This window comes from Mobula birostris, chromosome 10, assembly GCF_030028105.1.
Source record: "Mobula birostris isolate sMobBir1 chromosome 10, sMobBir1.hap1, whole genome shotgun sequence".
Lineage (NCBI taxonomy): Eukaryota > Metazoa > Chordata > Chondrichthyes > Myliobatiformes > Myliobatidae > Mobula > Mobula birostris.
The window spans coordinates 36,322,496-36,375,349 of record NC_092379.1 but is presented as its reverse complement, the minus strand read 5'-3'; the positions used below and the strand labels follow the sequence as shown (position 1 = coordinate 36,375,349).

The window sequence follows — 52,854 nt, the reverse complement described above, 5'->3', positions numbered from 1 at the left end:
AGTCGATGGTCTAGTTGCAGAGGGAGGTACAGGAGCTCAGGTTTTGAAGCTTGTTGATCAGTAATGAAGGAATGATGGTGTTGACCACTGAGTTATAATCAATAAACAGTAGGCTGACGTAGGCATTGTTGTTGACCAGCTGGTGCAAGGGTGAGTGCAGTGCCAATGAGATACATTCCCTATAGAACTGGTTGGTTGGGTGGCACAGGTTTTCAGTGCCAATGAGATACATTCCCTATAGAACTGGTTGGTTGGGTGGCATAGGTTTTCAGTGCCAATGAGATACATTCCCTTTTGAACCGGTTGGTTGGGTGGCACAGGTTTTCAGTGCCAATGAGATTCATTCCCTGTAGAACTGGTTGGTTGTGTGGCACAGGTTTTCAGTGCCAATGAGATACATTCCCTATAGAACTGGTTGGTTGGGTGGCACAGGTTTTCAGTACCAATGAGATTCATTCCCTATAGAACTGGTTGGTTGGGTGGCACAGGTTTTCAGTGCCTTGCCAGGTGCACCATTGGGCCTGAAGCTTTGTAAGAGTTCACCCTCTGGAAAGCTGTTCAGATGTCGGCCTCTGAGACAGATATAAGATGCTGCACGGAATTACACATGTATAATTTTATTCTGCCTTTCAAAGTGTACATAAAAGGCATTCATCTTAATTCAGCCATTTATGATGTTAGGTTTCACCTTGTATTTAGTAATAGCATGCAAACTCTGCCAAAGCTAAGGTGCATCCAATTCTGTCTCCAGCTTCCCTTGGAACTGTTTTTTCATACTTAAGATAGCCTTCCATAGGTCATACAACACAGGAACAGGCCCCAGGCTGATCTATTTCATAGAAAACCATTTAAGCTGCCTACTCCCAGCAACCTGCACTGGGTTAATAGCCCTCCACACCACTGCCACCCAGGTACCCATCCCAACTTCTCTTAAATGTTGAAATTGAGCTCACATGCACAGACATCCCGCCTCTCGCGGAAGTTGCAGGAGTCACCCGCACATTGACAGCGGCTCCCTGATGGCTGCAAATTATGTACAATATCCTGGAAATGGATTTTTTTCACACACACACACACACAAATGGGGGAGGGGGGAGAGAGGCAGAGGGGTAGGGAGGGGGGAGAGGGGGCGCAGGGAGAGAGGATGGATGGATGGCAGAGTGTTCCAAAAAAAGAAAAAAGAAAATATAAAACGTACTTCACCCCAGACTACACTTAAGTGTACCCCTGCCTAACAGGTGTCAAAAATAATGACAGTGTTGCTCGCTGCACTGCTTGCAACAGTGACTTTTCTATTGCCCATGGTGGGTTAAGACTGTAAAAGACATGTTGAGGTGAGTTTAACAGGTGTCATTCATTCATTATCATAACTAACGTTATTTAAACTAGCCGGCTATCTGCTAAGGAGCTGCTCTATTGCAGCTATCCCACCTCTCCGGAAAGTTCCAGGAGTCTCTCGCAAATTGATGGTGCTACCTCCCTGAAATGAGTTTTTGCAGGGTGGGATGTCTGCGTGCACCACTTGCATTTGCAGCTCATTCCACACACTCATGACCCTCTCAGTTTCCCCTCATTTTCCCCTTTAAGCTTGTCACCTTTCACGCTTAACCCACGACCTCTAGTTGCAGTCCCACCCAACCTCAGTGGAAAAAGCCTGCTTGCATTTCCCCATCTATACTCCTTCTGTGACCCGACTGGTGGTGTAGTGGCATCAGAGTCGGACTTGGGGACGAAAGGTCCCCAGCTCGAATCCAGCCGGCTCCCCTGCACACTGCTCCATGCTGGGTCACATACTTCTCCTTATTTAGTGTGTTTCCACTTCTCTCCAACAGCACTCCCTGCAAGAAAACACACCAATGAAGACCAGGATTCAGTGAGAACAACCTGATTACCCCACTGCTCTTAACTTGAGTGACCTTGAAACTGGAATCTTTCTTGTTGGAACAGCACAGGTCACACTAACACAGGACTTTGGCAGGTGAAGCACCATCTCTGGACAGGAATAAACAGACCCCTCATCAGGACAGACTGGAAAGGAAGGGGACAGAAGCTGGAATAAAGTGGTGCGGCGAGAGGAAGGAGTACAAGCTGGAAAGATATAGGCGAGACCAGGTGAGGGGGAAGGGGGCGGGGGGTGTGAGAGGCTGGGAGGTGATAGGTGGAAGAAGTAAAGGGCTGGACAAGTAGTAATCTGATAGAGACCATGGAAGAAAGGGAAGGAGGAGGGGGGAACCAGAGGAAGTGAAGAGAAGGGTAAGAGGGGAGCCCGCATGAGGGCTGGAAACAGAGAGAAGGAGGGAGTGGGGAAAGATTACTGGAAGTTGGAGAACTCGGTGTTTGTGCCATTAGGCTGGAGGCTACCCAGATCGAATATGAGATGTTGCTCCACCAATCTGAGTGTGGCCTCTTCAAGCAGTAGAGGAGACAACCAACACTCCAAAATGGGAATAGGAAGTTGAACTGAAATGGACAGCCACTGGGAGACCCTGTCTTTTGTGGCAGATAGAGTGAAGGTGCTCAAATATATGATACCCCAATCTACGCCGAATCTCACCAATGTAGAGGAGGCTGCACCAAGTTACAGCAGGTGACCCAGGCAGACCTGCTGGTGAACTATCGCCTCACACGGAAGGACTGTTTAAGGGTCTGAATAGTGGTGAGGGAGGTGGTCTAGGGGCAGTTCACAGGGATAAGTGGAGGAGGGAGATCAGTGGGGAGCGATGAGTGGACAAGCAGAAAGCGAGAGTGGGGGGTGGGCAGGGAGAAGATGTGTTTAGTGGTAGGATCCCGTTGTAGATGGCAGAAGTTTTGGAGAGTGAAGTGCTGGACACAGAGGCTCGTGGGCTGGTAGGTAAGGACAAAGGGAACCCAGCATGCTGCAATGACAGTGTTTTCTCAAATGTTGCAAAGATGGACCAGTGGTAGTCATGGGATCCACTGCAAAGGCCCATGGATACAGCAGTAAATGCAAGAAACTTCAAACAAAAGACCGGAGATATTGGAGAAGCCATGGAATTTGTTTTCATAGTTCACAGCTGCAGCAGAAAGACTGGACAGGTGCATGATGGAAACAAGTCTAAAGACAGATAGGAGCTGATTGGGTAAATATGATCAGTACTATTTTCTTGTATGGGGTGGGGGGTAAAACACTGAGACAGATCAGTTGAGCCAATTGGACTGTTTTGGAATTCAACTCCCATATAATACTATGGTACCAAAGACATTTCCACATCAACAAGTGCTAATAAGAACAATCTGTGCACTCAGCAGAGAGACAGGTGAATAGTTGCCACAAAGAAACAGCCGATCGAAGCCAGATGCAAGATGTCATCTGACTGACTTGGCCTCCACTTGTCCCTTCTCCACCCTCCCCACCCTTAAGGCTGATTTATGCTTCTGCGTCGGCTCTAACCTGTAGCCGATGCCGTAGCCTACGCAAGTGGTCTATGCCCTTGTGAGCATTTATACTTCTGCACGGGTGTGTCCGCGTCGCTCTGCAATTCACCGCCAAAACGCTAGTTGGCGATGGGGTTTCTATGCCACTGTGTTGAGGTTCTTCGTGTACTTCAAGCAGTGGCGACTGAAACTGAGCGCATCATGTTGCAGTTGGAGCTAATAAATGTTGAACAAGAGTTACTTTTATTGAAGTTACTGCAACGTAGAAAGGAGGGAAGACGCAGGAGGAGATGGTGTGTACGAGCATTGAATGGATTGAGGCAGAAGGAGGGTGAATTTTCTGTGCTTGTCCGGCCACTGAGAGACAAGAAGCAACCAGAAATGCACAGGAGGAAATGCGATGCTATCAAGCCAACCAATCAGTTGTTGCTGTCTGCGTCACCGCAACGCGTGGTTACATTTTTGGGGAGATGCACGTCAGGCTACAGCGTAGGGTACGTGGTTACGCCGTACCTATGGCACTAATTCAATGCAGAAGTATAAATTGCCCATAACTCCTTTCCCATGGCCTAGGGAACATTTAAGTGACACCCACCTGACTTGGGAACACAAAAGAGGAAACCGACCAAAATAATTAAGAACCAGCAGGTAAAGATAGTAATATGCCTGAAGTCATTTTCAGATACGTTTGATAAAAACAAAACTGGTGTTTATAATGTAAAGAAACAATCTTTCACAAAGGTAAGGTCGAATTTGGAGTATTGTGTGCAGTTCTGTTTACCTACTTAAAGAAAAGATATCAGTAAGATTGAAAGAGCACACAGAAAATTTACAAGTACGTTGCCAGGACTTGGGGAACTGAGCTATAGGGAAAGGTTGAATAGGTTTGGACTTTATTCCCTGGTGTGTAGGGGAATGAGGGGAGATTTTATAGAGGTATCCAAGATTATGAGGGATGTAGATAGGATAAATGCAAGCAGGCTTTTCTCATGGTGGAAAGGTGAGACTAGAACTAGAGGTCATAGGTTAAAGGTGAAAGGTGAAATACTTAAGGGTGAACCTTCACTCAGAGGGTGGTGCAAATGTGGAATCAGCTGCCAGAGAAAGTGGTGGATAAGGGTTTGATTTCAACATTTGAGAGAAATTTGGATAAGTACATGGATAGGAGGGGTACAGAGGGCGAGGTTCAGGTGCAGGCAGCTGGGACTAAGTGGAATAATAGTTTGGTACGGACTGGACAGGACAAAGGACCTGATTCTGTGCTGTAGTGGCCGATGAGCCTAAAGGTTAATTATGACGGAACTGGAACTGACAGCTACACAGCAAAAGGTCCTGAGACACTCATAGCAGCAGCATCAAACACAATTTGAGACCAGGCCGTGAAAGGAGATTTTCGAACAGGTGACCAGCGTTTGGTCGATGGGAAGTTTCATAGGAGCATCACAGAGGTGGGGAGAGAGGCAGAAAGGTTTTGGGAAGGGATTCCAGAGCTTGAGACACAGACAGCTGAAGGCACAGTCATCAATAGCAGAGTGCTTAAAGTCATGGTTGAACAAGATGCTGGAATTGGAGGTGCAGAGATTGGGGGTGGGGTGATTTGTAGGTGTGGGAGAGGTTGCAGAAACAGACGGGATTGAAAGCAAGAGTCTTAAGATTGAAATGTTGTTTAACCAGGAGTTTAGGTTGTTTGGTGAGGACAGAAGAGATGGATGAAAGGTCTTGGTGCATGTTAGAACAAGGCAGCAGTGTTTTGGACGATTAAAAATTGTTAGTTGTTAAACAGGAGATTGGACAGGTGGTTTGACATTTTTTGGAAGGAGGTGCAGAGATAACAATGCAAGGTGGGAGTCTCAGAGTGTGGGAACATCTGGAGAATTAGAATCCAGAGCTGGAACAGGGGAAGACAAGATTTGGGATACTTGGCCGGGAAAGGCTAAGTGGGCTAGGTGGGATGAAGCCATGGAAGGATTTGTAAATAAGTGCATGAATTTTGATATCAATCCCCTGTATTGCCAAGTCAATGGAAGTCAATGGGAGTAACTAAGGAGTATGGCATAGAAGCATTTGCAGCTCCTCAGTATGGCCATTTGCAAGGGTGCTACCGGACCTCTTCCTTAAAGCTGTGAATCAAAGTGCTCCCCTCTACCTTTTGGAAGAGGTAATGTGAGTACATCTCATCCCACTTCATGGAATGGATTCTGAGTCGGAAGATGATCTTGGAGGGTTCTGAGACAAAGACTGAGGCCTGCTGGCTCTCCACTTCTCGGTGTTCCTCCCTAACATCCACACCCTTGACTGCAACAGGAGAAGATTCTGCAAGCATGTCAGAAGTTGACGCAAGTCCTGCTGACCCTGTCTTGGTTTCTGAATACCTTTTCATATGAAGGATCTCTTGATGATTTCAATGCATTTGTTCTATTATTCATCCAAATCAAACTGGCTTTATGCCAGGTAGATATATGCAGTTTAATTTGCGACATCCTTTCAATACTTTATACACAAAACATGCAGAAGAGGCTGTAGTCATTTCATTAGATGCGCAACATGCGTTTGACCAAGTGGAATGGCCATATATGATGTTTGCACTTAAGAAATTTGGATTTGGACCATCTTTCATTAAATGGATTGAGATAATTTATTCACACCCATCTGCTTCTATTATCACTAATCAGAATATTTCCTCCCCTTTTGCAATTCATCGTGGGACTCGTCAAGGCTGCCCCTTTCTCCATTTTTGTTTGCAGTTATCATTGAGCCACTGGCTGTTAGCATCCGACAGGACCCTTTGATAGCTCCTATTGATATGCATGGACATAAACATCACCTTTCGTTATACGCTGATGATGTCAAGCCAGCGAGCACTGTGAGGGTCATGGTTTTTGACTTCTCCAATGCGTTCAACACCATCCGCCCTGCTCTGCTGGGGGAGAAGCTGACAGCGATGCAGGTGGATGCTTCCCTGGTGTCATGGATTCTTGATTACCTGACTGGCAGACCACAGTACGTGTGCTTGCAACACTCTGTGTCCGACAGAGTGATCAGCAGCACTGGGGCTCCACAGGGGACTGTCTTGTCTCCCTTTCTCTTCACCATTTACACCTCGGACTTCAACTACTGCACAGAGTCTTGTCATCTTCTGAAGTTTTCTGATGACTCTGCCATAGTTGGATGCATCAGCAAGGGAGATGAGGCTGAGTACAGGGCTATGGTAGGAAACTTTGTCACATGGTGTGAGCAGAATTATCTGCAGCTTAATGTGAAAAGGACTAAGGAGCTGGTGGTAGACCTGAGGAGAGTTAAGGTAATGGTGACCCCTGTATCCATCCAGGGGGTCAATGTGGACATGGTGGAGGATTACAAATACCTGGGGATACGAATTGACAATAAACTGGACTGGTCAAAGAACACTGAAGCTGTCTACAAGAAGGGTCAGAGCCATCTCTATATCCTGAGGAGACTGAGGTCCTTGAACATCTGCCGGATGATGCTGAGGATGTTCTACGAGTCTGTGGTGGCCAGTGCTATCATATTTGCTGTTGTGTGCTGGGGCAGCAGGCTGAGGGTAGCAGACACCAACAGAATCAACAAATTCATCCGTAAGGTCAGTGATGTTGTGGGGACGGAACTGGACTCTCTCACAGTGGTGTCTGAAAGGAGGATGCTGTCTAAGTTGCATGCCATCTTGGACAATGTCTCCCATCCACTACATAATGTACTGGGTTTTCAGAGGAGTACATTCAGCCAGAGACTCATTCCACTGAGATCCAACACAGAGCATCATAGGAAGTCATTCCTGCCTGTGGCCATCAAACTTCACAACTTCTCCCTTGGAGGTTCAGACACCCTGAGCCAAAAGGCTGGTCCTGGACTTATTTCATAATTTACTGGCATAATTTACATATTACTATTTAACTATTTATGGTTTTTTTACTATTTATTATTTATGGTGCAACTGTAACGAAAACCATTTTCCCCCGGGATCAATAAAGTATGACTATGACTATGAGTATATCTCCAGCCCACAAACATCAATACCCGCCCTTCTGACTCTAATTAATCATTTTGGTAGTTTCTCAGGTTTCTCTGTTAATTGGGATAAGCGTGAACTAATGCCAGTCACTGCAGTGGTTTAATACAGCATATTTACAGTCCATTCCCTTTAAAATAATTCATGATAATCTTTCCTATCTTGGTGTGACTAATACAAAAAACCCAGATGACCTTTTGCAAGTGAATTGGCGAAACAAAGGTGAGCAGGTTAAATGCAATATTGACTTTTGGAAAACCCTTCCGATTTCTTTGGTGGGGGGGGGTTAATGCAATCAAGGTAATTGTACTGCCACGATTTCTTCATCGTTTCCAGTCAATTCCATGTTTTATTCCTCTGTCATATTTTAAGCAATTGGATTCAATTATTATACCCTTCATTTGGAATTATAAAGCTATTAGAATTACTAAAAAACACTTGTCAAAGCCCAGGGAAGCAGGTGGTTTTGCCCTGCTGGACGTTAAAATGTATTACTGGGCTGCCCACCTATCCATGCTTGCATGGTGGAAAAAAGGCCCACCCTCTACCTCAGACTCGTGCCCAGCATGGTTACTCAGAGAGCGAGTGCTTTGTAAAATGACTTCCTTACAAGCTCTCCTTATTTGCCCCACTGCAGTTAATAAGTCACATTTTAGTAACAGCTTCGTGGTTGGCAGCACTACAAGAATTTGGAAGCAGATTCAACTCCACGTTAAGGCCGCAAAAATTTATATTAACACTCTGATTTGTGACAATCATTCCTTTTTGCCTGGCCTGAATGATACTGTTTTTTTCTACCTGGAAACAGAGAGGCATCTGTAGTGTAGGTGACCTATATAGTAATGGAAGCTTTGCCTCATTTGCACAGTTACAAGCAGTTTATAATATCCCTGCATCTAGTTTTTTTTAGATATTTACAAATTCAGATTATGTTAGGAAATATATACCTAACTTCGAAGTTTTAGACAAACATGAGTCCCTGGAGGCAATAAATAAATTTGATCCTGTTACTCGTAGTGCGGTATCCTATCTTTGTCAGATTCTACAGAATGCAGCTCGGGTGAATACTGCAGGTCTTAAACAGGCATGGGTGGATGAACTGGGTATAGAACTGACAGAGGAGGTCTGGGATGAGTGTTTAAAGAGTATACATGATTGTTCCGTCAACGTCAGACACAGACTTATACAGTTTAAAACAATACATAAACTTCATTGTTCCAAAGTAAAGTTGCACAGTTTCTACCCTGAAGTTTCCCCAGTTTGTAATAGATGTAAATCTGTGAGCAGTAACTTGTCACGTTCATTCTGGTCATGTTGTAAGCTTTATGCATACTGGAAAAGTATTTTTCACTCTTTCTCTGCGGCTTATGGGAAGCGACGGGAACCAGACCCGCTCATAGCCATCCTTGGAGCAACAAGCTCCCTATCTTCAGCCAATAGGTATGAAAAAAAGGCTGTATTGTTTGACAGGGTGATTGCTAAGAAGTTAATCCTGCAAATGCCGAAAATGGACTCTGTGCCTACGTACGATCTGTGGCTGAGAGAACTGGCAAATACTATACATTTGGAGAGACTGAAACTATGTAATGAGGACAGAGGGGACATCTTTGAAAGGATATGGGGCCCTGTATTGGACTTTCTCACGGGGTGAGGACTGAGGTTTTTTGGTGCGGTGCACCTCTGCTGTGTATGTTTACTTTAGCCTTCATATTTTTCTCCCTTTTGCTGCTCGATATTTAATTAGATTTTGTTAAGGTCGTGGTTTTTGTAAATGTGCTGTTTTTTGTACAATAAAAAAAATTAAAAATAATATGAAAAAAAAGAATTTAAGAAATATGTTTTAGAACTTAAGGAAAATACTCAGATTTTAGGGTTGAAGCCCAGGGTGCAGAACTGCAACAACAAATAGAAGTAGTCGACAAGAACAACTGTGAATTGGAAAGGAGATTGGAAAATGGAGGAAATTATTACAAGGATACAAAAAGAAAAGGAGTGTGTTGCAAAGCGAATTATCTACATTTGGATTATAACATGAAAACATGGAAGCAAATGAAGAAGAACTCCGAGGTCTCAGTAAACAACTGCAGGCTACGATCCAAGAAAAGGAAAACCTGAAGAAGCAGCAGACTTGGAAAAACAGCAATTTTAAAAGTATCACGTGCAATAGTTACTATTCTTTAACAAGACGATTTTAGTCTTACAAGTGATGCAGATGAAATCAATGTAATTGAGGTAATGCAACTACATGAAAGCATGTGAGAAAATTAGGGAGGGATAGCAGTTTGTGGCATTATCTAATGAGCACATTAAGCAGTCACCAGGAATTGCAACTACAGAGTGATGCTAATAGAGAACTGCAGGCTGAACTAGATTGTCTAAAGTAGAGAACTCCAGGACATATTTGGTTGGAACACCACGAGTCTAGCAGATGGCGGTAATGCACTGAAAAACTGGTTGCCAACCGCCATAAAACACAAAAGAAGAAGTAGTAGAGGTCCAACTGCTGGTGAGTCAGTATCCTGGCAAAAACTACACCACGAAGACAAAAGAACACTCCAGGCAACTCCGCGAAAAGGTTATTGAAAAGCACAGGTCAGCAGATGGATACAAGAATATTTCTCAGTCGCAGAATAGCCCTTGGAGTACAGTTAAGTCAATCATCAAGAAATGGAAAGGATATGGCACAGCTGTAAATCTGAAGGGAGTAGGCCGTTCTCGAAAACTGAGTGACCGTGCAAGAAGGGGAGTAGTGAGGGAGTACATGAAGAGACCTGTGACAACCCTGGAGAAGTTACAAGCTTCAGAGGCTGAGATGGGAAAGTCTGTGCATACAACGACTGTGCTTCAAAGTTGCAGTTTTATGGAAGAAGAAACGATGAATTATGAAAGGAATCTGGTGACTAACATCAAAGAAGACACTAAAAGCATTTTTAAGTATATAAAGGGCAAAAGAGAGTTAAGGGTAGCTATAGGACCAATAGAAAATGATGCTGGAGATATTGTAATGAGAGACGCAGAGATGGCAGAGTATTTTGCATCAGTCTTCACAGTGGAAGACATCTGCAGTATACCGGACACTCAAGTGTGTCAGGGAAGTGAAGTATGTGCAGTGAAAATTACGACTGAGAAGGTGTTCAGGAAGCTTAATGGTCTGAGGGTGGATAAATCTCCTGGACCTGATGGAATGCACCCTTGGTAGCTGGAGAGATTGCAGAGGCATTAGCAATGATCTTTCAAGAATCGATAGATTCTGGCATTGTACCGGATGACTGGAAAATTGCAAATGTTACTCTGCTATTTAAGAAGGGTCGGAGCAGCAGAAAGGAAACTACAGACCTGCTAGCCTGACATCAGTAGTTCGGAAGTTGTTGGAATCGATTGTTAGGGATGAGATTACGGAGTATCTGGAGGCACATGACAAGATAGGCCAGTGCCAGCATGGCTTCCTGAAAGGAAAATCCTGCCTGACAAATCTACCGCAAGATTTTGAGGAGATTACAAGCAGGGTAGACAAAGGAGATGCAGTAGACGTGGTGTATTTGGATTTCAAAAGGCCTTTGACAAAGTGCCCACAAGAGGCTGCTTAGCAAAATAAGCACCCATAGAATTACAGGGACGTTACTAGCATGGGTGGATCATTGGCTGATCGGCATAAAACAGAGTGGGAATAAAGGGATCCAATTCTGGCTGCCGCTTACCAGTGGAGTTCCACAGGGGTCGGTGTTGGGACTGCTGCTTTCTACGATGTATGTCAATAATTTGGACCATGGGATTAATGGATTTGTGGTTAATTTTGCCGATGATACCAAGATTGGTGAAGGAAATAGAGAGCCTGCAGAGAGACTTTGATAGTTCAGGAGAATGGGCAAAGAAATGGCAAGTGAAATACAATGTTGGAAAGTGTATGGTCGTGCACTTGGGTGGAAGAAATAAACAGGCAGACTATTACTTAGATAGGGAGATAATTCAAGATGCAGAGATGCAAAGGGTCTTGGGAGTCCTTGAGCAGGATACCCTAAAGGTTAACCTCCAGGTTGAGTTGGTGGTTAAGGCAACGAATGCAATGTTGGTATTCATTTCTGGAGGTATAGAATATAAGAGCAGGGATGTGATGTTGAGGCTGTATAAGGCACTCGTGTGACCACACTTGGAGTATTGTGTGCAGCTTTGGGCTCCTTATTTTAGAAAGAATATACTGACATTGGAGAGGGTTGAGAGAAGATTCATGAGAATGATTCCAGGAATGAAAGGGTTACCATAAGAGGAACGTCTGGCAGCTCTTGGGCTGTATTCCCTGCAGTTCAGGAGAATGAGGGAAGGGGGATCTCATAGAAACATTCCAAATGTTAAGAGGCCTGAACAGATTAGATATGATAAAGTTATTTCCCACGGTCAGGGAGTCTAGGACAAGAGGGCACGAATTCAAGATTGAAGGACATCCATTTAGAACAGAGATGCAGAGAAATTTCTTTAGTCAGACGGTGGTAAATTTGTGGAATTTGTTGCCATGAGCGGCTGTGGAGGCCAAATCATTGGGTGTATTTAAGGCAGAGATCGATGGGTCCTTGATTAGCTAGGGTATGGGGAGGAGGCAAGGGGAATGGGAATGACCGGAAGAATTGGATGGCAGAGCAGACTCGATGGGCTGATGGGCCTACTTCTGCTCCTCCACCTTATGGTCTTATGATTAAGGGGAGGTTTCTCTGGTGAGGGGCACTAAGGTTGGGCTTGAGGCTTTTGTTAGGAAGAGATGAAGAGAGAAGACGCCAGAGAGAAGAGGTGAAGGGCCCGTTCCCCTGCTGTACTTGTCTCTCCACGTTGACTAAATCTTCAGTGACTAACTCTGATTTGTGTGCAAGACTTTGCTCTCTGAAACCAGGTGAACAGCACAGAAAGCTACCTCAAAAAGAAATTTAACAGAAGGAAAAAATGACAAGGAAATGAAACACATGACATGCTTTTTATGTGTTTCTGCTCTGCAAAAGTCTCAAGGAGGTAAATCCTGCACCTCTCTGGTGTGCAACACAAGGCAGCGTTTACCTTAATCCACACACATAAAAGTTGCTGGTGAACGCAGCACCTGCAGAATTCCTGTTGTTTGCATTTACCCTAATCCACTTTATTAGGGAAACCAGTCAAAACAACGATGTAATGTACAAATTAGGAGAAAGATGTCCACTGGTAACAGGTTAAACGTGCCTAACACAATCTCTAAAATCATTCAGAAAGCTAACAGACATTAAATTACGTGATTTGCAATATTGAAATGGCATCCCAAATGTGACTAGACCACTGGAATGATACAATATTGTGTAGTTCTGGTCGGGAGGAGAAGCTCAGCTATTGAAAAATCTACTTTAACTAATACGTACAGAAGCAATGGCTGCCTAACCAAACCATCAGGTAATCACAGCATCCACTGGCACTGCTGTTCAAGTCACTGGAATAATGAGGTCGGCATTGAAAGTCATTTCAATAACTGTCTAACGGGCACTCTTTCTTTTAATGTTAAAAATGATTTAAAGGGAAATGAAGGTAGGTCAAAACTTATAGCACATCATTCAGCAACCTGGGGACAATACAGTGCAGACATCCTTCCCCACATGAGGCCCCATTAAATGTGGGCCCCACCTTAGGACCCACCAATGTGGACTCCACCCCTTCACCAGGCCCCATCAAATGCAAAACCCTCTCCTACATCAGGGTCAGGACCCATCAATGTGGACCACTTCCCCAAGCCAAACCCATCCAACGTGGACCCCTCACTGGGCCCCTCCTCTGCCACCCCATCCGAGAACAGTTTCAGATTGGACAACATCTTCAGTTTTAATTTGAGCATTTGCCACTGGATGCTGGGAAGGGGAGGAAGGGGAGGAAGGGGAGGAGGAGGAGGAAGGGGAGGAGGAGGAGGAAGGGGAGGAGGAGGAGGAGGAAGGGGAAGGGGAGGAGGAGGAGGAGGAAGGGGGGGAGGAGGAGGAAGGGGGAGGAGGAGGAGGAGGAAGGGGGGGAGGAGGAGGAGGAGGAGGAAGGGGGGGAGGAGGAGGAAGGGGGGGAGGAGGAGGAGGAGGAAGGGGGGGAGGAGGAGGAGGAGGAAGGGGGGGAGGAGGAGGAGGAGGAAGGGGGGGAGGAGGAGGAGGAGGGGGGGAGGAGGAGGAGGGGGGGGAGGAGGAGGAGGGGGGGGAGGAGGAGGAGGAAGGGGGAGGAGGAGGAGGAAGGGGGAGGAGGAGGAGGAAGGGGGGAGGAGGAGGAGGAAGGGGGGAGGAGGAGGAGGAAGGGGGGAGGAGGAGGAGGAAGGGGGGAGGAGGGGGAGGAAGGGGGAGGAGGGGGAGGAGGAGGAGGAAGGGGGAGGAGGGGGAGGAGGGGGAGGAAGGGGGAGGAGGGGGAGGAAGGGAGGAGGGGGAGGAAGGGGGGAGGGGGAGGAAGGGGGGAGGGGGAGGAAGGGGGGAGGGGGAGGAAGGGGGGAGGGGGAGGAAGGGGGGAGGGGGAGGAAGGGGGGAGGGGGAGGAAGGGGGGAGGGGGAGGAAGGGGGGAGGGGGAGGAAGGGGGGAGGAGGAGGAAGGGGGGAGGAGGAGGAAGGGGGGAGGAGGAGGAAGGGGGGGAGGAGGAGGAGGAAGGGGGGGAGGAGGAGGAGGAAGGGGGGGAGGAGGAGGAGGAAGGGGGGGAGGAGGAGGAGGAAGGGGGGGAGGAGGAGGAGGAAGGGGGGGAGGAGGAGGAGGAAGGGGGGGAGGAGGAGGAAGGGGGGAGGAGGAGGAGGAAGGGGGGAGGAGGAGGAGGAAGGGGGGGAGGAGGAGGAGGAAGGGGGGGAGGAGGAGGAAGGGGGGGAGGAGGAGGAAGGGGGGGAGGAGGAGGAAGGGGGGAGGAGGAGGAAGGGGGGAGGAGGAGGAAGGGGGGAGGAGGAGGAAGGGGGGAGGAGGAGGAAGGGGGGAGGAGGAGGAAGGGGGGGAGGAGGAGGAAGGGGGGGGAGGAGGAGGAAGGGGGGGGAGGAGGAGGAAGGGGGGGAGGAGGAGGAGGAAGGGGGAGGAGGAGGAGGAAGGGGGAGGAGGAGGAGGAAGGGGGGGAGGAGGAGGAGGAAGGGGGGGAGGAGGAGGAGGAAGGGGGGGAGGAGGAGGAGGAAGGGGGGGAGGAGGAGGAGGAGGAGATGATGATGATGATAGATACAAGTGACTGTCAAGAGAGCAGCAAAGCTAATAACCTCACATCGGGGTTCGGGTTCGGGTTCTAGTATGTCTTTTAAGTTTCTACCCCTTTTGAAGGCTGAGACTATGGTGTATTGTCCCAGTGTCCCTACCTTCCACTTTTAGTTCTTCAAAGTGTGTTTTAACTGTCTGTGAATATTCACTGCCATCCCACTGTATCTCGTTATCAAGGGTAGTTTCCGTGTTGTGTTGTCCTGTGTTGGGGGATTTGTGATACTTTTTAAAAAGTCAGATTTGATGTGTCTGAGTCTCTGTCTGCTGCAGCCCTGTGTCTAAGTGCAGAGAAGAGGATAGTAGTGGCTTGGTGGAAGTCCTCTGCCCTGGTGCAAATGCGGTGAAACCGGGTCAGTTGTCCCTTGACAATGCCTCTGAAGGTGTGTTTGGGATGGTGGCTCCCTGTGTGTAGGAGGGTGTGTGTGTCTGTGGTTTTAAAGAATACTTTGGTGGCTAGTTTCTGGCTGCCATTTTCTGGTGCTAGTTTAAATACCGTAGTGTCCAGGAAGTCAACTTTCTCCCTATTTATTGCGGCCTTAACCTTAATCGATGGATGATGAGTGTTTAGGATTTGAATGAATTCCTCTAATTTTACCTCCGAGTGTGTCCACACTCCCCAGATGTCATCCAGGTATCTATAAAGACACATGGGTATCTTGGGGCACTTTGGATAAACTGTTTCCTCCCATTTTGCCATGTATATTTTGGCATAGGCTGGAGCAAACTTCTTTCCCATCGCTGTGCCCTTGACTTGTAAGTAGAATTCATTATTGAATTCAAAGTCATTTTTAGTTAGGCTGAGGTGAAGGAGTTCTATCAAGGCCTCGTCTGGTCTCTCCAGCTGAGGGTTCTCCCGAAGGATATCGCTCACTGCCGGTATACCCCTGTCCGTTTCTATATTGGTGTACAGGCTTTCAATGTCCATGGTGAAGAGTACGGCCTCAGGGGACACTGACATGGAATTGACTATCCGGACAAAGTGGTACGTGTCCTTGATGTAGCTGGAGTGTTTCTGCGATAGTGGGTTAAGGAAGGCATCAATGTATTCTGCTATCCTGTATGACTCACTGCTGCAGTCCGACACGATGGGCCTGCCGGGTGGTATTTCTCCCGGAACAGTCCATGACTCTGGGTTCCTGTGTATTTTGGGGAGGATATGGAACTTTCTTGCTCGTGGCTGTATCCCTGTCAGGTACTCCACCTGCTTCTTCCCCAGGTATCTAGTCCTTTCTAGTTCTCGCAGAATGTTCCTAATTTCTGTGTGTGTTTCCCAGTATATGGGTTCCTTTAGTTTAGTGCAGTGTTCGGTGTTGTTTAATTCTCTGTGTGCCTCAAATAGATATTGCTGTTTGTCCATGATAACTATGCTGCTCCCTTTATCTGCTGGTTTGATAACAATATCCATATTTTCCTTCAGCTCTTTCAGGGCTGTTCTCTCCTTCCTAGTTAAATTGGCCTTATCCTGTACTTCTCCCTCCCTCTCCATTATCTCATCCAGTGTGCTCTCGAATTGTAGGACCGCTTCTGACCTGTACCTCCTCTTGGGGCTCCAGTCTGAGCGAGGGGTGAAATGGGTCTTTCTACCTTCTGCCTCCGCAACAAAGTGGACGAGTACCAATCTCCTATCGAACTTATCCATGTCCTCCTCAATCTGCTCCTTATGGAGTTTTGCAGTTGGTACAAAAGTGAGGCCCCTGTTCAGAACTTTTTGCTGGGTTTCTGTAGGGATGAACGTACGGGAGAGGTTCACGATGGTCTCTCCCAGTCGTGGACCCTGCCTCTCTCGGCTTTGTCTCCACTCTAGTTTAAAGACTGCATCCACCTCTTGACTATGGTCAGGGCTGTGTTCTCTGTCCAATCGATGTGGTCTCTGTCTACCTTAAACTGCCTCGCCAGGACTGCAGGGATATAATTCTTAGTTCTAATAACCTCATTTAGTTGGCCCAGGGTTGCTTGTTCTGCCTCTGTCAAACAGTGGCTAAAGTTCAGTTCTGGCACCCAGATACTGGCATTGGGAAATTTAATATGGGCCATTCTTAATAGTTGCTGAAGCTGTTTAGTCGCTGTTGCTGGTTGATGTGATCTGTTGTTTATTCCAAAGGAAAGGATAACCTTCTTAGTTTCCAGTTGTGGCTTTAACTTTGTCAGGATAGCAGTGGCATGGGTGAATTTGGCTCCCGGAAAGCTGTCCAATTGAACATCCTTATTAGGGCATCTTTTGATCCTGGAAATGTTAGAGTCCCCTATAATTAGTATAGGTTTAAGGGGCCTTAGTTCCCAAGTTACATTTTTCTGTTTAGAGTGAGGATGCCTCCTTACTTGGCCCTCCTGGTTGTTGCAAATAGGGGTTACCTGTCCTCTTGTTTGTCCCACGTCCTCCGACTCTCGGGCTGTGTGGTTCCCTGGGGTGGAAGACTTGCTCGGTCCTCGTGTACTGGCTCCCCTTGTCTGTCTGCCCATCCGCACTGGTGTGGGGTGGGGTGCTGATTCCCTGGAGTCTTGGGTCGGGGAGGCCGTGGGGGTGGCGGGCTGGGGTTCCCCTGCTCCTAGGTTGGATTGCGTCTTCTCCGAGGGGCTCATGGCTGGGGAGGGGCTCACCTGGCGTCTTCTCTGTTCCTGTGACTGGGGCAGTGGGGCCGCATCGGCGTCGAGTTAGTTAACTAGCTCCAGCGCCCTCCCGTGGACGATACCGGAACTCCTACTGCAGGCGTCGGCGCCGAGAGGGCTGACCAGCTCCAGCGCCCTCCCGTGGACGATACCGGAACTCCCACTGCAGGCGTCGGCGCCGAGAGGGCTGACCAGCTCCAGCGCCCTCCTGTGGACGGTGCCGGAACTCCCACTACACGCGTCGTTCTCAGGACCTGTTGGCCTGAGACAGTCCCGCAGCGCAATTACCGGCCACAACTTCGTTTTACTCGGCGCCGACGGACGGGGTGCAGCGTGGGCGGTCTTTTTCCGGGGCTCGGGTGTGATACGAGTCCGGTCACGGCTGACCCAGAAGCCGTCCCTGAAGGTTCCCCTCTCCCCCTTGAAATGCGGTTTACATTGTCCGTGAGACAACCTAATGCACTACTGAATGCTACATACTTTTCAAAGACTTGTGAACGTCAGAAGCAATATAGCAATGCAAAGGGCCTTAAGAATAAGTTGAGGGTGATATGAAGGATCTTCCAGCAATGGAACAGAAACAAAAAGAATAAAGCTAGATCAAGTCCTTTGAATAACCATATACTTAATTTCTTCAACAATTTTCCAAATTAAACAATGAATATTGTGGATAGCAAATTGATTTTGGAGTAGTATATACATAGAACTTTCTTATTTCCCTAATCAAAGACTGGCAGGACAGTCAAGGTAAGAAGGTATAACAATAATCTTACCTCTAGTTTTTTATTGAGTCTGGCCTCCTGTGCCTTCAATCTCTCCTTCTGATACTTTTCATGCACTTCCTTCAAATTGTCTACAATAGATCTCTTGTCAGATGCTGTCTCTGTTAGGGATGCAATCAAATCAAAGTTATAATAGGTAGTAGCTTCCAATTCAACCAATTATTTATCATTCAAAATATACACCTCAGCAGGGAGAAATCAACTAACAATTTTATTTAGTTTCTATTCATTTATCGCTACCTGAAGCTTAAGTTTCCAATTAAAATCCATCTGATTCAATGCAGTAATATCTGCCAGAATTAAATGGAAACTCTCACATACCATTTTGTTTTGTTTATCACACATGTACTGAGAGCCCCAGTCTTAGAACACATACCGACTAACACATGTAGGGTTCTTGGTAATGTTAACTGCTAAGGCTAATGAAATGGCGTCTCTGTAATGCTAACTGCTGATGTAATAGTTTCTCTGTAGCTGCAATATTTGGGTTTTAACTACACATTATGTTGAAATTCTATAAGACAGTAGTAAGACACATTATTCTATCTTGTTTGTCTGGGAACCGAGCTTTTGCAGTTTTTCGGTCGAGGCGAGTGAGGAGGTGGAACGAGTGCGGGAAGTGCTCGGTGATCACTGGACGGAGTCTACGGGAATTCGAGGGTCCGGAGATTGGCAACGTTTCGGCGGAGGTCATTGAGGAGGAACACCGGAGGCGTGAGCTCCAACGATTTTTGTGCACAAACTGTTAACTTTAACAAGAGTGGCGTCTTTGTCTTTTATATTTGGTTTCTCTACTAACCACACAACAAAATAAGAGATATAAAGTGTAATCATTTAATAGCTGGATAGAATTGGGGACCACGTGAAGTGATGGAGAGATTACAGACCAGATAATGTTCTAAGTGTCGGTTGCCAGAAAAACATTGGCAAGAACTGGAGGAAGAACACTTCCTACTTCTTTTTAAAATTAGGATAACATTATTTGTTACATTGCTAAAACAAGACAGGCTTCCGAATACCATTGCATCTCTATTGGTAGAGTAATCCTTCAATACCGTACCATGTGAATAGCCTGGATTGTGGGACTCCAGGTCGGTCTTACAAGAGATATAGTTAAGCCTGGAAAATTGTAGCTATGGAGGAAAGATTGGATAAGTTTGGGTTGTTTTCTAGTCTTGAGATGTATAAAATTGGGAGGATTAAATGGCAGAAATGAGAAGGACTTATTTCCCGAACGGGGAATAAAAAAAAAAACTGAGGAGCATAGTAACTGCTGGTAGTATTGAAAGTATTTTCACTCAGAGGATTGTAGAGGGATCTGAAATACTTCCAAGGCATGAATTCCACGCATATTTAAAAAGTAGATGAATATCTAAAGAGCTGTGATCAACTGGGCTACAGAGCCTGAGGTAGGACGTGGAATTAGAATGGGTAGCTCTTTTCTCGACCATCCCAGATACAGTTTTTATGGTTCTATGAGCTTGGCTTAGAAAATAGGCAGGTAAGTTTTATTTTTCGAAACACAATTTAGTTGTTCAATTAATTTTTAAAAGTGTTTATACTTGTAAACTTTCAACTTAAAAAACTTTCTTTTATCAAGTTTTTTTGGAATGTGTCATCTCAGGTGTTTACAGAGAGAACATTTTGAGATGCAGATGTACCCTTTTTAACAATGCAACTCAATGACACATTAGATCCTTCACCCTTTCCAGCTCTTTGCAGATTCAGTCCTGAAAACAAAAAGCAGAAAACTAATTTTGAGCTTAAGAGCTTGGTAGATAAATATCATATTGTCTTTGGAATTTTGCAGTGACAAAGGATCGCAGATCGACATTGTAGACTGCTTTTCTTTTCACAAATTCTGCCTGATTCCGTGCGTGTTACAGCAAGCTACTCACAACATTTCTGAGCCAAATCCCACAGTCTCAGAAGCACAGCAAATTTTACAGTTTATCATTAAACTGCAGAATACAATGAATTATGTCACTGGATGGAACAATCAGCTATTGAAAGAAAACCTGCTAGAAATTTAGGTAAACTTTTTGAAAACAGAAATCAAAATATCACAGATGCTGGAAATGTAAAGAGAATGACAAAATATTCAGCAGGTGAAGCAGTGTCTAAAAAGAGAGAAACAGAATTGCTGAAATAATATTTCAAAAGTCACTGTCATTGTTTCATGCTCCACCTCCTCAGGAGAAAGTACTGTACTACTCTTTAAAGAAGTCTGCTAAATAAATGAACAACAGTCACGTGCAACCTAATTTTAAAAAAAGTACTTTCAATAGGGGAGAAGGCATCCCATTATGTTTAACTTATAAAACAGTGACACTACCAATATTCTGAGAAGTCCTTTTCCAACTAAGGCTGTATTGCCCAGTGACATTACCTTTGTAGAGAAAGTGGTTTAACCTTGGGCTTCTCAGCAGCAATGGAGGAAGGGGTTTTGATTTGTGGTTTGGTGGAACTGGACACTTTGCTTAGTTTTGCTGGAGTCCTTTTAATCGATTCATCACAGGACTGGTAATACAAGAGAAAGAAAACGGTGAAATGTTCAAAGGTTCATTTTATTGTCAAAGTATGCACGTACAACTCTGATATTTGTCTTCTCCAGATAGTCCTGAAATACAGAAAGACCATGAGAGTTGATGAAAGACACCAACTCTCCCCCACCATCAGTATGAAAAAGAAAAGAAACAATAACAATCCCTGACTCCCTGACTCACAGAGAAAAACAGCGACAATAACAATCTGCAATCCCCTGACTCACAGAGAAAAACAGCGACAATAACAATCCCTGACCTGCTCACTTGCAGAAAAAGCAGAGACAATGGCATTAAATCCACACTGCTCCCCCACAGGAAAAAAAATTACAATAACAATCCCCGACCCCCTCACCTGCAAAACAGACCAATGACAGTAACATCAAAACCCCCAACCCCCACCTTACACACAAAATATTTACAGCTCACCCACCCACCAACCAGCCACAATTAACAAAACACCAAAAACCTGAAGGAAACCAATATGAAGTACAGTCCAAAATTCACATATGTCTCAGAATATTGGAAACAGCTTTCCATCGGCATACGAAGGCAGTGGCTGCAAACTCAACAAATCAGCAAAAGCATTTTCAACTTAATAAATCCAATTTTAGTTGGTCAATTAATCAAGGCTGACAACTGAAAATATTCAGAGGATGGCAAATCAATTTGGCTAAATGCTGTAAAAAATAAATTGTAAAGACTGCAACAATCCAGATTTCTCCAAACTTTCAGAAAGCATTGCCTCCTGCTGCTTTAACATAGCAGATACAAAGCAGGAGAATAGCAGCAATTGAGGAGAGACAACCGAACACACTATTGAATGCTGCATACATTTCAAAGACCTTTGGAAGTCAGAAGCAATATAGCAATGAGTTGAGGGTGATATAAAGGATTTTCCAACAATGAAACAGAAACAAAAAGAATAAAGGTAGATCAAGTCCTTTGAATAATCATATACTTAATTTCCTCAAACACCAGGAAATCTGCACATGCTGGAATTTCAAGCAACACACATAAACGTTCACCAGCAAACTTTATATGTTACTTAATTTCCTCAACAATTTTCCAAGTTAAACAATGAATATTGTGGAGAGCAAATTGATTTTGGAGTAGTATATACATACAACTTTCTTATTGCCCTCATCAAAGACTGGCAGGGCAGTCAAGGTAAGAAGGTACGACGATAATCTTACCCTTAGCTCTTTAATGAGACTGGCCTCCTCTGCCTTCAATCTCTCCTTCCGAAGCTTCTGCTCTTTCTTCAATTTGTTTACAACAGATTTATGTTTCCTCAGATCATCTTTCAGTGCATGAATCCTGCCCTCAATATCACTCTGCTCAGATACTTTCTCTGTTAGGGATGCAATGAAATCAATGTTATAATAGGTAGTAGCTTCCAATTCAACCAATTATTTATCACTCAAAATACATATCTCAGCAGGGTGAAATCAACTAACAATTTTACTTAGTTTCTATCCATTTATTGCTACTTGAAGCTTAAATTTCCAATTAAAATCCACCTGCTTCAATGCAGTAATAGCTGCAAGAATTAAATGGAAACTCTCACATACCATTTTGTTTTGTTTATCACACATGTCCTGAGATCCCCAGTGGCAGGAAATGCATTTTGATTTTGACACTGTCCTCCTGGTACCATTCTCCTGTAAATATAATCAAAAGCTGTCACTGTACAGTGCAATCAGATCCATAACTCACTAAATGCACTCTTAAAGCTCAGAGTACTACTAACACACAGCTGAGCAAAGCAATAGACTCTTAAATGTCTTCTTAATTGGCCCAGTAAGCCGACAGATGAAGGGCAAACAGGGAAGGAAAGAAATACTGATATCCCCCAAAATACCAATTACGCACATAAAGCCCCAACCTCGTCGGACACTGACCGGCCAGAGTCACGGCCTCGTTGGAGACGTGGCTCACACTCTCAACAGCAAATACAGTTGTGGACTCATTGAGATCATAAGCAGGGAAACATCAGGAAACAATTTAAATATAAAATCAGATTTTAAAAAAATGGAAGCTAATGGTGAGCATTGCATCAATAGGCAGAGAAACACTTGCTGCAAAATAGATTACATGCAACATTTCACTAACCAAAGCTAGAACTCACTGACCACTGCTTTTAAACCTTTTCCTTTGTGTGGTACAAATCTTGCCAGTGTAGTTTTCACGTTGATTTCCAGAGTTCAATTTGATTTGGGCTATTTAATCCCACACCCTGTCAAATACAGCCTCATTAAAGGCAGTCACTCAAATCACCTGTAAATACTGCACTAACTCTGACCATGGAAAGTCAAAATGGGCATGGGGGAACAGATTACTGAAGAGCAAATGCCCCTTAAGAGCACTGTTGGTGACACCTCCCATTACTTTTATGATTGGACAGTAATTAGCCAGATCGGATATACTCTGTTTTTGGTGGATAGAATGTAACTAGGGACATGTAGTTGCCACTGACAGACCTGTACTGGATACGCTTGGCATGCTAGGCATTTAGTTCTGAAGTGCAACTTTAAGCACGGCACATCGGAGGTTACCCATTTTCATTATTATTGCTGTTCCTGCTACTTGCTCATTCTTTGATTTGGCTGAAAACTACCATTATAACAGTGAGGACTTTGGGAGGAAGCACAGATGCATCATTCACTCAGTTCTTCCAGTTGAATATAGTTTCACAAAGTTCATTCCAGGCTCTGGTTTAATTGAAGGTGGGGATCTTTACTGGAAAAGTGTCCTCATGTTAGCTAACCTATCACCATCACGACTGTGTGAACCAGGGTGGCAGAACTTTGATCAGATCCATTGGTTGGGGAACTGCTGAACTCTTCATTGAAGATGAGAAAATCTGCAGATGTAGGAAATCCAAAGTAATACCCAGAAAATGCTGAAGGAACTCAGCAGGCCAAGCAACAGCTACGGAAAAGAGTTAACAGTCGTGGAACAGTCCATGTTTCGAACCTAAACAGGCATCACTCCACAACTCTTCCTACGCTACAAAGATAACTGCATTGGTCCTGCTTCCAGCACCCATGCTGAGCTCATCAATTTCCTCAACTTTCTCCAATTTCCACACTGCCCTCAACTGGCCCATTTCTGACACCTCTCTCCCCTTTCTCGATCTCTGTCTCCATCTTTGGAGACAGTTTATCTACTGATACTCTTTACAAACCCACTGACTCTCACAGCTCTCTGGAAAAGTCATCTTCCCACCCTATCACTTGCAAAATTGCCATTCTCTAGCCTCAGTCCTCCATCTCCACTGCATCTGCTCCCAGAATGAAGCTTTTCATTCCAGAACAACTGAGATATCCTCCTTCTTCAAAAAAAAGGGTTTCCTTTCCTCCACTATCAACACAGCCCTCAACCACATTGCACAAATCACCCTCAACCCTTCCACCTGCTGCCACACGAGGGATAGGGTTTCTCTTGTCCTCACCTATCACCACACAAGCCTCTGCATCCCGCACGTAACTCTCTGCAACTTCTGCTATCTCCAAAGGGAGCCCACCACCAAGCACATCTTTCCGTAGGAATCACTCCCTACACGACTCCCTTGTCCACTCATCCCTCCCCACTGATCTCCCTCCTGGCGCTTATCCTTGCAAGCGGAACAAGGGCCACACCTGCCCCTACACCTCCTTCCTCACTACCATTCAGGGCCTCAAACAGCCCTTCCATGCCAGGAGACACTTCACCCGTGAGTCTGTTGGGATCACCTATTGTATCTGGTGCAAAATGCCAGGTTGTACAGCTGGATCAAAGGCTCGTCTCCACTAGGAAAGTTACAGGCACAGATTGCAGTGTCATTGCCCAGAACAAGAGTCTATTAGTAAAGTAATTGATAGTTGTTTCTGCTGCCAGAAAGTTGTCACGGTGCTTCACCAACAACATCTTAAACCGGATGGAAAAGACAAGAATGAGAATTCCCAACCAACCTTTAACTTTGTTGGCCCCAGCTGCTCGCACTTCAGCCTCCCAATCTTTCAACAGGTTTTGGAAAGCAGGAACCAGATCATTTTCCGCAATTTCAGGACCCACGGTTTTCTGAAGCTTTAAAGGCAAGAGAAAGTAAATGAGTAACAAAGATAGAGCGGGTTTCAATAGCAGCAATCTGTGCATTAACACGTGAACAGAGGAATCACAAAGACAACACCATCTTTCTTTTCCACACTCGTCTCGCTGCTGCCATCAGGTAGAAGGTGCAGGAGCCTCAGGACCCTCACCACCAGGTTCAAGAACAGTTACTACCTCTCAATCATCAGGTAGAAGGTGCAGGAGCCTCAGGACCCATACCACCAGGTTCAAGAACAGTTACTAACCCTCAACCATCAGGTTCTTGAACAACAGGGGATAAGTACACTCATTCGATTGAGATGTTCCCACAACCAATGATCTTACTTTAATTACTCTTTATCTTGTTATTTCATACTCTTGTTATTTATTGCTATTTATTTATATTTGCATTTGTACTTTATCTTTTATTGATCCTGTTCAGTTACTATTCTATAGAAATTGCTGAGTATGCCCACAGGAAAATGAATCTCAGGGTTGTGTGTGGTAACCTCACTGTTACGAAAGACCTAGATTAGTACCCTGTTTTCGCTTTCAGAAGGCGTTTTCACTGTTAAGAAAAAAAAATCAGCGGGCGATAAAAGGCAGCAGTCGATAAAAGGCAGCACACGATCTGAGTAGCTGCTCTCCCCCGGATTCGGAATGGCATTGCTTAAACACGAGCCTGTGAGCAGCCATTTGCAAGATGAGTTCTAAGGTATCGGAAAAGCCTGAAAGAGCTCGTAAGGGTGTTACACTTAGTGTAAAACTAGACATAATTAAGCGTTTCGATGGTGGTGAACGAAGTAAGAACAACGTGAGTTTGGCTTGTGGAAGCTGACGGACATGATGTTGAAGAGGTTTTGGCATCCCATGACCAAGAACTGACAGATGAAGACCTGATGCAATTGGAAGAGAAAAGGATAACAATGGAAACCGAATGAGTAATGATAAAGTACGACTTTAATTTTGAAAGGGTACGTCGGTTTAGGAGATATTTGCAGGATGGTTTGAGTCCTTACAAAGAACTGTGTGATAGAAAAGTGCGCAGGGCTCAGCAGTCAAGCAAGCCTTCCACATCAGCCACAGCAGACGACGAACCTCGACCTTCGACACCGAGGCGGGCAGAGGTAGAAGATGAGCTGCCCGCTCTAATGGAAACAGACGATGATGAGATGACACCCCAGTATCCCACCACCCCAACCCCCAGGCCACGGACAGATATCGATTTGTGGAGAATGCAACGGTAGCCGGGAGGCACACAGCACATCTTTAAGAAAGAAGCCGAAATAAACAAGCTAATTAATTAGGTGCCAGCAACACGTAATTGCCGGCCCAGATCAGAGATGACGCAATCGGAAATCGGCACTGATCTGGGCCAACAGTTACATGTCGGGCGGCACCTAATTAATTAGCTTGTTTATTTCGGCTTTTTTCTTAAAGATGTGCTGTGTGCCTCCCGGCTACTGCTGCATTCCTGCCTGCTTCGCAGCAATGTATCGCTCTGCAGATTGGAGGGTGGGGGCCACTGCACCATCCAAACTCTGACTCAACCTAACACACCATCATCAGTGTGCTCGGCGCTGCCTTCCCGATTCTGGTAAGTAATACTACACTGTACATACATTATTTCTCCTTTGTATCGGCTGTGTATTTTTATGTGTTATTTGGTATGATTTGGCAGCTTCATAGCTTAAAGGTTAGTGGAGAGAGTGTTTTTGCCAACAGCACTTGCGTGAGATTTCCTGCCGATGGCGCTTGCGTGAGATTTTTGCTACGGAGAACACTGCCGGCAATGATTGTGGAAAGGTATTTCTACTTTATATAGGCTGTGTGTTTATCATATCATTCCTGTTTTTACTATATGTTACTGTTATTTTAGGTTTTATGTGTTATTTGGCATAATTTGGTGGCTATTTTTGGGTTAGCAAACGCTCACAAAATTTTCCCAAATAAATAAATGGTAATTGTTTCTTCGCTTTACTACATTTCGGCTTACGAACCGTTTCATAGGAACGCTCTACCTTCGAATGGCGGGGGAAACCTGTATGTACTCTGAAAATAGCAACTTCAAAATTGAAAATCTGAACTGTACTTTAGCTACGGACTTCACTGCAAGATTAGTTTATATGTGGTCTTGAGCATAGAAAGTGCCTTTTGTTATGGTTTGTCATTAGCAATGATAGCAGAACATTATAAATACAATAAACTCTGTACCAGTATAATGCAATTGTTTTCCAATAATGGGTTGGTGCCAATTTCACAAGTGCTCTGGCAACCCTTATCTTGTTCTGGCATATTCCCCCTTCCTTTCCAGTCCTGATGAAAGGTCTTGGCCCAAAATGTGACTGTTTATTCACTTCAATAGATGCTGTCTGACCTGCTGAGTTCCTCCTGCATTTTGTGTGAACCCTTTCCCATGAACTTTCCTTCAACTATCACTTTCTAGAATATTCCCCTTCTCCTCTTCCCACCCCCCACCGACGTTCTTGTTCTGGCATCTTCCCCCTTCCTTTCCAGTCCTGATGAAGGGTCTCGGCCCACAACGTCGACTGTTTATTCACTTCCTTAGATGCAGCCTGACCTGCTGAGTTCCTGCAGCATTTTTGTGTGTTACCTTACATAGAGCTTATTTTTGAACACGGGTTAGTTATCTTATAAAGACAAACAATATAAAGTCTTTGCCTGTTCCAAGGGTAACAATCCTAAGCTGACAAAATGGCTGTGTTTTCTGTGTCCTTTTGAACACCGGTCCATCTGTAATTTGCTTTAATTTTCGATCAGGTTTACAGTTTTGAATTATGTAATTTTATCATGGGTGGCGGGGTGGAAATACATCTCTACCAAGAGAGGTGTAAGGCGTTCCTTCCCTCCGCTAGCCTGCAGGTCACCCTTGGGCAAGGTGTAGCACCTGCTTAGCCAACCCCACCCCCCCACCTGCAATCAGGGTCACGTGAAGCCATGGGGTAAGAGGAAAGAAACCCAGAGAAATGTTGCCGTTGTGTTCAGATGTTTATCAATGATTGGATACCTCATGCTCTGGTAAAGAAATAAATGAGAGGGGAGAAAAAGGGAATGGTTAGATAAATGATGTCCATTTAGAAGTAGTATTCTTTAGTGTTACCCAGGTAAAACATAGTCACAGTCATAGTCATACTTAATTGATCCCAGGGGAAATTGGTTTTCATTACAGTTGCACCATAAATAATAAATAGTAATAGAACCATAAATAGTTAAATAGTAATATGTAAATTATGCCAGTAAATTATGAAATAAGTCCAGGACAAGCCTACTGGTTCAGGGTGTCTGACCCAAGGGAGGAGTTGTAAAGTTTGATGGCCACAGGCAGGAATGACTTCCTATGATGTTCTGTGCTGCATCTTGGTGGAATGAGTTTCTGGCTGAATGTACTCCTGTGCCCACCCAGTACATTATGTAGTGGATGGCAGACATTGACCAAGATGGCATGCAACTTAGACAGCATCCTCTTTTCAGACACCACCGTGAGAGAGTCCAGTTCCATCCCCACAACACCACTGGCCTTACGAATGAGTTTGTTGATTCTGTTGGTGTCTACAGCTGTAATGATCTATCCTTGATAATATATCCACAGATAAACCAGCTGCTTCAGTACAGATTTTACACTCATAGAGAACAGAAAGATTTAATCTCAATGCCTTGGGGTGGGACCGGAATTTTCTGGCCTTAAGAGACGGAATTTTAAATTTTTAAAGAAAGGCAAAGTTGAGAAAATATTGTCGTTGATGGCTCTGAATTCGAAAGTATGGTACACAGACAACAACGTGGGCAATTGTAATCAGCCAGTTTCTCAGGTCAAAAAAACAACTAAATAATGTTATTTAATCATTAAACAATGTTTCTTGATTGTTAAATAATATTAACCTGATTGTTATTGTTTGCAATTAACCTATGTAGGCAATGTGCCTTACCTTGAAGATTTGGATTACACTGCGGTGAGAAAAGCACGTTGATTTCAATAGATCCGAGTGTTTTCCCAGGCTGGGAAAGTCTAAGACTAAAGGGCATAGATTTAATTGGAGACACAGAACGCAACAAGCTGTTCCGGCCCTTCAAACTGCACCGCCAGTAAGCCACCAACTTGTGCAACAATCTACAATGACCCTTTAACATACTAACCGGAATGCTTTTGGACTGTGTGAGGAAACCGGAGCACCAGGAGGAAGCCTGAGGCAACAAGTTTTATACTGAGAACAAAGACCATCTGGTTCAAAAACTATAAACACACAGGAGATTCTGCAGATGCTGGAAACCCAGCACAAAATACTGGAGGAACTCAGCAGGCCAGGCAGCATCTATGGAAATGAAATAAACAGTCGATCTTTCAGGCCGAGACTGCTCTTAAGGGCTATAAATCTGCCGATGACACAACTATTGTTGGCAGAATTTCAGATGGTGACAAGGAGCCGAAGAGGAGTGAGATAGATCAGCTGGTTGAGTGGTGTGGCAACAATCTGGCACTTGTCAGTCAGACCAAGGAACTGATTGTGGACCACAGGAAGGTGAAGTTGAATCACCACCTCCCTACACCATACCTGGTCTGTGTGAAGTCAGCAGTGGGAAGGAACCAGCAAGGTCCAGTCCATCAAAAGCTTTAAGCAGCATTTAATTAATGCACTACATCACAAAATTTACCACAATGACAGTAAAACCAAGGAACTGATTGCGGACGTCAGGAAAGGGAAGTCAAGGGAACATACATCAGTCCCAATCAAGGGGACTGTGGAAAGGGTGAGTAGTTTCAAGTTCCTGAGTGTCAAAGTCTCTGAGGATCGTCCTGGGCCCAACATATCAATGCAATTACAAAAAAAAACGCACAGAAGTGGCTACATTTCATTCAGAGTTTGAGGAGAATTGGCAGGTCATCAAAGACACTCTCAAGTTTCTAGAGGTGTACCACGGAGAATGTTCTAACTGGTTGCATTGCTGTCTGGTATGGAGGGAACACGACACAGGATCAGAAAAGGCTGCAAGTCGTTATAAAATCAGCCAGTTCCATCACAGGCATTAGCCTGTCTGGCATCCAGACGCTTTCAAAAGGCAATGCATCAAAAAGGGGGCATCTATTAAGGGCCCCATCACCCAAGATATGCCCTCTTCTCTTTGCTACCATCAAGGTGGGGGTACAGGTGGCACACTCAATATTTCAGGAACAGCTTCTTCTCCTCTGCCATCAGATTTCCGAATGCACAATCAACCCATGGACACTACCTCAGTAATTTTTAAATATCTACACATTTAATATATATAGTAATATTTTAAAATTATATACTGCTTTGTACTGCTGGCATAAAACAACCAAATTTCACAACGTATGCCAGTGATATTAAACCTGATACTGGGATGAGGTGAAAGTAAGGAAATAGCACCCTTCGTGGAGGAGATAGATGAAAGAGTTGGAGAGTTTGCAGAAGATCTCAATGAGAGGCTGTTGGAGATTCAGAAAAGGAAGCGAAGTGTCAGAATAAATTTGTAAATCCAGGTAACTCTGCGGCAAGATAAAAGTTGGTGACAAAGGTGATGAAAATGTTGGGCTCCACACGAGAGTATGAAGCAGCCCTGATATTATTGATGCCAGGGAGAGGAAGGCGAAGGTGTGTACAGGGATATGTTTGGACAACCAAAAGATAGCTGCAGTGAAAGCCCATGTGACTGTATCCTTTTAGTCCCATTACTCCTCAGGCTTTTTTGAAAATTTGTTTAAGCTTACTACTCGCTTTTCGACCTTTCGGCTCATTTTTAAACAGAACTGAAGTTCCTCTTAACTTCCTCCAGTCAAAAGTAAAAAATATCAGTGTCATCAACCTGTGCACGTGCTGAATCCCCAGATCCCTGGCACTAGGCCAACAAGTTTGTTCTAAACCCTTGTCACAGGATTATCCTTCAGATACACTGAAAAAGATCTGAGCTCAATTCAGACCAACTTTGTTCTATTTCACATCCATGTTTAAAAACAAGATAATTAAATGAATCTGGAAAAAAAAATCTCAGCACCTTTTGGCATGTCAGTCAAATAGCTTTTATATTAAAAATACACAGGTGCTTGACTTAATGATTTTTTTAAAACTATATTAGAGGAACTAAAACAACAGGAATTCTGCAGATGCTGGAAATCAAAGCAACACACATCAAAGTTGCTGGTGAACGCAGCAGGCCAGGCAGCATCTCTAGGAGGAGATGCAGTCGACGTTTCAGGCCGAAACCTTTAGTCAGGGCTAACTGAAGGAAGAGTGAGTAAGGGATTTGAAAGTTGGAGGGGGAGGGGGAGATCCAAAATGATAGGAGAAGACAAGAGCGGGAGGGATGGAGCCAAGAACTGGACAGGTGATAGGCAAAAGGGATATGAGAGGATCATGGGACAGGAGGTCCGGGAAGAAAGACAAGGGGGGGGACCCAGAGGATGGGCAAGGGGTATATTCAGAGGGACAGAGGGAGAAAAAGGAGAGTGAGAGAAAGAATGTATGTATAAAAATAAGTAACAGATGGGGTATGAGGGGGAGGTGGGGCATTAGCGGAAGTTAGAGAAGTCGATGTTCACGCCATCAGGTTGGAGGCTACTCAGACGGAATATAAGGTGTTGTTCCTCCAACCTGAGTGTGGCTTCATCTTTACAGTAGAGGAGGCCATGGATAGACATGTCAGAATGGGAATGGGATGTGGAATTAAAATGTGTGGCCACCCTCTGAATATACCCCTTGCCCATCCTCTGGGACCCCGCCCCCCCGCTGGCTTGTCTTTCTTCCCGGACCTCCTGTCCCATGATCCTCTCGTATTACCTTTCGTCTAACACCTGTCCAGCTCTTGGCTCCATCCCTTCCCCCTCCTGTCTTCTCCTATCATTTTGGATCTCCCACTCCCCCTCTAAATTTCAAATCCCTTACTCACTCTTCCTTCAGCTAGTCCTGACGAAGGGTCTTGGCCTGAAACGCCGACTGCACCTCTTCCTGGAGATGCTGCCTGGCCTGCTGCGTTCACCAGCAACTTTGATGTGTGTTGCTGTTATTAGAGGAACTAATTGTGTTTTCATGGCTTTTGACAGAATCAGAAGGGATTCGAGCTGGAACAGAAAACCTAAAGACTAGTTTTAAAACATAAATGCACCATATCATCATACCAAAGAGATGCACTTTGTGCTGTAGCAATAACACGTACTTCAGAAAATTTGTCTGCCACCATATAGCAAACACGCCAGGATTTACAATCCACTGCCTGCCGGAGGGTCGGCATCACCAACGCTTCCAGGTCTTCCTGGGGCAGCAGCTGGGCTGTGCTCACACAACCCTCAACTGCCAACAGCCTCACCGAATCCTGTGAAAAAGATGTTCAAACCGCGTTTGAGCTGGTTCTTCATTAAAAAACAAAATTAATTTACTGAAGTTAACATTAGGAAGAACTAATCTCATCAAAAAAATCATAAAAATAAATACTGACAATATAACAATTGTTTCCCAGATGATATCCATTCAGATCACCTAGAAAGTAGCAACAGGTTTCATTACTTTGCAATGTGTGCTGGAATCTTCCCAGGATACAAGTACTGGAATGGAGATACTGAACTTGTAAGTTATAACTGCTGAAAAGGCATGTTTAATTGGGGCCCATGCAACTGTCCGAGGCTACACCTTTAGTTTGGAGAAAGTGGGAGAAACCTAAGTCAAACTTGAGAGTAAGAACTAGTTCTACCAGGTGAGGAAAGATGGTGATGAAGGGGAACTGATAAGGTCTGTTGTCTAGAAAGAAGCAGAACTTTAAGGACTTCCTGGAAGGGGATGAAAACGTATAAACACTAAATCCACAGTGAAAATAAAGTGATCTGGGCCAGGCAACTGTAAGTGACTGAAGTGATGGAGAGATGACAGACCAGATAATGTTCTAAGTGTCGGTTGCCAGAAAAACATTGGCAAGAACTCGAGGAAGAATACTTCCTACTTCTTTTTAAAATTAGGACAACATTATTTGTTACATTGATAAAACCAGACAGGCTTCCGAATACCATTGCATCTCTATTGGTAGAGTAATCCTTCAATACCGAACCATGTGAATAGCCTGGATTGTGGGACTCCAGGTCGGTCTTACAAGAGATATTGTTAAGCCTGGAAAACTGTAGCTATGGAGGAAAGATTAGATAAGTTTGGGTTGTTTTCTAGTCTTGAGATGTATACAGTTGGGAGGATTAAATGGCAGAAATGAGAAGGACTTATTTCCTGAACGGGGGATTAAAAAAAAACTGAAGTCCATAGTAACTGCTGGTAGTATTAAAAGTATTTTCACTCAGAGGATGGTAGAGGGATCTGAAATACTTCCAAGGTATAAATTCCCCTCATATTTAAAAAGTAAATGAATATCTGAAGAGCTGCGATCAACTGGGCTACAGAGCCTGAGGTAGGACGTGGAATTAGAATGGGTAGGTCTTTTCTCGACCATCACAGATATAGTTCCCATCATATTTATTCTTATGGTTCTATGAGCTTTGCTTAGGAAATAGGCAGGTAAGTTTTATTTTTTATTTTTAGAAACACAATTTAGTTGTTCAACTAATTTTTAAAAGTATTTATACTTCTAAACTTTCAACTTAAAAGACTTCCTTTTATCAATTTTTTTGGAATGTGTCATCTCAGGTGTTTACAGAGAGAACATTTTGAGATGCAGATGTACCCTTTTTAACAATGCAACTCAATGACACATTAGATCCTTCACCCTTTCCAGCTCTTTGCAGATTCAGTCCTGAAAACAAAAAGCAGAAAACTAATTTTGAGCTTAAGAGCTTGGCAGATAAATATCATATTGTCTTTGGAATTTTGCAGAGCAGAGGATCGCAGATCGACATTGTAGACTGCTTTTCTTTTCACAAATTCTGCCTGATTCCGTGCACGTTACAGTAAGCTACTCACAACATTTCTGAGGCAAATCCCAGAGTCTCAACAGCACAGCAAATTTTACAGATTATCATTAAACTGCAGAATTGAATGAATTATGTCACTGGATGGAACAATCAACTATTGAAAGAAAACCTGCTAGAAATTTAGGTAAACTTTTTGAAAACAGAAATCAAAATATCACAGATGCTGGAAATGTAAAGAGAATGACAGAAATATTCAGCAGGTGAAGCAGTGTCTAAAGAGAGAGAAACAGAATTGCTGAAATAATATTTCAAAAGTCACTGTCATTGTTTCATGCTCCACCTCCTCAGTAGAAAATACTGTACTACTCTTTAAAGAAGTCTGCTAAATAAATGAACAACAGTCACGTGCAACCTAATTTTAAAAAAAGTACTTTCAATAGGGGAGAAGGCATCCCATTATGTTTAACTTATAAAACAGTGATACTACCAATATTCTGAGAAGTCTTTTTCCAACTAAGGCTGTATTGCCCAGTGACATTACCTTTGTAGAGAAAGTGGTTCAGCCTTGGGCTTCTCAGTAGCAATGGAGGAAGGGGTTTTGATTTGTGGTTTGGTGGAACTGGACACTTTGCTTAGTTTTGCTTGAGTCCTTTTAATCGATTCATCACAAGACTGGTAATACAAGAGAAAGAAAACGGTGAAATGTTCAAAGGTTCATTATATTGTCAAAGTAGGCACGTACAACTCTGATACTTGTCTTCTCCAGATAGTCCTGAAATACAGAAAGACCATGAGAGTTGATGAAAGAAAAGACACCAACTCTCCCCCACCATCAGTACGAAAAAGATAAGAAACAGTAACAATCCCCGACTCCCTGACTCACATAAAAAAAACAGCAACAATAACAATCTGCAATCCCCTGACTCACAGAGAAAAACAGCGACAATAACAATCCCTGACCTGCTCACTTGCAGAAAAATCGGGGACAATAGCATTAAATCCACACTGCTCCCCCACAGGAAAAAAAATTACAATAACAATCCCCGACCCCCTCACCTGCAAAACAGACCAATGACAGTAACATCAAAACCCCCAACCCCCACCTTACACACAAAATATTTACAGCTCACCCACCCACCAACCAGCCACAATTAACAAAACACCAAAAACCTGAAGGAAACCAATATGAAGTACAGTCCAAAATTCACATATGTCTCAGAATATTGGAAACAGTTTCCATCGGCATACGAAGGCAGTGTCTGCAAACTCAACAAATCAGCAAAAGCATTTTCAACTTAATAAATCCAATTTTAGTTGGTAAATTAATCAAGGCTGACAACTAAAAATATTCAGAGGATGGCAAATCAATTTGGCTAAATGCTGTAAAAAATAAATTGTAAAGACTGCAACAATCCAGATTTCTCCAAACTTTCAGAAAGCGTTGCCTCCTGCTGCTTTAACATAGCAGATACAAAGCAGGAGAATAGCAGCGATTGGGGAGAGACAACCGAACGCACTATTGAATGCTGCATACTTTTCAAAGACTTTCGAAAGTCAGAAGCAATATAGCAATGCAAAGAGCCCTAAGAATGAGTTGAGGGTGATATAAAGGATTTTCCAGCAATGGACCAGAAACAAAAAGAATAAAGGCAGATCAAGTCCTTTGAATAATCATATACTTAATTTCCTCAAACACCAGGAAATCTGCAGGTGCTGGAATTTCAAGCAACACACATAAACGTTCACCAGCAACCTTTATGTGTTACTTAATTTCCTCAACAATTTTCCAAATTAAACAATTGTGGAGAGCAAATTGAGTTTGGAGTAGTATATACATACAACTTTCTTATTGCCCTAATCAAAGACTGGTAGGACAGTCAAGGTAAGAAGGTACGACGATAATCTTACCCTTAGCTCTTTAATGAGACTGGTCTCCTGTGCCTTCAATCCCTCCTTCCGAAGCTTCTGCTCTTTCTTCAATTTCTTTACAAAAGATTTATGTTTCCTCAGATCATCTTTCAGCGCATGAATCCTGCCCTCAATATGACTCTGCTCAGATACTTTCTCTGTTAGGGATGCAATCAAATCAAAGTTATAATAGGTAGTAGCTTCCAATTCAACCAATTATTTATCATTCAAAATACATACCTCAGCAGGGTCAAATCAACTACAATTTTACTTAGTTTCTATTCATTTATTGCTACTTGAAGCTTAAATTTCCAATTAAAATCCACCTGCTTCAATGCAGTAATAGCTGCAAGAATCAAATGGACTCTCACATACCATTTTGTTTTGTTTATCACACATGTCCTGAGATCCCCAGTGGCAGGAAATGCATTTTGATTTTGACACTGTCCTCCTGGTACCATTCTCCTGTAATTATAATCAAAAGCTGTCATTGTACAGTGCAATCAGATCCATAACTCACTAAATGCACTCTTAAAGCTCAGAATACTACAAACACACAGCTGAGCAAAGCAATAGACTCTTAAATGCCTTCTTAATTGGCCCAGTAAGCCAACAGATGAAGGGCAAACAGGGAAGGAAAGAAATACTGATATCCCCCAAAATACCAATTACGCACATAAAGCCCCAACCTCGTCGGACACCGACCGGCCAGAGTCACGGCCTCGTTGGAGACGTGGCTCACACTCTCAACAGCAAATACAGTTGTGGACTCATTGAGATCATAAGCAGGGAAACATCAGGAAACAATTTAAATATAAAATCAGATTTTTAAAAAAATCGAAGCTAATGGTGAGCATTGCATCAATAGGCAGAGAAACACTTGCTGCAAAATAGAGTACATGCAGCAGTTCACTAACCAAAGTTAGAACTAATAATACACTAATCTTGCTCAAAATGTTGAAAAGAATGTTTCATCTTCAACTTTATGATTTTTGGAGATCAGTTCATCTTCTACTCACTTAACTATTCACAGTAACAGAAATTTTGACCAGGGGTGCCCAAACGTTTTCCTGCCACTGTATGTCAATTTAGGCAGCTGCAAGTACCATGATGTCTACTTCTGCATAGACTGCAAGTCAACGTTATTTTTTTTTCAATAATATTACTGGTATTGTGAAAATGGTATTCTTCACCATCCACTTCAAGGTTCGACATGTGTGTTTAGAGATGCTCTTCTGCACACCACTGTTGTAACGTGAGGTGATTTGAGTTACTGTCACCTTCCTGTCAGCTTGAACCAGTCAGTTGTCGTTTTGGGCCAAGATGCTTCATCAGGACTAGAAAAAAAAAGATGAGATCAGAGTAAGAAGGCGGGGGAAGACGTACAAGGTTGTGGGTGAGAGGAGAAACCAGGAGATGGGGAGTGGTGAGGTAAAGAGCTGAGAAATTGGTGAAAGAGATAAAGGGCTGGAGAAGGGGGAATCTGATAGGAGAGGACAGAAGGCCATGGAAGAAAGGGAAGGGGGAAGAGCACCAGAGGGAGGTGATGGGCAGGGAAGGAGAAAAGGTGAGGGAGCAAAATGGGAATGGGGAATGGTGAAGTGGGGGGGGGGGTTTTTACCGGAAGCAGGAGAAATTGATGTTGATGCCATCAGGTTAGAGGCTACCCAGACGGAATAAGGAGTTGTTCTTCCAACCAGAGAGTGGCCTCATCGCGGCAGTAGAGGAGGCCATGGACCAACATGTTGGAATGGGAATGGGAAATAGAATTAAAATTGGTGGCCACCAGGAGAAGTGCCACACCTGCCCCTGGATCTCCTCCCTCACTACCATTCGGGGCACAAACAGTCCTTCCAGGTGAGGCAACATTTCACCTGTAAGACCTGGCCCAGATTGGGAGACCACTTTGACGAGCGCCTACAGTCCATCCAGCAGAGGACAACAGGACCTCTTGGTGGCCACCAATTGACCTGGTTGAGGAAGTGGAGGGATAGGTTAGTAAATTTGCAGATGACACAATGATTGGCGGGGTTGTGGATAGTGTGGATAGCGGAACATTGACAGGATGCAAAATTGGGCTGAGAAGTGACAGATGAAGTTCAACGCAGATAAGTGAGAGGTGGTTCATTTTGGTCGGTCAAATATGATGACAGAATATAGTATGAATGGTAAGGCTCTTAGCAATATGGTGACCTTTTATCCAATATTTTCATTTAATTATTTATTACTCTTTCAGTCTTTTTTCAAAGTTTTAGATTTGATCAGAAAGTCTTTCTTTCTTTCTTTTTTGATTGTATCCTCAAAATGGAATGCCCAGTCCTTTTTTTTTTGTTTTGTTTTTTAGTGTAGTGGGTTTTTTTTCCTTTTCATTTAAAACCCAATGATTTTCCCTTTCTCTTCATAAACTGCAAAGAGAATTGTTATTTTCATTTTTTTATTATATATTTTATACTAGTTTAACAATATCTATGATTTTGACAATGTCTATCTTAATCTTGGATTATATTGTTACTGATATATATATTTGAATTAATTCTCTTCTTGATTGTATTTATGCTTTTTTTAAATCAATGAAAAGATTAATGAAGAAAAAGACTCTTGGCAGTGTGGGGGATGAGAGAGATCTTGGGGTCCGAGTCCATAGGACGCTCAAAGCTGCTGCGCAGGTTGGCTCTGTGGTTAAGAAAGCATACAGTGTATTGACCTTCATCAACTGTGGGATTGAGTTTCGAGCCCGGGGGGGTAATGTTGCAGCTATATCGGACCCTGGTCAGACCTCACTTGGAGTACTCTGCTCAGTTCTGGTCGCCTCACTATAGGAAGGATGTGGAAACCATAGAAAGGGTGCAGAGGAGATCTACAAAGATGTTGCCTGGATTGGGGAGCATGCCTTATGAGAATAGGTTGAGTGAACTCGGCCTTTTCTTCCTGGAGCGACGGAGGATGAGAGGTGACCTGATAGAGGTGTATAAGATGGTGATTGATTGTTTGGATAGTCAGAAGCTTTTTCTCAGCTAACACGAGAAGGCACAGTTTTAAGGTGCTTGGAAGTAGGTACAGAGGAGATGTCAGGGGTAAGTTTTTTATGCAGAGAGTGGTGAGTGCGTCAAATGGGCTGCTGGCGATGGTGGTGGAGGTGTTCTAAGAGTAAACCTAAGAGTAAATTGCTAGGTTCTAAGAGTAAACCTAGCCATTATCGGCCTGTGAGTTTGACGTCACTGGTGGGTAAATTAATGGAAAGTATTCTTAGAGATGGTATATGTAATTATCTGGATAGACAGGGTCTGTTTAGGTACAGTCAACATGGATTTGTGCATGGAAGGTCATGTTTGGCAAATCTTATTGAATTTTTTGAAGAGGTTACCTGGAAAATTGACAAGGGTAAAGTGGCAGATGTTGTCTATATGGACTTCAGTAAGGCCTCTGACAAAGTTCCACACGGAAGGTTAGTTAGGAAGGTTCAATTGTTAGGTATTAATATTGAAGTAGTAAAATGGATTTAACAGTGGCTGGATGGGAGATGCCAGAGAGTAGTTGTGGATAACTGTTTGTCAGGTTGCAGGCCAGTGACTAATGGTGTGCCTCAGGAATCTGTACTGGGTCCAATGTTGTTTGTCATATACATTAATGATCTGGATGATGGAGTGGTAAATTGGATTAGTAAGCATGCAGATGATACTAAGATACGTAGCATTGTGGATAATGAAGTGGGTTTTCAAAGCTTGCAGAGAATTTGGGTCAGTTAGAAGAACGGGCTGAAAGATGGCAGATGGAGTTTAATGCTGATAACTGTGAGGTGCTACTTTTTGGTAGGACTAATCAAAATAGGACATACATGGTAAATGGTAGGGCATTGAGGAATGTAGTAGAACAGTGTGGTCTAGGAATAATAGTGCATAGTTCCCTGAAGGTGGAATCTCATGTGGATAGGATGGTGAAGAAAGCTTTTGGTGTGCTGGCCTTTATAAATCAGAGCATTGAGTATAGGAGTTGGGATGTAATGTTAAAATTGTACAAGGCATTGGTGAGGCCAAATTTGGAGTATTATGTACAGTTCTGATCACCGAATTATAGGAAGGATGTCAACAAAACAGAGAAAGTACAGAGGAGATTTACTACAGTGTTACCTGGGTTTCAGCACCTAAGTTACAGAGAAAGGTTGAACAAGTTAGGTCCTTAATGTTTGGAGCGTAGAAGGTTGTGGGGGGACTTGATAGAGGTATTTAAAATTATGAGGGGGATAGATAGGGTTGACATGGATAGGCTTTTTCTATTGAGAGAGGGGAGATTCAAACAAGAGGACATTAGAACAAGAGAGTTAAGGGGCAAAAGTTTAGGGGTAACAGAATGGGAACTTCTTTACTCAGGGAGTGGTAGCTGTGTGGAACGAGCTTCCAGTAGAAGTGGTAGAGGCAGGTACGATTTTGTCATGAAAAAAAAATTCATTAGGAAAATGGACAGGAAAGGAATGGAGGGTTATGGGCCAAGTACAGGTAGATGAGCCTAGGTGAGAGAAAGCGTTCGGCACGGACTAGAAGGGCCAAGATGGCCTGTTTCCATGCTGTAATTGTGATATGGTTATATGGAAAGCAGGAGATTGCAGCTGAGAGGAAAAATGGATCAGCCATGATGAAATGGCAGATCAGACTTGATGGGCCAAATGGCCTAATTCTGATCTGCATCTTATGGTCTTAACCACATTCTCTACTACCCCTTTATAATCCCTCCCCAATCCTATCGCCCTCTTTCTAATCCCACACCACTTCCCCACTACCCACAACACAATTGCGTCGTGTTCTGGTTGCTTCATGATTGGAAAGGTGCAGAGGAGGTTTGTAAACGTAACTTTGCTGGATCAAAGAACAACAGTACAAAAAAGATCGTTACTTATCTATCCACCCGTTTATTTCTTCGAGCTCAGCCGGCGAGTGAATTGGGACCCGACATCAGGGAGAGAACCTTTCTGATCTCCCCGGCAGTTCAACACATTCACTGCCTGATGTCAGAATTGTCAGAAGTTATAAGGCCACCGATACAAAAGAACAATCAATTTGATAATTATTCCAGCCAAGTCAATGGATTATTGATACAAAGAATAATCAGCTTGATAACCATTCCGGCCAAGTCAATGGACTACTGATACAAATGAACAATCAGCTTGATAATTATTCCGGCCAAGTCAATGGACTATTGATACAATGAACAATCAGCTTGATAATTATTCCGGCCAAGTCAATGGACTATTGATACCAATGAACAATCAGTTTGATAATTATTCCGGCCAAGTCAATGGACTATTGATACCAATGAACAATCAGTTTGATAATTATTCCGGCCAAGTCAATGGACTATTGATACAATGAACAATCAGTTTGATAATTATTCCGGCCAAGTCAATGGACTATTGATACAATGAACAATCAGTTTGATAATTATTCCGGCCAAGTCAATGGACTATTGATACAATGAACAATCAGTTTGATAATTATTCCGGCCAAGTCAATGGACTATTGATACCAATGAACAATCAGTTTGATAATTATTCCGGCCAAGTCAATGGACTATTGATACAATGAACAATCAGTTTGATAATTATTCCGGCCAAGTCAATGGACTATTGATACCAATGAACAATCAGTTTGATAATTATTCCGGCCAAGTCAATGGACTATTGATACAATGAACAATCAGTTTGATAATTATTCCGGCCAAGTCAATGGACTATTGATACAATGAACAATCAGTTTGATAATTATTCCGGCCAAGTCAATGGACTACTGATACAATGAACAATCAGTTTGATCGACACCCCAGCCACCTGAATTAAAGTAAGGAATGTCCTACCTGGTTTGCTGGAGCCACAACATAATTACAAAGATAAGTCAAATTTGTGTTTTAATTAAGAAAGCAATGTTCTGTCTAATTTCCATCAGGTACTGCTTTTTGTCAAAATCAAAAGGTGCGAAAAGCCCAGAGACATCTTATGTGGATCTGGACGAACCTTAACCCTTATCTTGCTCCAAAGAAAGCAGCTGTGAGACATTATTCAAACACACTGCAGTCACAGACATAGTCAGTACCGAGTCCATTGTTTACAGGGATCTGAGAATCCCCCATTCCTTTAAACTTTATCAGGTTTACCAGGATGCTCCCCAGATCAGAGAGCATGACTTTATGGGAATGGGTGAATGAGTTAGGGCTTTTCTCCTTGGAGCGAAGGAGGGTGAGAGGTGACTTGATGGAGGAGATGAAAAAGGCATAGATCAAATGGGCAGTCAGAGACTTTTTCCCAGGTTGGAAGTGGCTAATGGGGAAGGGGGGCATCATTTTAAAATAATTGGAGGGAAGTATAGGGGGGATGTCAGAGGTAAATTCTTCACACAGAGTAGTGAGTGTATGGAACACCCTGCCAGGGGTGGTGGTAGAGGCAGATACATTAGGGACATTAAAGATGGGCACATGGATGACAGAAGAATGGAGGGCTCTGTGGAAGGGAAAGGTTAAATTGACCTTAAAGTAGGTTAAAGATTAGCACCACATCGTGGGGTGAAGGGCCTGTACTGTGCTGTCAGGTTCTATGTTCTGTCCCTCCACAGCTATATATTCTTACCATCATTAAGGACCCCCACCACCCAGGACATGCCCTCTTCTCATTGCTACCATCAGGGAGGAGGTACAGGAGCCTGAAGACCCACAGTCAATGATTCAGGAACAGCTTCTTCCCCTCTGCCACCGGATTTCAGAATGGACATTGAACCCAAGAACACCACCTCACTGTTTCTTGCAGTCTTTTTGCACTACTCATTTAGTTTAATTTTTAGTATGTTTCCTATTGCAACTTACAGTGTTTTTATGTCGCAAGTTTCACAACAACTTTCCCAATATATGTCAATGATGTGAAACCTGATTCTGATCAAGTGTGGTGATTCATCACTGGTGATACGGAACAGAATCAGAATTTGGTTCATATCACTGGGGTACGTCGTGAAACTTGTTGTTACGTGGTAGCAGTACAATGTGATACATAATAAACAAAACTGTGAATTACTGTATATATATATATATATATATATAATAGTTAAATTAATTAAGTAGTGCAAAAAGAGGGGGAGAAAAGTAGTCAGCTCGTGTTCATGGTTTCATTGTCCATTCAGAAACCTGATGGCTGAGGGGAAGGAGCTGTTCCTGAGTTGTTGAGTTTGTGCCTTCAGGCTCCTGTACCTTCTCCCTGACGGTTGTAGTGAGAAGAGGGCATGCCCTGGGCGATGGGGGTCCTTGATGGTGGAGGCCGTCTTTTTGAGGCATCGCTCCTTGAAGATGCCCTGGATGCTGGGGAGGTTAGTGCTCATGATGGAGCTGACTGAGTTCACAACTTTCTGTAGCTCCTTTCGGTCCTGTGCAGTGCCCACCCCCACCACCATACCAGATGGTGATGCAGCCGATTAGAATGCTCTCCATGGTACATCTGTAGAGATTTGCAAGTGTGTTTTGCAGACATACTAAATCACCTCAGCTTCCTCATGATATATAGCCGATGTTGTGCCTTCTTTGTAACTGCATCGATATCCTCAGAGATGTTGACACCCAGGAACATGAAATTGCTCACTCTCTCCACTTCTGATCCCTCTGTGAGGACTGATGTGTGTTCCCTCATCTTACCCTTTGAGGTCTGCAATCAGTTCTTTGGTCTTACTGACGTTAAAACTAGTGATCTTGTAGTTAGGGACCCTCTTGGAAAGATTGATCACAGTAAGATTTAGTTTCCCATACAAATGGAGGGTGCAAAAGTTTGATATAACACTAGTGTATTATGCCTAAACAATGGAGACTACAATGGGATGAGGAAGGATTTGGTTAGTGTCGACTGGGAACACAGGCTATATGGCGGGACTACTGAGGAACAGTGGAAGACTTTCAAAGAGATTTTTCATGGTGCTCAATAAAAGTATATTCCAGTAAAAAGCAAGGACAGTAAAAGTGGGGAGAGCCAGTCTTTGATGACTAAGGATATAAAAGAAGGCGTCAAACTAAAAGCCTGTGAATAGAAAGCCTCCAAGAGTAGTGGGAAACTGGAAGACTGGGAAAATTTTGAAAAGCAACAAAGGGCCATCAAGCAGGTAATAACGAAAGGGAATAAAGAAAGAAAATAAAGAAAATATAAAAACTGAGAGTAAAAGTTTTTATAATTATATAAAGTGGAAAAGGGTGGCTAAAGTGAACGTAGGTTCCTTGGAGGGATGAGAAGTGGGAATTGATATTGGGTAACGAGGAAATGGCAGAAGCTTTGAATGACTATTTTGTGTTGGTCTTCATGGTGGAGGACATGTTTAACATGCCAAAGAGAGATGTTATGGAAGTGATGGGAGGTGAAGACCTCGATACAATAGCTATCTTTAAAGAGGTAGTGCTGAGCAAACTTGTGGGCCTGAAGATACATAAGTCCTCTGGACCTGATGGAATGCATCCTGGGGTCCTGAAAGAGATGGCAGAATTTATAGTAGAGGCTTTGGTGAGAATCCACTAAAATTCTCTGGATTCTGGGCAGGTTCTGGTGGATGAGAAGACGGCGAATGTCACGCCACTGTTCAAAAACTGATGTCGGCAAAAGCAGGTAACTACAGGTCAGTAAGTTTAACATCTGTAGTTCGGAAAATGCTTGAAGCTATCATTAAAGAAGAAATAGCAAGACATCTGGCAAGAAATGGATCCATCAGGCAGATGCAGCATGGATTCAGCAAAGGCAGATCCTGTTTGACAAACTTACTGGAGCTCTTTGAGGTTATAATGAGCGCAGTGGATACAGGAGAACAGATGGACGTTATTTACTTGGATTTCTGGAAGGTGTTTGATAAGGTGCTGCATAAAACACTTATCCATAAGATAAGGATGCAAAGAGTTGGGGTGATGTATTAGCATGGATACAGGATTGGCTAACTGAAAGAAAGCAGAGTTGGGATACATGGGTGTTACTCTGGTTGGCAATCGGTGGTGAGCGGTGGTGCCATACGGGTCGGTGCTGGGCCTGCAACTGTTCACGATATATATTAACCATCTCGAAGAGGGAATCGAGTGTAGTGTATCTAAGTTTGCTGATGATACCAAATTGAGTGGAAAAGTAAATTGTGTAGAAGATACAGAGAGATACGTATAGATAGGTTAGGTGAGTGGGGCAAGGGACTGGCAGATGGAGTACAATGTTGGTAAATGCGAGGTCATCTACTTTGGAGGGAAAAATGGAAGAGCAGATTATTATTTAAACAGTAAAAAGTTCCATCATGCTGCTGTGCAGAGGGACTTGGGAGTAATTATGCATGAATCACAAAAGGTTGGTTTGCAGGTGCCGCAGGCTATCAAGAAAGCAAATGGAATGTTGGTCTTCATTACTAGAGGGACTGAATTGAAGAGCAGGAAGGTTATGCTGCAACTCTACAGGGTACTGGTGAGGCTGCACCTGGAGTACTACATGCAGTTCTGGTCTCCTTACTTGAGGAAGGATTTACTGGCTTTGGAAGCGGTGCAGAGGAGGTTCACTAGGTTGATTCCAGAGATGAGGAGTTTAGACGATGAGGAGAGATTGAGTAGCCTGGGACTGTACTCGCTGGAATTCAGAAGAATGAGAGGAGATCGTATAGAAACATACAAAATTATGAAGGAGATAGATCAGTGTGACAACAGACCAAATTATCAGAAGATTGATGCCAATAAGAGGACAATGGGGGAACATTCAGAAATGTTAATGGGGGACGAGAGATATTAACAAAAATTTTCAAGACCGGTTGCTTTGAAACTGAACTGTTTGAAGTTTGATGGACAGACAATACCCCAGCAGGGAGATAAAAGGGACAGGTTCGCTAAGGCAACAGACACACCACGACACCACGAGGTAACGAGACCCGGGAAGCGGTGTGCCCCCACAAGTTGGTGAAAGTTTTGGAGGTCTGCTCGCGGGCCCAGCCATAGACGCGGTACGGTCGGCGGGAACCTGGTGTGTGTGTCCGCCCTTGCCTGGGTGCCGGGCTCACCGCAGAAGAACGATCGTATCTGGAATGGAGGGATCACAGTCGGTGACCTCAGAAGACATTACAAAGGGCTCGCCCAAAAGCTAACTGCGAGGAATATCGAAGGTTTGTTTGGAATCCGATTTGCATATTCATTCACTCTCTCTCTCTCTCTCTCCCCAACGGCACAACAGCGATTACTGAGAACTGAACTAAATTGAACTGAACTCTGTGTCACTTGAGACTGATCATTTTACCCCTAGACTGCGATAGAGCTTGATTGATCCTATTATCCTAGTTCTGTGTACATGTGTGTTTTATCATTGCTAACCTGTTGCATTTATATCCTTATGATTAGAGTACTGTGTTGCTTATTTCTTTAATAAAACATTCTTAGTTCCAGTAATCCAGACTCCAACTAAGTGGTCCATTTCTGCTGGTTTGGCAACCCAGTTATGGGGTATGTAACATCAGATAGAGGCAAGAAAATTGTTTCCACTGGAAGGTGAGACTAGAACTAGGGGACGTAGCCTCAAGATTTGTGCGAAGTGATTTCGGATGGAGATGAGGAGGAAGTGCTTTTCCCAGAGGGTGGTGAATCTGTGGAATTCTCTGCCCAATGAAGCAGTGGAAGCTACCTCAGTAAATATATCTAAGACAAGGTTGGATAGAGTTTTGCACAGTAGGGGAATTAGTCATAGTCATACTTTATTGATCCCGGGGAAAATTGGTTTTTGTTACAGTTGCAATAATAAATACTAATAAAACCATAAATAGTTAAGTAGTAATATGTAAATTATGCCAGGAAATAAGTCCAGGACCAGCCTATTAGCTCAGGGTGTCTGACCCTCTAAGGGAGGAGTTGTAAAGTTTGATGGCCACAGGCAGGAATGACTTCCTATGACGCTCTGTGTTGCATCTGGGTGGAATGAGTCTCTGGCTGAATGTACTCCTGTGCCCAACCAGTACATTATGTGGTGGATGGGAGACATTCTCCAAGATGGCATGCAACTTGGGCGGCATCCTCTTTTCAGACACCACCATCAGAGAGTCCAGTTCCATCCCCACAACATCACTGGCCAAACGAATGAGTTTGCTGATTCTGTTGGTGTCTGCTACCCTCAGCCTGCTGCCCCAGCACACAACAGCAAACATGATCGCACTGGCCACCACAGACTCATAGAACATCCTCAGCATCGTCCGGCAGATGTTAAAGGACCTCAGTCTCCTCAGGAAGTAGAGATGGCTCTGACCCTTCTTGTAGACAGCCTCAGTGTTCTTTGACCAGTCCAGTTTATTGTCAATTCGTATCTCCAGGTATTTGTAATCCTCCACCATGTCCACACTGACCCCCTGGATGGAAACAGGGGTCACCGGTACCTTAGCTCTCCTCAGGTCTACCACCAGCCACTTAAAGTCTTTTTCACATTAAGCTGCAGATAATTCTGCTCACACCATGTGACAAAGTTTCCTACCGTAGCCCTGTAATCAGCCTCATCTCCCTTGCTGATGCATCCAACTATGGCAGAGTCATCAGAAAACTTCTGAAGATGACAAGACTCAGTGCAGTAGTTGAAGTCCGAGGTGTAAATGATGAAGAGAAAGAGGGACAAGACAGTCCTCTGTGGAGCCCCGGTGCTGCTGATCATTCTGTCGGACACACAGACGTACTGTGGTCTGCCAGTCAGGTAGTCAAGAATCCATGACACCAGGAAAGTATCCACCTGCATCGCTGTCAGCTTCTCCCCCAGCAGAGCAGGGAGGATGGGGTTGAACGCACTAGAGAAGTCAAAAAATATGACCCTCACAGTGCTCGCTGGCTTGTCCAGGTGGGGTAGACACGGTTCAGCAGGTAGAGGATGGCAGCCTCAACTCCTAGTCGGGGCTGGTAGGCGAACTGGACGGGATAAGTGTGGCCTGACCATAGGCCAGAGCAGCTCCAGAACAAGTCTCTCCAGGGTCTTCATGATGTGGGAGGTCAATGCCACCGGTCTGTAGTCATTGAGGCCGCTGGGTTCCGAGGAAAAGGCAGGTAGGTGGAGATGAGTCGATGGGCAGATCAGCCATGATCTTATTAAATGGTGGAGTAGGCTTGATGGGCCAGATGGCCTACACCTGTTCCTTTTTCCTATTTCTTATGTTCCTATGTAGGAGGTGGCAGTCTGGTGCTTATGGTCTCACTCCAAGGCTTGACTGATGAGAAATTTCCACTTTGTATAAGGTGCTGTTCTGGTCTCGGGGACCCATCTATGTTCTCCTGAATATCAGGCAGCTTTTTGTGTAGGGCATAGAATGGAATCGAGATATAAGGACATGAGTTCAGTGGGGCAGTAGCAGGCAGAGACAACAGGCCAACCCGGAGAGTCCGATCTGTGGATCTTTGGTGGGAGGTAGAAGCGAGCAGTGCAGGGTAAGGGAACTATGAGTTTGGTAACAGCGGTTGGGAGTTCTCCAGAGTGGATGAAGTCAGTGATGTGTCGGAGACAGTTTTCTGATGGTGTGGGGTGGGGTCTTCCTCGAGGGGTAGGTGTGAGGAAGTGTCTGAGAGTCACAGCCTGGCCTCAGCAAAGTAGAGGTCAGTGGGCCACACTACAACAGCATCCCATTTGCCTGCCAGTTTGATGGTCAGGTTGGGATTGGTGCGGGGAGAGCAGAGGGCAGTGCGTTCAGTAGAGGAGTGAAGGAGTGATGAAGTCGAGACGGTTGATGTCCCTTCGGCAATTCGAGATGAGAAGATCCAGAGCAGGCAGAGAACCAGAGCGGGGAGTCCAAGGAGAGGAGGAGGTGAGTGAGGGTAATTTCAGAGATGTGAGAGCGGATCTTTTACACAGAGAGTGGTGGGTGCCTGTGGTGGTGGCTGAGATAGATACAATAGAGATTTTTAAGAGATGTTTAGATAGGCACAAGAATGTGAGGAAGATGGGAGGATATGGACATTGTGTAGGCAGGAGAGATGAGCTTAGTTAGCTATTTGATTACTAATTTAATTGGTCTGGCACAACATTGAGGGCCAAAGGGCCTGTTCCTGTACTATACTGTTGTATGTTCTATTAAAGGACTCCTGTCCTCAGCTGCAGGGATATCGTTGAAGGAACGTCTGAGGGTCACGCCAATGGGTCTTTTCACTGCTTTAGCCTTCAGCCCAAGCAGGGCTTTGGTTCGGAGGTTGGGAACGTGAGCTGGCTTTCAAGTTAGCAACCAAACCTGCTGGCAGATGTTTGCCCTGGCCAGACAGCTTGGTGTCAGCGTGAGTAAGAGAGAGAGAGAGAGGATTCCAGTCTTTCTGCATGTAAGGATGTAATGCTGAGGCATTATAAGGCAGTAGTGAGGCCTCACCTGGAGTCTTGTGTGCACTTTTGGGCCCCTTATCTCAGAAAGGATGGACTGATATTGGATGTTTGAATAGGCAGCTCAGGCAATGCATCACCAAATGATTAGATAGGGCGTCAGAGGTTAAAGGGAAAATGGGTTTGAGAGGGAAATGGATCAGCCGTGATGAAAGGGCAAAGCAGACTCGATAGGCTGCTCCAATGTTTTAAGTTCTTCCGGTCTTTCATATGGAGACTGTCCTCCAGTCCGCTGAAGGAGTCTGTTAATGAGCTAGACCTGGAGGTCCTCCATTGGTCAGAATGGACCATGGATGTTGTGTCCGAGCTGTCTACATGATGTGCAAGCCAGGGAAGTACAACACGGAGAGCAAGTTTTTGCCCACACAGCAGGCTAGCTCTCTCCATGCAGCTGACAAATGCAAAGGAATGGCAGAGATCGACAGTTTGGCACCGGCAATGTCAGAGGAGTTTCCAGTTAGTGCTGAACTCAATGTAGGGACTCCAGCTTCAGAATTTTCCCTCTGGGTTTACTCCTGAGCCTCTCCCCAATCTGGCAAGGTGGTCTTGTTGGACTGTGAGGGAACGGCAAATTGGAATCACCAATTGCAAGTCTTGTGGAAGAATTCAAATGCACTCACTGAATCTGAAGATACTGTTATTCGAACAGTGGCCCCCTGTGTGGCAACGGAGAGGAAGTGGACTCCATCTGAAGCCGTTCAGAGTGCTAAGTCTGCTCTTCACTTCAGAGATGTGGGTGGCCAAGTCCAACATGGGAGAGCCGGGCTCGGGCTTGTCCCAAAGGCTCCTCAATGGCACAGGGCAACACCAGTGCAAAAGGGATGGCTCATGGTGGAGGAGTTGAGAAGACAGGAGGAGGCAGAGCGACACGCCAGAGCCCTCTCAATGACCAAGCAGGACCACTGGACTAATTGGGAGAGCCTGGAAAAGAGAAAACTTAGCTGGCGTGACATCTGGGAGATGGAGGGATCCCGGCTAAGTTTTGTCACCAGAGCCACTTATGACCTCCTACCCACACCCCAGAACCTGAACCAGTGGTGGGGAGAAGACCCCGCTTGCTCTCTTTGTCAAGCACCTGGATCACTAAGGTACATTTTAACAGGATGCACCACGAGCCTCACCCAGGGGCGGTACACTTGGCGGCATAACCAAGTTCTCAGACAGCTGGCATCAATCTTGGAATAGAGGCGAATCACCACAAATGCTCTCCCACAAACATCGGCAGTAAATGTCCACATCACACGATTTGTACCAGCAGGCCAACCTCCAGAGCACCATATAACATCGAAAGATGTAAGCATGCTGCAGGTTGCTCGGGATTGGAAAATGGACATGAACTTGGAAAAAAAGCTTGTGTTTCCCCCAGACATTGCGGCTACAGCACTCGGGCCAGACATGGTCCTGTGGTCCACAACAGCCAAGCTGGCATATGTTGTGGAATTGACAGTACCATGGGAAGATGGTGTCGAAGAAGCTTATGAGAGGGAAAAGACCAAGTACTCCGAACTGGCAACTGAAGCTGCCCAGAATGGCTGGAAGACCAAGATTTTCCCTGCAGAAGTGGGATGCAGGGGATTCGTTGCCACATCTACGACCAGTCTATTGAAGAAGATGGGGGTGAGGGGTCACTCCCTCCAACAAGCAATCAAGTCCTTGTCAAATGCAGCAGAAGAAAGCAGCAACTGGATTTGGATTAAAAGGAAAGACAACAACTGGGCTGCAAGATGAAGACAGGAGGGTATGGAACTGAGGGGGGTGTATCTGGGACACCAGGTAGCACCGTTGAGCCCTCTGGAGACGTCGTGGGCTTATCAACGAAACGTCAAAGGAGAGTGCCCACCTGATGACCCCGATGACGTACCTACCCTCCCCCCTTGTCACCACTCCAAGCCCACTGCCAGCATCGAGAGTGCCAACTTACCATAAAGAATTGAAACATCAAGTCCTAGTAGCTCTACTTCTAATGGAGAGCATTCTAACCGGCTGCATCACTGGTCTGGTATGGAGGGGCCACTGCACAGGATTGGAAACAACTGCGGATGGTTGCAAACACAGGCAGCTCCAACACAGGAAATAGCCCACCCCCCTCCCCCTCAGCATCAAGGACATCTTCAAAAGGTGATGCCTCAGAAAGACAGCATTCATTAATAAGGACCCCCCCATCACCCAGGACATGCCCTCTTCTCATTGCTACCATCAGGGAGGAGGTACAGGAGCCTGAAGACACACACTCAGTGATTCAGGAACAGTTTCTTCCCCTCTGCCATCAGGGGGGAGGTACAGGAGCCCGAAGGCACACACTCAGCGATTTAGGAACAGTTTCTTCCCCTCCACCATCAGGGAGGAGGTACAGGAGCCTGGAGACACACATCCAATGATTCAGGAACAGCTTCTTCCCTCTGCCATCAGATTTCTGAATGGACACTGAACCCATGAACAACACCTCGCTGCTTTTTTTGCTCTCATTTTGCACTCTTTAAATTTTGTATCAGGATCAGGTTTAACATCGCTGGCATACGTCATGGAATTTGTTAACTTTGCGGGAGCGGCACAATGCAATAACAAGTGAATTACAGCAAGTATATGTACAGTATATTAAATAGATAAATTTAAACAAGTAGTGCAAAAAACAGAAAATTTACAAAAAAAAGTAATGAGTTCATGGGTTGAATGTCCATTTTGAAATCTGTGTATATAAGCTATCTTATGTTTTTATATTTATTCCGTTTTTTTTAAATTACAGTGTTCTTTATCTTATTGTGTTGGTTATCTTGTGTTTTTTTTTTGTCCTGTATCAGATCTGGAGTAACATTTATTTTGTTCTCCTTTACACTTGACATTAACCAATCGTGGACTTCTCCTGCGTTCCGAGAACCAATCAGTAACTTCACTGAGGAACTGAAGCGACTTGCAGCATCTAAGGTCCCTCTTTTGGGCAACACTCTACGAGCAAGCTGGGTGCATCGGAAGCTTTCAAACTCCCCTTACCTTCGAACGTTACTTGCTGCTGGTGTTCCACCTGACCGACCTCCTTCGGGAGAGGAGCCCAAACAAACGTGCGGTAATCTCCAGCTGTACTCCGTCCAACCTGCGGCAAAACGGAAGGATAGCTAAAAGCCAAAGAACTGTGCAGGCAGATCACAAAACTACAAGACATAAAGCACTGTGCAAAAGGCTCAGGTATATAGTGGGGTGCCCAAGACTTTTACACCGTACTGTAGTAAATTTATGTATCACACAGAATCAGGTTTATTATCACCGGCATGTGTCGTGTAATTTGTCCAATTAGCAGCGACCATTCAACGCAACACGTAATGAAGAAGAAAAAAAGAAAAATAAATAAGTAAATCAATTACAGTATATGCATGTTGAATAGATACAAAATTGTGCAGAAACAGAAATAATATAGATTAAAAAAGCGAGGTAGTGTCCAAGGGTTCAATGTCCATTTGGGAATCGGATGGCAGAGAAAGAAGCTGTTCCTGAATCGCTGAGTGTGTGCTGTCAGGCTTCTGTCCCTCCTACCTGACTGTAACAGTGAGAAAAGGGCATGCCCTGGGTGCTGGAGGTCCTTAATAATGGACGCTGTCTTTCTGAGACACCGCTCCTTGAAGATGCCCTGGGTACTTTGTAGACTAGTACCCAAGATGGAGCTGACTAGATTTACCATCCTCTGCAGCTTCTTTCGGTCCTATGCAGTAGCCCCCACCTCCCCCCACCCCCATATCTGACAGTGTCAGAATGCTCACCACGGAAGTTTTCAAGTGCATTTGTTGACATACCAAATCTCTTCAAACTCCTACTCTGTAGCTCTCAATTCTGTACTGCTGCCATGAAGAATAAAATTTCACGACATATGTGAGTGACAATAAACCTGATTCTGATGTGGGTGTCTATTGTGGACTGAGAGTAGAAGGGGGCAGGGAGAGGGGAATCATGGTTGGGAAAAGGGAAAGGGAGAGGGGAGGGAGCAGGAAGCACCAGAGGGACATTCTGTAATGATCAATAAACCAATTGTTTGGAATCAAATAACCTTGCCTGGTCTCTCAGGGCTGGGTGTGTTTGCACCTGCCTCTGGCACTCCTTCTCTGCCACCTGTCCCAC

The 52,854-nt window shown here is 44.3% G+C and overlaps 1 long non-coding RNA gene across 1 annotated transcript; it reads right to left on the bottom strand.

Annotated features, from left to right (window-relative positions):
• Positions 1-24,500: 24,500 nt before the first annotated feature.
• LOC140204473 (uncharacterized) lies at positions 24,501-31,956 on the bottom strand. Its single transcript, XR_011887634.1, has 2 exons — positions 31,808-31,956; positions 24,501-24,616 (listed from the first exon to the last, which is right to left on the bottom strand). It is a non-coding gene; the product is annotated as an uncharacterized lncRNA (long non-coding RNA).
• Positions 31,957-52,854: the final 20,898 nt, after the last annotated feature.